General features: G+C 39.6%; 1 long non-coding RNA gene across 2 annotated transcripts; it reads right to left on the bottom strand.

The window, feature by feature from the left end:
* Window positions 1-37,205: 37,205 nt before the first annotated feature.
* On the bottom strand, window positions 37,206-69,963 carry LOC132599708 (uncharacterized). Of its 2 annotated transcripts, none has more exons than XR_009566955.1 (2): window positions 69,772-69,963; window positions 37,206-37,558 (listed from the first exon to the last, which is right to left on the bottom strand). It is a non-coding gene; the product is annotated as an uncharacterized LOC132599708 (long non-coding RNA). The 2 variants fall into 2 exon arrangements; XR_009566956.1 differs by lacking the exon at window positions 69,772-69,963 and adding an exon at window positions 54,831-55,170.
* Window positions 69,964-72,089: the final 2,126 nt, after the last annotated feature.

Genomic DNA, 72,089 nt, shown 5'->3' with positions numbered 1-72,089 from the left:
CTGTATAGATAATGCTTCCACATTTTCAGGGCATGATTAAACGCAGCTAATTCTAGATCATGAGTTGGATAATTCTTCTCGTGCTGCTTCTGCTATCTCGAAGCATAAGCAATAACCTTGCCATGCTGCATTAATTCATAGCCCAAACCAATACTTGAAGCATCGCAATAAATCACATAGCCCTCTGTCCCTTCGGGAAGAGTCAAGATGGGTGTTAAGGTCAACTTGTCTTTTAATATCTAAAATCTCTCCTCACAAGCATCTGTCCACTGGAATTTAGCTGACTTCTGAGTCAATTTGGTCAATGGGGCTGAAAGAGAAGAAAATCCTTCCACAAATCTTCTATAATACCCATCTAGGCCCATGAAACTACATATCTCCGTTAGTGTCGTGGGCCTTGGCCAATTTTTCACAGCTGCAATCTTTTGAGTGTCCACTCTAATGCCTTCATCTGAGATAATGTGACCAAGAAAAGCCACAGAATTCAACCAAAGCTCACACTTGGAGAACTTAGCGTACAGCTCCCGAAGTTGAAGAACTCTAAGCACTGCTCGTAAATGTTCTGCATGTTCGGTCTCTATCGGTGAATAAACTAGAATGTCATCTATAAACATGATCACGAACAAATCCAGGAAGTGTCTGAATACACGATTCATTAGGTCCATGAATACAGTTGGAGCATTAGTTAGTCCGAATGACATGAGACAGAACTCGTAGTACCCGTATCTAGTCCTGAATGCCGTCTTTGGAATGTCTTCCTCTTTCATCCTGACTTGATGATATCCTGATCTCAGGTCTATCTTCGAGAAATATTTAGCGCCTTGTAATTGATCAAGTAAGTCATCAATCCTGGGAAGCGGATACTTATTCTTTACAGTCACTTTATTTAATTTCCGATAATCAATAAACATTTGCAAAGAGCCGTCTTTCTTTCGTACAAATAATACCGGTGCTCTCCACGGTAATGTGCTAGGCCTAATAAAGGCTTTCTCGAGTAAATCTCGCAATTTCTCCTTCAATTATCTTAACTCCGCAGGTGCCATTCTATAAGGGGGAATAGATATTGGCTGAGTATCTGGCAATAGATCAATAGTAAAATCAATCTCTCGCTCGGGCAGAATGCCTGGAAGCTCGTCTGGAAATGCCTCTGGGAATTCATTGACCACAGGAATAGACGAGTCGCTGAATCTGCTTGCACATCCTGAACTCGAACTAGGTGATAAATATACCCTTTTTCTGATCATCTTCCTTGCATTGAGGTAGGAAATAAACCTACCCCTCGGCGAAAAGGCATTACCTTTACATTCGAGGACTGGCTCATCAGGAAACTGGAGTCGAACTATCTTTGTGCTACAATCGACATTAGCATAATAGGAAGCCAACCAATTAATGCCCATAATGACATCGAAATCAATCATGTCTAATTCAATCATATCTGCTAAGGTATGGTGGTTACAAACTACCACTACATAGCCCCGATATACTCGCCTAGCTATAACCGGATCATTAACTGGCGTAGACACCCCAAATGGCTCAATCAATTCAAGCTCTATCCCAAACTTGCCCGCCACAAACAGAGTAATATATGATAACGTAGAGCTTGGATCAATCAGTTCATATACATCATACGAAGAAACGGATAATATACCTATAACCACATCAGAAGACGACTCGCGATCCTGTCTACCGGCTAATGCATAAACACGGTGCTTAGGCCTACTCGAGCTAGATGCCCCATTCTTTTCTCTACCACGTCCTGCTAGTGTCTGAGGATCTTGCCCTAATGGGAGTACTGATGAAGAAGAACCAGCTACGGATTCGGTGGGCTGAACAATGCCTACACCAATCCTCGACGAATACTCTCTCATCAGGTGGCCTGGCTGGCCACAAGCATAAAAAGCATCCAATCACAATCGACACTGTCCAGAGTGTAATCTACCGCACTAAACACACCGCTATATAGGTGGTCTCATCTGACCTAACTCTGGTCTATGTTGAGAACCCGATGCTCGAGAACTTTAGCCCGCTCCCGAATAAGAAAAACGATCAAGCCTAGGGCCAGAAAACCGCTGAGGTGCACTCCCTGCTGAGTGAAACGGATACTGGAATGCTACTGTCTCTGTCCTTCCCTGAACTCACCAGCAATATATAAGGATCTAGCCCGCCTACCATGGCTCCGGTCACGCTCGCGCTCTATCCTCTGTTGACTTTTGCGGTCCTCTTAATTCTGTGCATATGCCTGTATACTGGAAATATCCATGTCTGGCTGTAATGCAGCTGTCGTACACTCATCAATCAAATATGGCCCTAGACCAGCCACAAAACGATGAACTCGATCATCTATCTCAACCACCATAGTTGGGGCATATCTAGCCAAAGAATCAAAGTGTACGCAATACTCCTATACACTCATACTACCCCGCTCAATATGCAAGAACCTATCTGCGCGGACCCGCCTGACCTCCAGTGGCAAATAATGATGAACAAAGGCGTCTGAAAACTCTCGCCAAACGGCTTGAGGAGCATCCTCTCCCCTAGATAGCTCCCACGCCCGATACCACTGCATCACAATGTCACGGGGCCTATAAGATGCTAGCTCCACCGACTCAACCTCATCGGCGCGCATAACCCTCAAAGTCCGCTGCATACCATCAATAAAGTCCTGAGGATCCATATTTTTCTTCAACACAGAAAACTCTGGAGGATCTAACCCAAGGAAGGTCTTAACCCTCGCACTACCAGCTCGCTCTCCCTGATCAACACTAACTCCCTACCGCTGAGCCAGAACAGCTACCAATCTAGTCAATAACTGTATAGCATCTCGCATATCCTGGCCTGGTGTGTCTGGCTGAGGAACTGGGGCAGGTGCCGGAGGAGGTGTCTGCGACGTCTGAGATAGACTCTGACTCTGGGACTCACCCTGAGCCCTGGTAGCCCACTGAGTACGGCTAATGGCCTCAACAGCCACTCCCTTGCCCTTCTGAGTGGTTGTAGCTTTCTTGCAACGCATCCCTGAAATCAAAAAAAACTATTAGAAAGCGAACTCAAAACACTCGGCTCTACCACGTGATCTAAGAGAGAAAGATCGGCAATTTCCTAAATGTCATATAGCATCCTATTTATAAGTGTGGTGCACGACACACCCATAAACAAGACTCTACTAGACACGGTCTATAGACAACCCTAGGACGGAACTGCTCTGATACCACGTCTGTCACGACCCAAACCGATGGGCCACGACGAGTGCCTGATCTCTAGTGACCAAACACCCATATGCTCATATCTGGACAATGATCTCCAAAAGGGCCCACAAGCAACTCATTCTGAATTAAACTGACTCGTAGAAGAAAATTATCAGGGACTATATATATATGTACTGAAGGTAACTGTTACACCTTAGAAAATTCCCCGTAAATGTACAGTGAATAGGCTAGCGAGGAGCACGACGTATATGGTGATTCAGATAAGTGAGAGATAGCATTTGACGATCCTAATCGAGATTCAAGACATTAGACATAAAGGAAGAAGTTGACGAAGAAAGTAAAGGATATGTTATGCGTTGGGTAGGAATCATGGACGACGAGTTAACGATGGCATAACGATGTCTTAGAGATGAGTGGTAACGTCCCTTATATTTGTATTAAGGTGCTAAACAAGTGTCAAGAAGGTTCCATAAGGATTGGAGATCAAACGAGTCGACGAGAACGAAATCGGAATAACTGGCACTATACGGCCCAACATACGGACCATAAAAAATATACTGGCCATATGTTAGGCCGTATATTTAGCCAAGGGGTACATCACCTACTGGACCAAACATACGGCCACACATACGGCCCGTATAAAATGTACGGTCCGTATGTTGTTCTGTATGTCTCGGTCAGGACAGCTTTCATGATTTAATATAAGGACCTTCCCTTTATTTTATTTCATTTCATCTCACTCCTCCACACACCAAGAAACCTCTAGAACCTTCTCCATCATTCATCCACAAGGATTCAAGGGAATACCAAGATCAACTACATAAAATCTATGAAAACAAGTGTGTGAAACCTAGCAAAAGTTCATCTACACCAAGAATTCTCAAGAGAAGTGAGATAGGGTTTTGGTGCAAAAAGAGAAGTTCCACTCAAGGGTTGTTCATCCATCATCTGAGGTACGTTTTATGACTATACCATGTTGTTTAAGGTATTGGAAGGTTAAGACACTAGAATGGTAGAAAGACATAGGAAATGGTTCATGAATGAGTGAATAGTATCATTGTTGAACAATAGTGTTACATCCGACATTTTTGCTTATTCGAAAATTCGAGACCATTTGACTTGTAATGAATAAGGCCACAATTGGACCTTACTTGGTGTGGATACATAGGTTATGAATACGATGGTGTGGAATTTCAAAAGGTGGCCAAGAGCAAAAATCGGAATTTTGGAAACTTGCTCCATAAATTACAAAATTAGCCAAGTGGGCTCAAAAGAAAATAAGAGAAAATGAGGCCCATTTGGGGAGAGGCCCAACCGGCCATAAGTAAGTGCCAAGCCCATCATAAATTAATTAAGAGGTTAATTATTTATACATGGATAAGTGTCAAGAAGCTTCAAGAAAAAGGGATCAAGAACAAACAAAAAAACCAAAGAGAGAGAGAGAGAGGGCATTTCGGGTTTAAGAGAAGAGAAAAGAAAAGGAAAGAAAAAAATCCCAAGCTTCAAATCTTGATGCAAAAATCTATAATTTTCTTGAATTCTTACTAAGCACAAAGCCCTCTACAAAGTGGTATAAATATTGAGGCCAAAGGTGACCTTGGTGACAAGTGAAAAAAACCTGAAGAAAAGGTAAGAATTTTACCATTCCTATGCCATGAAATATATGTATGTATGTTGTAGTATGTGTGAATGAATGAAAAGCATGAAAACTTTGTGTGTTGGAATGAGAGTGGGTTGGCCGAATGTGTGCATGAATTGTAGGTTCAAGTATGGCTTGAATTCATGTTGTAATTTAGTTGTAGTATGGTGGAAATTGTATTAGAAATGAAAGTGGAATGAATTAGTGAAAATTGGAAAATATAGGAGGTGGCCGTGTGGTATTGTTATATGGTGATGGAGTATGAATTTGATCTTGTTTGTATGCTAAGTGTGTTATGGTGAAGTGAATGGAAAAACAACAATCTTTATTGTCATGGAAAAATGGTTATCAAGTTGTTGTAGGAGAACATGCAACTTTGTTATGATTTATGTAAAAATGGAAATGCAAGTATCAAGAGGCAAATCATGATTATTGTTGATGAATTTGGAAGATGGAAATATATAATGAACTTGCAGGTTGAAGGTTAGGAAAAATTGGAAAAGTAGTGGCTTAATGGAAAGTTTGAATGTTTGCATATCTTATGAATATTGTGTGAAAATGGTATGGATGCCTCCGATGTATGTTGTAATGATTTTGATGGATGATGAATATGAAAATAACAAGTTTGGTTTGGAAATGTAAGTTGGAAACGAAAGATGTTTCGTTATGTCGAAAGATGGCTAGTGATGCCGTAGTGTATGTTTTAATGTCTGTTATTGTTTGGATGTTGTCTCTGGGTTGTTGTGTTGATGAATTGAGCCGAGCTAAGTCTCGGGGATGTCTTATATATAGAGGAAATGCTGCCGAAATTTCGGTAGGCAGGTATGTGTTAAGTTGAATTATTGAAAAGTTTGAAACTACCAAATGGTAAACTTGACCATTTCTAGATTTTGGACGAAATTGAAGTCGACGCCAAGCGAGCGTAAGGCGCTATCGAGGTATGTGAAGCATTTCCCTTTGTTCCTAGGCATGTTCTGGATGTGATAGGCTCGGCCGCGAGCCTTAAGTACGACTCCGTTCCCCGGAATTTGAGACGGAAACCGCTCCAATTCCTTCAATCCAATTGAAGCTATTTTCTTACAATTGCCTTTAAAATGAATTTTTGTATGAAACTTCCCTAAACGGAGTTGGAACACTTCCAAACGATTACGGATGACCTCATAAGGTCTATTGTCGGTAAATTACATATGTTGCCTCGAGTTGGTCCGAGGCGGGCCCACAAGGCCCGATATCTTCTGTAATACTTTAAATACTTCCATTTTGTCCGATTTTCTCAGAAAATAATTGAACTATTATTTTGATTATGATACAACTATTTTTATGAAATTCTTACAAAATGACTTCTGAACATCTGAGAATTCGATTCTGATAATGATCTGTCGTGCCTTCCCAAGTATGATGTAGGCGCGTACTATGCATACTATCTGGATACTCTGATATTGGCTCGCCATTTGGCACCCTTCAGTCTGATTGAGTCGGTATGTGAGTCTGTATGTATGTGGTTTCTCATGGATCTGTTCGTGGCTGTCTCAATGCATTCCTTCACTGCGTCCCGGGCCAGGTTCTGTTATCGTGCATATTCCTCTGCATTGTTCACCGCGTCCCTCGGTGTGCGGGCCGGGATCTGTTATATCTGTATGATTTTGATATATTGATCTATGTATGGGGATGGCGGCCAGGATGGCATCTGATATGATCTGATCTGATCTGATTCTGTCTGTCCACCGCGTCCCGTACTAAGAGGGTCGGGTTCTGTTACCGCGCCCCCAGACAGGGCCGGAATCTGTATGTCTGTATGCATGTGCCATCAGTATTTATATAAGCACATGCCTCTATATGATTCTGTATGATTCTGTATGGTTCAGTATGACTCTGCACTACTCTGCATGCATAATTCTGTTTGTCCGTCTGAATTACTACTATGTCTGTATGTCCGTATGGCTTCTGATTCTATATGTCCGTATGGATTCTGATTCTATATGTCCGTATGGATTCTGATTCTGTATGTCCGTATGGATTCTGATTCTGCTCGTCTGTCCGGATTATGATTCCGTCGGTCTGTCCGAACCATGATTCTGTTTATCTGTATGGACCACGATTCTGTATGTCTGTCTGGATCATGACTCTGCCCGTCTGTCTGATGTATGGTTCTGTCCGTTATATTTCTGTGACTCCGGTTCGGACTATGATTGTATCTGTTATGTTTCTGCTTTACATACTCGGTACATTTTTCGTACTGACCCCCGTTCTTCGGGGGCTGCGCTACATGCCCGCAGGTACAGACGCACCAGGGGATACGCCGCCAGCGTAGGTTTCTGACTCTGCTGTTCGAAGAGCTCCTTTGATCCGGAGCATACACTTTTGGTATATATCTTCTGTTTTCCGTATGTTCTGTATGTGTGGAAATTCTGGGTACGGCGGGGCCCTGTCCCGTCATCTGATTCTGTATGTCTGTAGAGGCCTGTAGATAGATGTGTGGGTTACGGGTTTCGTCTGTATGTTAGCCTTATCGGCTTATCTGTAAATGTCTGCATGTTCAGGTATATACATATATATGTTTGCGCGCGTGCCGTATCTGTATCGGCTTACTTCTGTAACATCTGTTTTAAAAAAAAAATATGTATGATACGAAATTCGGTCAGGTAGGTATGTACGGGTACCCAGTTAGGGTACCAGTCGCGGCCCACGGGGTTGGGTCGTGACAAATAGTTTGGGATGAATTATGAATGTTGGTATGTTGTGATTGTGAATATGTTATAAATGACATTTAGACCATGGAATAGGTATGATATATGAGAAAACGCGATAAGGAGCTATAACCATAATTGTGGAGAAATTGAAGGGAAATGGTGAATTGTGGTAAATGTAGGTAAATGATGATTGTTGTTTGCGATATTGTGAATGTTGTTATGAATGTTTGGGAGCTGATATAGAACATGGGAAAGGTAGTAGAAACAGAGAAAATGCTGCCCAAATTTCCCTAGAAATAGTAACACGTTCTTATAGCTGATCAACTAATGTTAATGCGAATTCTCTTAAAGGTAGAAACGTGGGCGTTGAAGGAGAGCAAGCAAGCAATAAACTAGTTAAACGGAAAAGGTATGTAAGGCTAATCCCTTCCTTCAAAGGCATGAATCCTCTAAGTTTTCCATGATCATCCTATACGATGGAGACTATGAGTCCGTAAATATACCAAACTACATACGTACATGATTAAGAAAGGAAATACGATACGAGCATGATAATGATGATGATGAGGATAAGTATGAGGAATCTTAGTGCAATATAAGGTGTCTGTGAAGCTAATAATTCTAAGTATGGTTTCACCAATGCTTCTCTTTGCGTACACTCACCTTAAATTGTTAGTTCCTTCAAGGTGAGATATGATGTTGATGATTACTCCATAATATAATCGGGGGCTCACGACCTTATGTCACCCCGACATAGCCATAGTTGCCTTCAAAGTCTAATGCATGCTCTTAATGATGAATGTATAATGATGTTAAGTCAGGATATGTCTATGAAACGATCAATCATGTGAGATCATGTTATGCCTATGAGATGTGTAAAAATGATGAATTTATGATTGATTATATGACGATATGATTCCACCGCGCCTAAATGGCCGGGCATGTCACCGCTAAGGCGGGCTGCATATGATTCCACCGTGCCTAGATGGCTAGGCATGTCACCGCTAATGCTTGCTGCTATGTTTACACCGAGCCTAGAGGGTCGGGCATGATCACCACTAGTGGGCGGCATATGATGGTCACCCGGACGCGGGTTAACGATGAGGATTATGATGTGATGATATATGTAATGGGATGACATATGTACCATGATTATATAAATATACGATATGTGTACGAAATGTATTCACCTATGAAACTCATGTAGGTTATATCTTTCTCTTATGACTCATGATCCTTCTATTATATTTATTTCATTCTTGTCTTACATACTCAGTACAATGGTCGTACTGACGTTCGTTTTCTTTGGACGCTGTGTTCATACCCACAGGTAGACAGGGAGGTGAGCTTGATCCAGACTCGTAGGAGCTGTTAGTTGATTGAGAGCACTCCATTGTTCCGGAGGTGCTTGATTAGTCTTTTGTGTATATTTGCATATTTTGGGCACGACGGGGTCCTGTCCCGTCCCTATATCTAGCACTCTAGTAGAGGCTCGTAGATATGCAGTGTGGGTTATGTGGTCACACGAGGTTGCCATTATGTATATATACACATCTATTATTTTGATAGCCTAAAGGCTTATGTCTATAAAGGTATTTATGTTCTCAAATGGAAAATGATTTTCTTATGATTTGAGTATAAATTTGATAAAAGAGTGTTAAATGAGTATGATGAGTAATAGAACGAGCGATGCTCGGTGGTTAGCCCCGGGTACCCGTCGCGGCCCCTAGTCGGGTAGTGACAAAAGTGGTATCAGAGCAGTTTAGTCCTAGGAAGTGTCTATGAGCCGTGTCTAGTAGAGTCTTGTTTATGGTGTGTTGCGCGTCACGCTAATAAACAGGAGGCTATAGGGCATTTAGAAAAAATGACCATCTTTCATTTTAAGAGATCGTCCGATAGAGTTGTGTGGTAAGATTTTCCCCTCTTGCTAGTGTGTTATGATTTCAGAAATGTCGCCAAAGGGAAAGCTACAACAGCCCAGAAGGGCAAGAATATGACAAAAAGGCGGGTAGAAAGAGAGTCGCCAATGAATGTAGAAGAGGGCGAGTCACATAATGAGGCCCTATCTAATACTTTCTCTACTCCACCCAATGTAGAAGAACAGGGAGGAGCTTCAGCTCCAATACCTCAACCGGTTGCTTCGGGTCAACAAGTGACCGAGGCCATCCATCTATTGACACAGTTGGTTGCCGCCCAGGCACAGCGGCAGAATGCGGGCCCAAGTGATCGATCAGCTAGTACCAGAGCCCGTGATTTCATGAATTATCCTTCGGATTTTTTCGGGACAAAGCCGGATGAAGACCCGCAAGGTTTCATTGATAAGATGTTGAGGACATTGAAGATTATTCATGCCTCCGAGACCGAATCCGTGGAGTTGGCATCGTATAGACTTCGAGATGTGGCGTTATTGTGGTATAATAATTGGATAGCATCAAGGAAAGAAAATGTGACTCCTCCCATGTTGCAAGAATTTTTAGATGCTTTCATCCGACATTATTTGCCACCCGAGGTACGCCGAGCTAGAGCGGATAGTTTCTTGAATCTAAAGCAAGGAAACATGAGTGCTCAGGAATATAGCCTTCAATTTAATTCATTGGCTAGATATGCCCCGGCTATGGTGGCTGATATGGGAGATAGAGTGCATCGCTTTGTGAGTGACCTGGGCCACATTTGTTCAAGGATTGTTTGACGGCTTCATTGCAAGATGGGATGGATATTTCCCGAATACAAGCCCATGCCCAGAACATAGAGGGACGACAGCAACCACAAAGAAGTGATCGTGATATTGATAGAAGGCAAAGCAAGAGGGCTAAATCTATGGGGGCAGGCATTAATTATAGAGGGGGATCAAGGCAAACATATTCTAGACACTCAGGCCAGTCGGTGACTAGTGCGCCTCCACAATTTGCAGATAAGAGATTTGATCGCTCTTTTCCTTCAGGACAGGGTCAGAGTTCGAGAGCTTCGGGTTCTCAGTTTGTGGGTGATTATAGTCAGAGGAGACCACCAGTTCCACGATGTAGCCGGTGTAGGAAATTACACTTGGGGCCATGTCGCCAGGACACAGATGCTTGTTATGTTTGTGGACAGAATGGGCATTTGATGCGAGATTGTCCCTCGCGGTATGGTAGAGGTGGGGTTCAACCCACTGGTTCGGCAGCTGGTTCTTCTTCAGTGCGCCCGGTAGGGCAGACTCCCCAGATATCCGCAGGTCGAGGTAGAGGCAGAGGGGTGGCATCTACTTCAGGTGCCACTCAGCCCCGTATGTATGCTTTAGCAGGACGACAGGATCTTGAGTCCTCCCCGGATGTGGTTACAGGTACATTATCCGTATTTTCCCACGATGTGTATGCATTGATAGATCCGGGTTCTACATTCTCTTATATTACTCCGTATATTGTTGGTTGTATTGGGGTGAAACCTGAGCCAATTAAACCTTTTGAGGTATCTACTCCGGTTGGTGATCCCGTGATAGCAAGACAAGTGTATAAAAATTGTGTAGTCGTGATATGTGATCGCCGGACCAAAGCTGATTTAATTGAGTTGGAAATGCTAGATTTTGATGTGATTATAGGAATAGATTGGTTTGCATCATGTTATGCTAATTTTAATTGCCGAATGAAAATAGTTCGATTTCAATTTCCGGGAGAGCCCGTGCTTGAATGGAGAGGTAATACAGCATCTCCAAAAGGTAGGTTTATTTCCTACCTTAAGGCAAGAAAGATGATAGCTAAAGCCTATATTTATCATCTAGTCCGAGTACATGACACCGAAGCAACGTCGCCAACTTTCCAATCCATTCCGGTAGTAAATGAATTTCCGGATGTATTTCCAAATGAACTTCCAGGCCTTCCTCCAGAAAGAAAAATTGATTTCACTATTGATGTGTTGTCGGACACCAAGCCTATTTCTATTCCTCCGTATCGAATGGCTCTGGCAGAATTGAAAGAGCTAAAGGCACAGTTGAAAGACTTGCTTGAAAAGGGGTTTATTAGACCCAGTTCGTCACCGTGGGGAGCACCGGTATTGTTTGTAAGAAAGAAAGACGGTTCTCTACGAATGTGCATCGATTACAGGTAGCTGAACAAAGTGACAATACAGAACAAATATCCTCTCCCAAGGATTGATGACTTGTTTGATCAGCTACAGGGTGCCAAATGGTTTTCTAAAATAGACTTAAGGTCGGGTTATCATCAAGTCAGAATTAGAGAAGAAGATATACCCAAAACGGCTTTCAGAACTAGATATGGCCATTATGAATTCCGAGTGATGTCGTTTGGGTTGACTAATGCTCCGGCAGTGTTCATGAATTTGATGAATAATGTATTCAGGCCACTCTTGGATTTATTCATAATAGTATTCATTGATGATATTCTGGTATATTCTCGCATAGAATCAGAGCATGCAGATCATTTACAAAGTGCAGATCATTTATTCATATCGTCCTTGGAACTCTTCGAGCCCGAGAATTATATGTAAAATTTTCAAAGTGCGAGTTTTGGCTGAATTCTGTAACATTTCTGAGCCATGTTATTTCAGATGATGGCATTCGAGTCGATACTCAGAAAATTGAAGCTGTGAAGACTTGGCCAAGGCCTACGATGCCTACAGAAGTCCGTAGTTTTCTGGGATTGGCATGTTATTATAGAAGATTCGTAGAGGGCTTCTCATCTATTTCAGCCCCATTGACGAAGCTAACCCAGAATTCGGCTAAATTTCAGTGGAATGATGTTTGTGAGCATAGCTTCCAAGAGTTGAAGGATAGATTAACCTGAGCTCCAGTCATAACACTTCTATAAGGGTCAGATGGTTATGTGGTGTATTGTGATGCTTCCGGCGTTGGGTTAGGATGTGTGTTAATGCAGCGTGGTAGAGTTATTGCATATGCTTCGAGACAGCTGCAGAAACATGAAAAGAACTATCCTACTCATGATCACGAATTGGCTGCGGTTATTCATGCATTGAAAATGTGGAGACACTACTTGTATGGAGTGCATGTCGATATTTATACATTTTCAAACAGAAGGAATTAAATCTGCGGTAAAGGCGCTGGTTAGAATTATTAAAAGACTATGATGTGAATATTTTGTACCACCCCGGAAAAGCAAATGTAGTAGTTGATGCACTTAGTCACCGATCAATGGGCAACCTATGTGAGATTCCTCCGGAAACGAAAGAGATGGTTCATCAGTTCCATCAACTAGCTAATCTTGGAGTACGTGTAATTGATTCGGGTAGTGCAGGGATTGGCATTAGTGATCCCATAGTTTCATCTCTTAATATAGATGTGAAAGAGTGTCAGTATGAAGATCCTCAATTGTGCCATTACTGAGACACATCTCATGGAAAAGAAAAGTCCTCATTCGATGTTTTCAGGGATGGGATTCGTAGATACCAAGGCAGGCTATGTGTTCCAAATGTCGCACAAATACATCGTAGAATTTTAGAAGAAGCCCATTACTCTCGGTATTCTATCCGCCCAGGTGCAACCAAAATGTATCATGATCTCAAGTTGATATATTGGTGGGATGGTATGATATGTGTACGAAATGTATTCACCTATGAAACTCATGCAGGTTATATCTTTCTCTTATGACTCATGATCCTTCTATTATATTTATTTCATTGTTGTCTTACATACTCAGTACAATGGTCGTACTGACGTTCGTTTTCTTTGGACGCTGTGTTCATACCCACAGGTAGACAGGGAGGTGAGCTTGATCCAGACTCGTAGGAGCTGTTAGCTGATTGAGAGAACTCCATTTGTTCCGGAGGTGCTTGATTGTTCTTTAGTGTATATTTGCATATTTTGGGCACGACGGGGTCCTGTCCCGTCCCTATGTCTAGCACTCCAGCAGAGGCTCGTAGATACACAGTGTGGGTTATGTGGTCACACGAGGTTGCCATTATGTATATATATACATATATTATTTTGATAGCCTAAAGGCTTATGTCTATAAAGGTATTTATGTTCTCAAATGGAAAATGATTTTCTTATGATTTGAGTATAAATTTGATAAAAGAGCGTTAAATGAGTATGATGAGTAATAGAATGAGCGGTGCTCGGTGGTTAGCCCCGGGTACTCTCCGCGGCCCCTAGCCAGGCCGTGACAGTAACAATGCAAGCCGACTAGGTTGTCACATGAACTGTACATAATAGAATAGGAGCCGATGGGGCTACATCACATGTCACCTACACATAACTGTCTACAGACCTCTAAGGGAACAAAAGCTATAAAAAGGACGGGACAGAGCCCCGTCATAGCCGTATGCATATCTGTATCTCAAAAGTATCATTCCAAAATAAATTGCTGCTCCGGATCAAGTGGAGCACACTGACTACCACTGGATGAATGTCTTACGGAGCTGGACCACCTGTCGGTCTACCTATACCAGCAGGCATGAACGCAGCCCCTCGAGCAATAGAGGAGTCAGTACGTACAATGTACTGCGTATGTAAGGCATAAGAGGAACATAAACCTAAGAGCCATGAAAGGAATCAGAAACTTATAAACAACTAACAGTCGGAATGCATCTGTATGAATGAAAATATCCTTGCGGTATATAATATCCATGTACTCTGTGTAGTATAATATATTATGTAATAATGCCATGGAACGTACGACCCTATACATATCTCATCTAATCTCGCGTCCGGGCATCCCCATCCGGGATGATAATCATCTCACGCCGCCCACTAGTGGTGCTGCCCGGCCATATAGGCACGGTGTTACTATCATCATCCACATGCCGCCCACCATAGTGGTGTTGCCCGACCAAACAGGCATGGTGTTACTATCATCATCCATATGCCACCCACCGTAGTGGTGCTGCCCGACCATGTAGGCACGATGTAAGAAAATAGCTGTACATGTATATATATATATTGGTATAGTGCATGATAGACTGGTGAAAGTTATACTCAGGATTTCTCTAGATTACCATGACTTATAGAAGACATGAACATGAACATAAGAAATCAAGGATACAATGGATCCGATATCATCTAAGAGAAGATTCTTTGGAACTCGCTTGACTACTTGTTCGTTCAGACAATAAATATCATGCCAAAAGAATGAAAGGAACAGCCTTAACATTCCTTGAAGCATATCTACTCGTCCAACTTCCACTTCCAGAACTCGTTGGTCTACAACCAAGATAACATAGGCCACAATTAGGCACTTATAACATTTACCACCCAATTCAAGTGAAAAGGGTCTTGATGAGTTCAGACAACATCCCCTTCGTTACTCACTAATTCCTCAATCTTCCAATTAAGCTAAAATATTAACAACATTACTAAAAATTATCATGTCAATACTTGCATATCAAAATATACTCAATTCTAATCCAAATCATCCCTTAAAATAACCCCCAAGTCCAACTTCACTCTTATTCCACTTACAACTCTCATAACTATAATTCCCTTTGCTTAAAGTCACTAAAACTCTTGATAATTAACTTAAACCCAAAGATAGAAATCATATACATACCTTGACGAGTCTAGGGTTCCAAGAATCAAACTCTAAATCTAGTCCCAAAGCTCAACAACTCAAATAAAACCCTAGGAGCAACTTTCCCTTTACAAGCCCGAGTTTACGGGGCTCGGATCTTGCTAAATCTCCACTATGGTGTTATAAAATATTGAGAGGAATATTCTAGGCCTTTCTCTGAATTTTGGAGATGGTAAATAATGAAAATAAAACGTGAGGGAAAAATATATATATAGAGGGAACTAGAAGGTTCCAGTGATGCGGGTCGACGGTGGGTCGACGACCCATCAACGTGTCGACGGTCCGTCGACCTGCGCCTGCAGATTAGAGGTTGCAGACACATAACGTCATCGCACAATGCTATCCGTCGACATGTCGATGGCCCGTCAATGATGAATGGTGTCTGCAGATTTTCCTGAATCCATTCAGATTGCGCCGACTCGATTCGTTCAACCTCTAACACTGTAAATTACCAGGAATACCTACTGGTACCTTTTTACCCAGGGTGAAACACTTTATCTCCAAAACTCGGGCACAGGTCTCTATTCTAAAGACATACCCAACTAGGAAACCATAAGTTCTTCTACGACGGAAATGAGAGGTGTAACAGCATTCATGACTTATTCGACCAGCATTCATGACTTATTTAAGGATTGTCCTAGGGTTATTGAGAGAACGAGCTTTATGCCAAGTTTTTGAAATGTTAGTTTTGGCTTGATTTTGTGGCATTCTTGGGCCACGTGGTGTCAAATGACAGGATCATGGTTGATCTCAAGAAGATTGAGGCCCTTAGGGATTGGGCGAGGCCTACTACAGTAACTGAGATTCGTAGCATCATGGGTTTGGCTAGTTACTATCGTCGGTCATGAAAGGGTTTGCTTCTATTGCTTCTCACCAAACCAGATCGACCCAGAAAGAGGTTCCTTTCCAGCGGTCCGATGCTTGTGAAGAGAGATTTTAAAAGCTCAAGACTTTGTTGACTACAACCCCTATTTTGGCATTACCAGTGAAGGGTACGGATTTCTCGATTTACTATGATGTGTCCCGCATTGGTTTGGGTACCGTTTTAATGCAAGAGGGCAAGGTCATTGCCTATGTGTCACGACCCAATTTGGGACCATGCGGGCACCTACCTTCCCACCTTGGTAGGCGAACTCTCTCATTTATATGACAGCACAATCATACAACATTCCATTTAATGCATTTGGTAATTAAGAAATACAGTGGAATTCCATTTATAAATATTCGATAAACACAAGGTTTAAATGTTTACAACAACACCAATTTATAGACTCGATCCAACTTCCCATGACCTGGTCTAGACTAGTACAAGAGCGACTAATGACTCAAATTACCACTACATTCTACGACTCAACCTCAGTTCTGGAATTAAATGGCAGGAGGCCTTCCAGGTAGGCACCGCACGTTCCGCTTCATATCAACCAAATCCCTGAAAAAATCTACACCCCAAAAGAGTGTAGCAAGTGCAATATCAGTACAATCCACGCGTACTGAGTAAGTATCATATGCCGACAATTGTTAGTAACACATAGTAGTAAAGGAATTCATAGATAAAAATGATAACAAACCAATCAAGTCATACATCGATCTACGACACACTATACATCAATACCTTTTAATCGTTAACTTCACCCCAATAATCACCAACTAATCTCACAACAATCTCGCAACTCACATATCATTAAATTGGTCATTTTAGTGAAGTAGTCAACTCATCATTAAGACACCGTTATCCTACATCACATAGAGATCAAACATATGACTAACCTTGCGGGCGATCCATGGGATACCTCCACAAGTTCAAACAATAAATCCGGAACCAAACACCTGTCATCGCCTAAGTAAAGCATCTAATCCCAAAGGGTGCCAATTATGATTATATCACGCTAGAATCCAACATCACAAGTACAACACCAAAACATCTCAAAATAAAGCCATAATGCAATGCAATGCAAGTGTACGAATGCAATGCAAGGCCATGCAAATGAGGTGTACACATGTACTCCGAACGGAAATATCGACGTCTTGGTAGCACAACCCAGCGTGAATCGCGTAGTCTAAGTGCCACCCGTCCTGGATCTTTGCCCAACAGACAGACGGGAGCCTGGCTAATTGCTCACAGGGGAAGTCTCACCAGCACCACCCCGGGGGACCCGCGGAGTCCAAGTAAAGACTTTATCAAATATCAATTTCATAAAATCAATGATTCCGGAATTGATCTTCGGACATCGACCATCTCACAATCACTCAAGTAAAAAGTTTTATCAAAATATCAGTTTCACTCAATCAACGATACCGGATCATCATCGGGTATCAGCCATGCATCATGAATGGATGATAATGCGTGCAATGAGTGTATCAACATTATCAATCGGACCAACAATGGGATACGCCAACAATGTATCAATATCTCAATACCAACAGTTGATATGCCAATAATGTATCAATATCACAATACCGACGGTGGGTATGCCAACAAAGTATCTATATCACAATTCCAACTGTGGGTATGCCAACAATATATCAATATCACATTACCAACAGTGGGTATGCAAACAATGTATCTATATCACAATACCAATAGTGGTATGCCAACAATATATCAATATCACATTACCTACAGTGGGTATGCTCACAATGTATCTGTATCACAATACCTACAGTAGGTATGCTAAAAATATATCTGAATCAAGATAAATGTCAAGGTCTAATCTCTATCAAAAACTCATGGAATCAAGCTAACTCAATAGAACTGGCAAATACATCAAAACGGATGGCTAGCCCCAGCACACAACAAGCCAATCAATCGATATACATTATTACCACTTCCTTAAATTAGCCTATTATCTTAGAACACGAATCTCACCCTACCCTCAAAATCCTTCATCACAACTCATTTAGAACTCAATTAACAATCGTTGGTACATTTTATCCTCCCATTTATCCACTAGATTCGCTATTAAAGGCATAACACAAGCAATCACGTATTACAAGAAATCTTCATCATTAGGCAAAAAAATAAATTTCGTCCGCTACTCTCAAGTCGCATAAATCCACCTCAAATAACCTAAGGAATCTACAGGTCACAAGCCCGAACAAACAATTCACACAACAATACCATCCTAGGATTCCATCCCAATCTTCGATCTCCTACGCATGCATTCTCAATTTCTTCTAATACAAAAATATCAAAAACTATCCAGAATCTACCCAAGGGAAGCCATAACCTACCTGGTAGCCGAATAGGCGCCACAACCCTACATTTTGCCTTGTCTTCCGACGCGTCTCCAAATAGTCAAACTCTATCACATATGAATTCTATGTAATAAACCATGAATAATGATACCCATATTGGCTACTTTCTATTCGGGTCAAATTCCAACCCTTAATTTAGGAAAAATAGGTCTCAAGGGCAAGACGAAAATTTTATGACCAAAATACCAAATTCAATACTAAAATGTCCAAACCCATTACTTTAATCATAGGAATACTCATTTAATTCTCAAAATCATCATTAATATGAAAACCCCCAAATTTGGATCTAAGAACCCTAACTTTAATTCATGAAATTCAACTCTAGCATAGAAGATTATTGGTTAACAAGCCCAGATATATCATTATCTAGCATAAATAGCAACATTAACATCATTTATTCACAATCTAGGAAGCCAATTCGCTTCTAGAACTCTTTCATGAAAAACCCCCATAAACCCTCTTATTCTAGTCTTACAAGGTTGAAATCATGTTTAGAAGATCATAATGGATAGGTATAAGGTTAGAACACTTACCCTAGGAAGAAAATGGCTCTCTAGACCTTCAAGTCGCCTCCAAGAGTTCTTGCAACGAGTTTAGAAGTTGTGGGAATGTCTAAGCATTTTACCAAATATAAATGTATTTTGGTGCAACGATGCCGCTGCAGCGGCCATCGGGCCGCCCCGGCTGTACCGCACCAACGGTGCCCTGACTGCTACGGCGGTCTGGCCAAAAAATGCACTTCACCGCTCCAGCGGTGCCGCTGTAGCGGTAATGGTGTCACTGCAGCGGTACTGGTGCCGCTGTAGCGGTACTGGTGCCGCTGCAGCAGACACCAACAGCTCAGACACCAAAAACCAGTTTTCTAGTTTCGCCAATTCCATCCCGATACTCGCCTACCATACGAAACCCAACTTACACAAGAAAAAACATGCAGATATACATAAAAACGCACTACGAACTCACTCGCGGTCTCGGATTTCCCAAATACGGTCGCGTTAACCAATTCAACTCTTGGTCAAAGGTTCTCACTTAAGGTCAAGATTTTCTCACAAGTAAAAATAAACACTGACGAGGTTCGAAAAGGGTCAATAAGGGAAAAATCACGCTAATTAAACAATTGCTGGTCTTCAAGCGAAGAACGAGCGTAGGACAAGATTACTGTAACCAAGGAAATCATATCACAACCAACACAGAGCTCTTTCAACCTGAAGCAAACCCAAATCGCTACTCATTCGCACTTAGCCCAAAAGACCTAATTACCATACCCCTAAAACAAACAGCGGATCTCACATGCATAAATCATATAGCACGAACCTTTAGACATAACTAAGTCACATTTCGAAGCGGTAAGATATTCTGAGCCAGCTAATCCTTTTGTTTCACCCTTTTTTCCAAGTCGTTCCTTGAATCACAATTTCTTAGAAGTACACCATACAAATCGAAACCAGGACTTACTCCTCCCAAAAGAGAAACCTACATCCTCCAAAAAACTCTAAGCTATTTCATCGAAACTTATCTTTCCCGTAGCCAACTTGGTCAGTCTTAAGTCGTCTTAACTCTTCAGATCACTTATTTAGGAACTTACCATCAAGTACTGCATAGGGCAAGATCTGCCATCATCCAATGATCAGAACGGAGCCTTATCACAATCCCAGTACCACTCTAAGCCACAACCATTATCATTACAACCCATTGTACTAACCGAAAGGCTGACTCTGGTGAGATACCACAAGGATTCCTAATATCAAACATCAAAAACCAGGTGTTCCTTATCACATCCATTAAACTGATCTACTTGGAACTCATAAGTTTTCTTGGAGTTACAACCTCGTTTTAACCATTTCCATTCAAACCATAAAAGCCCATAATGAATGCATCCTTTCAGAATATATCAGCAAACATACAAACTGATTCCAGGATCCAAAACCCATCACGTTCTTACCATGCATAGCAAACCCTAAGTTACTGCTCTCGGCTTTAAAAGATGAAACTTATCCAAATTATTCTCAAGGTACCAGATAACTAAATCTTGCGAATGCGACCTCAAATTCCTGAACATTGCCTAATACGCATACTTGGTACAACCCGAATTTTCTGACACTACAGATATATGTACTTATAAATTAGTATTTTAACTATCAACTTTCCATTGTATTACCTCAATAACCCACAATACTTCCGACAGCATCAAAATCTCACAATCCCTGGCGCTAACAGGAATAATCACTTCGGACCCATAATACCTTAAGTCATTCCGTCAATGTTGTTCATAACATAAAACACTTAGCACAACCTGATCCCATCTCGGAACGCTGATAGCCATAACATACCGAGAATTTCTACAATGCCTTTGTCTTAAACACACACTAACTCATTCACTGCAAAGTCCTGCGAGACTATCCAAAGGGGTACCACACAAGCCACCTCTAATAAATCCAACATGTCGGTTATCTGAAATCTCACTTCTCACTTAGCCACTGGTCACAACTGCTTATCACTTACCCATTTCGTAAATCTACTTTCTTAAAATCACACAACAATCACAAGCTCGTCTATTCCATACTAGACAATAATACCACCATTCAAATAGATTCAAGTACTCCCAAGGGCGTACCTAATTTTTGCCACCCTTGACTAACACGAACCAATTCTCGAAGCCGCTAAATCAATTACCGGAAATCATAAGTCTTGCACACTACCGAACCAACCTTGGAGATAGAATCACACCACACACTTTAACCATTAAAGTTACCTTTCAACACATTAGAGTCTAAACCGACTAAGCTCTAAATCCAACGAAGCACATATATGGTCTACAATGACCCACTTTCCTCTTCCAAGGTTCCCTTATTCTATTCCTTATTTTGAACTCCAAAATGCTCCATATAGCTCGAATAGGTTTAAGCCTCATCTCTGATTCTCTAAATTAAAGCGTCTCCATTGTCGAACCTAAACATACCTAACCATTCAAGCGATTATACCATAAACTAAATCAAATAATAACACCGATAAACAACAAAACTCACCGAAGTCACACAACAAGTATAAAGGCTCTCAGCCTCAATTCGATACTGTACATAACTCCTAACAGTTGCTTGGTTACTGGAATCTCACTTTCGTAACAGTAACAAACACATTCTCATAAGCATGCCAGATACCAATTATTTCCTTCTTAGTGCCCAACGATTTTCCATCCAAATCCTCTTTATCACGACTCAATTCCATGTCCACAACAAGTACTAATACCAATCCCCTTAAGAATTCAGATTTTTTACACTCTCTCACAATATCGTCATGGTAGTACCTATTCTCCATTTCTCTTATCTACCATATGCAATCACTATACTCGTCGAATCTGGTAATCTCTAGCGAGCTTACACGCATTCTCACATACCAATGCTAAGAACTTAACCATTGAAGAATCATTAACTTACCATAGATTCACACGTGTCACGCATACCATCACGACCATTGTCGGAGTCAAACCCCTTTTTCCCAAAAGCAATCCTATCCATAAGCAGATGGCTCTTACTAAGCCCCCATGCACTAACCACTTCCGAGCGACCGACCACTAGGATCACAAATATCCTTCGGCTCCTATTACCAACTCCCTATCTCTCAAAGAACCAACAATGAAACAAACTTAACAAAATTCCCACAATGGAAACTCAAACAATAACTAAAACTGAACTTGGTCAAGAGTCTGAATCAAGACGGCACATCTCATATGATATTGCAACTCGACATACGAAACCGATCGCACAGAATTTAGAACGGGTTTCTGCCATTCAAGGGAGAATACAATAAGAATACATAGATACCAATTGGAATCTCATAGATACCAATTGGACCCTAGCAAGATATCAATTCTACCAAATTAGCACGAATAGAAAAGATGAAGCGAGTTTTTCCTAAGATGCCTCATAGCCTCTCGAATATGGGTACAGACGTCTCTGTACCATTCCATGAGACTCTACTACACATTGCTTTTGTACCTAGTAGATCGGTAACCTAGGCTCTGATACCAACTTGTCACGACTCAATTTGGGACCGTGCGGGCACCTACCTTCCCACCTTGGTAGGCGAACCCTCTCAGTTATATAACAGCTCAATCACAAAATATTCTATTTAAAGCATTTGATAATTATGAAATACAGCAAAATTCCATTTATAAATATTTGATAAACACAAGGTTTAAATTTTTACAACAACACCAATTTACAAACTCGATCCAACTTCCCATGACCTGTTCTAGACTAGTACAAGAGCGACTAATGACTCAGATTATGTTACACCTTGGAAAATTCCTTGTTAGCGTACAGTGAATAAGCTAGTGAAGGGCGCGACGTATACGATGATTTAATAAGTAAGAGATGGCAATTGATGATTCTAATCGAGGTTCAAGACATTAGATGTAAAGGAAGAATTTTGACAAAGAAGGTAAAAGAATATGTTGCGCGTCGAGTAAGAATTATGAGCGACGAGTTAACGATGGCATAATGGTGTCTTGGAGACGAGTGGTAACATCCCTTAGATTTTTATTGAAGTTTTAAACAAGTGTCAAGAAGGTCTCATAAGGGTTGGAGATCAAACGAGTCGACGAGAACAAAATCGGAACAACTGGGCACTATACGGCCCAACATACGGACCGTATAAAATATACTGGCTGTATGTTAGGCCGTATATTTAGCCAGGGGGGACATAACCTACTGGAAAAAAGATACGGCCACACATACGGCCCGTATAAAATGTACGGACCGTACGTTGGTCCGTATAACTTGGTCGGGACAGGTTTCAACATTTAAAATAAAGGACCCTTTCTCATTTCATTTTATTTCATCTCACTCCTCCAGAAGTCAATAAACCTCTAGAACCTTCACCATCATTCATCCACAATAATTCAAGGGAAAACCAAGATCAACTACATCAAATCCATGAAAACAAGTGTGTGAAACCTAGCAAAAGCTCATCTACACCAAGAAAACTCAAAGGAAGTGAGTTAGGGTTTTAGTGCAAGAAGAGAAGTTCCACTCAAGGGTTGGTCATCCATCATCTAAGGTATGTTTCATGACCATACCATGTTTTTTATGGTATTGGAAGGCTAAGACACTTGAATTGTAGAAAGACATAGAAAATGGGTCATAAATGAGTGAATAGTGTCATTGTTGAATAGTGGTTGGGGTGAATCATGAATGTTGGTATGTTGTGATTGTGAATATGTTATAAATGAAATTTACACCATGGAATAAGTATTATATATGAGAAAACGCGATAATGATCTATAACCATAATTGTGGAGAAATTGAAGGGAAATGGTGAATTGTGGTAAATGTAGATAAACGATGATTGTTGCTTGCGATATTGTGAATGTTGTTATGAACGTTTGGGAGTTGATATACTATATGAGGAAAGTTGTATAAACAAAGGAGATGCTGCCCAAATATTCCTAGAAATAGTAAGCACGCTTAAGTAATCGATTGACTAATGTTCGTACGACTTCTCTTGAAGGTAGGGACGTGAATATTGAAGGGGAACAATCAAGCGGTGGAATAGCTAAATGAAAAGGTATGTAAGGCTAGTCCCTTCTTTCTAAGGCATGAATCCTATAGTGTGATGTCCCCTCCTTCTTCATAATTTTCGTACGTATCAAAAAACTATGAGTCTACAATTATAAGAAGTATCACAAGATAAAGAAAAGAGACACGTTATGAGCATGACGATATTGATGATGAGTCTAAGTCTAGGAGTCCTAAAGCGCATGAACGACATTCCTACGAAGATGGAAATCCTTATACGATTCAAATGATATTATTTCTCTACCTCTCCCTGACTTTCTTATATTCCGAAACTACGAGTCAACATTGATAGAGATCTTCTTATGAGATAAAGACGAGGAATGCGTTATGAATATGATAATGAAGATGATAAGCTTAAGTATAAAGATTCTAGAGTTCATGGTATAATGTTTCTACCAAGCTTACGACATTAACTATAATCTATTGGTGTTACTTGTTGTATACACTCACCTTATATACTAATTCCTTCAAGGTGAGACGGAATACCTATGAATGCTTCATAATGTAATCGGGGGTTCTCGACCTTATGTCACCCTGACAATGTTATAGATTGTCCATAAGCCTTAATGCACGTCTTATGACCAATGTTCGGCAAAGTTGCGAGTCTATGTTCATAGAGGATTTCATATGAGATAAAGGTAAGAGATATGTTATATAAACGATAGTGGTAATGTTGAGCTTAAGCCTAGAGATTATGAAGTCTATCCTACGATATTCATACGAAGTCCATGCTACGAATATGATGTGATTTTCATAGATTGTCTTTAAATTTAAATGTATGCATTAATAAAAGGTTACGATACGCTTATAAGATGTATGTGATGATAATAATGATGATGATGATGAGATATACCGATCCTTGTTATGATGTATGTGATATGGTCGACCCACTACGTGGCCGAATACGGAAGATATGTATGTGATACTATCGAGCCACTACGTGCCCGAATACGGATACTGTCGAGCCACTACGTAGCCAAATACGGATATTGTCGAGCCCCTACGTGGCCGAATACGGATAATGTTTTATGTGTATGAGCAGATACGGTACTACGATGATGAATTATATGACATAATGATGTATACGCTGTGATGATTCATGTACGACGATTATGTATATATGATATATGTATGAAATGTATTCATCCCTAAAGGTCGCACAGGTTTTGCCTTCACCTTATGACTTATGATTTCTCTATCATGCTTATTTCACTCATGCTTTACATACTCAGTACAATATTCGTACTGACGTCTGTTTTCTTTGGACGCTGTGTTCATGCCCACAGGTAGGCAGGGAGACGGTGCAGACCTTTAAGAGCTATCAGCAGATTTGCAGGAGCACTCCATTATTCCAGAGGTGCTAATCGGGTTTATACTTTTGTGTATATATATGTATATGTATTTTGGGCACGACGGGGTCTTGTCCCATCCCTATGTCTAGCACTCCAATAGAGGCTCGTAGATACGCAGTGTGGGTTATATGGTCTCACGAGGATGCTATTATGTATATGTATATTATTTTGATGGCCGAGTGGCATATGTATAAGAAAGTAATTATGTTTTCAAAATGAAAGATGATTTTCTTATAATTGAGTATAAATTTGATAAAAGAGCATTAAATGAGTATGACGAGTAATAGAACGAACGGTGCTCGGTGGTTAGCCTCGGGTACCCGTCGCGGCTCCTAGTCGGGTCGTGATAGATTACCGCCACATTGTACGACTCAACCTCCATTCCGGAATGAAATGGAAGGAGGCCTTCCAGATAGGCACCGCACGTTCCGCTACATATCAACTAAATACCTGAAACAATCTACACCCCAAAAGAGTGTAGCAAGTGTAATATTAGTACAATCCACGCGTACTGAGTAAGTATCATAGGCCGACATGGTTAGTAACACATATCAGTAAAGGAATTCACAGATAAAACATGATAACAAACCAATCAAGTCATACATCTATCTACGACACACTGTACATCAAAACCTTTTAATCGTTAACTTCACCCCAATAATCACCAACCAATCTAACAACAATCTCTCAACTCACACATCATTAAATCGTTCATTTTAGTCAAGTAGTCAACTCATAATTAAGACACCATTATCCTACATCACATAGAGATCAAACATATGACTAACCTTTCGGGAGATCCATGGGATAGCTCCACAAGTTCAAACAATAAATCCGGATCCAAAAACCCGTCATCACCTAATTAAAGCATCTAATCCCCAAGGGTGCCAATTATGATTATATCACGCCAGAATCCAACATCACAAGTACAACACCAAAACATCTCAAAATAAAGACATAATGCAATGCAATGCCATGCAAATGAGGTGTACACATGTACTCCGGACGGAAATATCGACATTTTGGTAGCACAGCCTAGCGTGAATCGCGTAGTCTAAGTGCCACCTGTCCTGGATCTTTTCCCAACAGACAGACGGGACCCTGGCTAATTGCTCACAGGGGGAGTCTCACCGGCACCACCCCGGGGGACCCGCGGAGTCCAAGTAAAGACTTTATCAAATATCAATTTCATAAAATCAACGATTCTGGAATTAATCTTCGGACATCGGCCATCTCACAATCACTCAAGTAAAGAGTTTTATCAAAATATCAGTTTTACTCGATCAACGATATCGAATCATCACCGGGTATCGGCCATACATCATGAATGGATGATAATACGTGCAATACGTGTATCAACATTAACAATCAAGCTTAATATCACAAGTACCAACAATGGGGTATGCCAACAATGTATCAATATCACAATACCAACAGTGGGTATGCCAACAATGTATCAATATCACAATATCAACGGTGGGTATGCCAACAATTTATCTATATCACGATACGAACAATGGGTATGCCAACAATATATCAATATCACATTACCAACAGTGGGTATGCCAACAATGTATCTATATCACAATACTAATAGCGGGTATGCCAACAGTATATCAATATCACATTACCCACAGTGGGTATGCCCACAATGTATCTATATCACAATACCTACAGTAGGTATGCCAACAATATATCCAAATCAGGATAAATATCAGGGTCTAATCTCTATCAACAACTCATGGCATCAAGCCAACTAAATAGAACTGTCAAACACATCATAACGGGTGGCTTGCCCCAACACACAATAAGTCAATCAATCGATATACATTATTACCACTTCCTTAAATAAGCCTATTATCTTAGGACACAAATCTCACCCTACACTCAAAATCCTTGGTCACAACTCATTTAGAACTCAATTAACAATCGTTGATACATTTTATCCTCCCATTTATCCACTAGATTCAGTATTAAAGGCATAGCACAAGCAATCACATATTTCAGGAAATCTTTATCATTAGGCACAAAAATAAGTTTCATCCGCTACTCTCAACTCACATAAATCCACTGATATTCAAGAAAAACCACAACAAGCAACCTAAGGAATCTACAGGCCACAAGAACGAACAAACAAGTCACACAACAACACTATCCTAGGATTCCATCAAAATATATGATCTCCTACACATGCATTCTCCGTTTCTTCTAATACAAAAATATAAGAAACTAATCGGAGTCTATTGAAGGGAAGCCATAACCTACCTGGCAGCCGAACAGGAGCCACGAACTCACATCTTGCCTTGTCTTCTTTAGCGTCTCCAAATAGTCAAACTCTATCATATATGAATTCCACGTAAGAAACCATGAATAATGATACCCATATTGGCTACTTTCTAATCGGGTCAAATTCTAACCCTTAATTTAGGAAAATCGGGTCTCACGGGCAAGACGGGAATTTTATGACCAAAATACCAAATTCAGTACTAAAATGTCAAAACCCATTATTTTAATCATATGAATACTCAATTAATTCTCAAAATCATTATTAATATGAAAACCCCCAAATTTGGGTCTAAGAACCCCAACTTTAATTCATGAAATTCGACTCTAACAAGGAAGATTATTGGTTAACATGCCTAGTTATATCATTATCTAGCATAAATAGAAACATTAACATCATTTATTCACAATCTAGGAAGCCGGTTCATTTCTAGAACTCTTCCATGAAAAACCCCATAAACCCTCCTTTGATTCTAGTAATTACAAGATTGAAATCATGTTTAGAAGATCATAATGGATAGGTATAAGGTTAGAACACTTACCCTAGGAATAAAATGGCTCTCTAGACCTTTAATTCTCCTCAAAGAGTGCTTACAACGAGTTTAGAAGTTATGGGAATGTCTAAGGGCTGTACCAAATATTAATGTATTTTGGTGCAGCGATACCGCTGCAGCGGCTATCGCGCTGCCCCAGCGGTGCCCTAACCGCTACGGCGGTCTAGCCTAAAAATGCACTTCACCGCTCCAGCGGTACCATCACTGCCCCAGCGGTACTAGTGCCGCTGCAGCGGACACCAGCAGCTCAGACACCAGAAACCAGTTTTCTAGCTTTCCCAATTCCATCCCGATACTCACTTACCATACGAAACCTAACTTACACAAACAAAAAATTCAGATATACATAAAAATGCACTACGAACTTACTCGCAGTCTCGGATTTCCCAAATAGGGTCTCGTTGACCAATTCAACTATCAATCAAAGGTTCTCACTTAAGGTTAATATTTTCTCACAAGTCAAAATAAACACTGATAAGGCTTGGAAATGGTCAATAAGGGAAAAATAATGCTAACGACCAAATGCATCGTTACACTATGCTTCTAGGAAATTAAAGATCCATCAGAAGAACTACCCTACTCATGATTTGGCGTTTGCAGCGGTAGTCTTCGCATTGAAGATTTAGAGGCATTATCTATATGGTGTCTATTATGAGGTGTATACCTATCACTGCAGTCTTCGGCACGTGTTCAATCAAAGGGATCTCAATATTAGACAGCCTAGGTGGATGGAGCTTCTGAAGGATTATAATAACACTATACTTTATCATCCGGGTAAAGCTAATATGGTAGATGTTGCCTTGAGTCGCAAGGCAGTGAGCATGGGTACTTTAGCTCGGTTGTTTTCTTCAGAGCCTCGTTTAGATATAGAGGTCCAGACTCTGGCTAACAGTCTTATACATCTTGATACTTCATATCTGGGCAGAGTTTTCGCATTTGTTGACGTAAGGTCATCTCTTTTGGGGCAGATTAGCTCTCAGCAATTTGAGGATGCTAAGTTATGTAAGATTCGTGATAAGGTTTTGAGAGGTGAGGGCAAAGAGGTCGTGCTTGATCCTGAGGGGATTCTAAGGATCAAAGGACGTATGTGCGTTCCTCGTGTTGGCTATCTGATTCAATTCATATTGGAGGAGGCTCATAGTATCACGTATTCGATTCATCCAGGGGCGACTAAGATGTATCGTGATTTGAGGCAGCATTACTGGTGAGGTAGGATAAAGAGAGATATTGTAGATTTCATTGCTCAGTGTGGGAATTTCCAGTCAAGTATAAGCACCAGCGACCTGGTAGGATGCTTCAAAGGATTCTTATCTGTGTATTGCCACAGATTTTGTTATGGGTGTTCCGAAGACCCTGGACAAGTTCGATTCAATTTGGGTTATTATTGATCGGTTGACTAAGTCTGCTCATTTTATCCACAGACTGACAATCTGTCCAAGAAAACTATCCAGGTGCTCGATTTTAGTGGTCATTGGGACAAGTTCTTACCCTTGGCTGAGTTCGCATAAATCAATAGCTACCATTAGAGTATTGATATGGCACCGTTTGAGGCTTTATATGGTAGGAGGTGTCATTCTCCTATCGGGTGGTTTGATGCTTTTGATGTTCGACCTTGGGGTATAGATTTGCTCAGGGAGTATTTGGACAAGGTGAAGCTTATTTAGGAAAACTTCTAGCAACTCAGAGCTGGCAAAAGATGTATACGCACTGAAAGGTTCGGGATCTGGAGTATATGGAGGGCGAGCAGGTTCTTCTGAAGATTTCACCAATAAAGGGTGTTATGAGGTTTGGGAAGATGGACAAGTTTAGCCCGAGGTACATTGGTCCGTATGAGATTCTCCGTCATGTGGGTGATGTTGCTTATGAGTTAGCCTTCCCACCAGGCCTGTCAGGTGTTCATTCAATTTTCCATGTGTCTATGCTGAGGAGCTACCATTCAAATGAGTCTTTTATCGTTCATTGGGATTCTGTGTTTCTTGATGAGAATCTGTCTACGAGGAAGAGCCTATTGCTATCTTAGATAGGCAGGTCAGACAGTTGAGGTCTAAGAAGATAGCTTCTATTAAGGTTCAATGGAAGCATCGTCCTGTAGAGGAGGCCATATGGGAGACCGATTCCAATATGCGTTCTAGATATCCCAGTTGTTTGTTGACTCAGGTACTTTTCCCTTATTTTTTTCCTTGTCGCTCGAGGACGAGCGATGCCTTAGTTAGTATCTGATGTAACGACCCGTTTGGTCGTTATAGCACTTTTGACCCATTTTCCCTTGTTGACCTTTCCCTGAGCCCTATTAGTATGATTTTGACCCATAGGGATGGGTGGTACGACTCCCGAGGTAATCAGGTGATATTTATGATGACTTTTGCAAATAAAGCCTTAAAGTGAAAAATATTTGACCAATAGTTGACTCTGGGTAAACGGACTTTTTTCAAAAATTTGTCGATTTTGAGAGGTCAAGATGGTCGATTGTGACTTTGTGGGATGTTCAGTTCAATTCCCAAGGGACTTGGGAGCAATTCGGGTTATTAGTTAGAAAGTTAGTATTTGGCCATTGGGTGTTGGCCCGGTCAAACAGACATTCGTTGTAAATTTTGAGACCGCGAGTGAGTCTGTAGCCTGTCTTTATATGTGAATGCATGTCTGGTTTGTATCTATAATGCCTCGAGTGATTGTCGGATTTCGAGTTTGAGATAGTGAAAAACCAGGAAATTCTGGTGTCTGGAGTTCGTCGTAGCGACACTAGTTGCGCATGTAGCGGACCCGTTGTAGCGAGGTCTGGTCCGCTATGGCTAGGGCAACTGATTAGTGGTGAGTTGCAATAGCGGACAAGGATCCGCTGTAGCGGACGGTCTACCCGCTGCAGCGAATGACGGGACCAGAATCTTATTTAATACCTAGTTAAAACCCTTCATTTCCTACCATTTCATTTATTGTTTCTAAGCATCCTTTGAGGCGATTTGGAGAGTTCTTGGCTGATTTCTCTTGTGGTTTATCTTTCCTAAGCTTGAATCCATGCTAGAATTCTATAGAACTTAAGAGGAAAGATGGGGTTTGATGTTTATTTCATTATTTGAGTTTTATTCTTTCTAAATGAGAATTGTTGGTAGATTTGACTAACATAAGTATGGACTTGAACGATTTAGTAACTAATAGGCTTGAATTTTCCATTTTTGTTGACGAAATTGAAGATTGAAAGTTAGGGTTTATACCCAAATTGGGGTTTTTACTTGAATGATAAAATTGACCTATTCTTGTGTTATTCTAGCAATTGACTAGTAGAATTGAACTTCTAGAACGTTGGGTCACCGATTTCACTTTCAAAATACACGTTTTGCCCTTGTGGGCCCAATTCCCCCTTTTATCCTGTTACATCCCGTACTTCTGTACGTTGGATTATTCGTAAGTTAACCGACATAAGCTCTGAGGACAAGATTATTTTGAGGTTATAAGTATTTATGTTGTTACACCCCGTAAGAGCCCGTGCTACTTGACTTAAGACAAAATGAACGAGTTAAGAAAGTTTAAGGGAAGTTAATCCAGTTAGTAAGAATATCGTTATATATATATGGTTTCCTTAAGTATCCCGAGGTGACATGGCAACCTAAAGGATTTGAAATAGTGTCATGATTATGTATACGAGGGAATGTGAGTGCCCTTTTAAAGTATTTGAGATTATTAGTAATGATATAGAATATGGACAAAAGATATGAATATACTTTTGCGATTGGAGTTTCGTCGAAGCTTTGTGAGTTCTCTAGCTATGTTTGAGGTTATTGTGATTCTCCGGGCCCTTCGAGACACATGTATGTATTGTTATGGATGTATATGAGTATGCATATATATGTATAAGAGGTTACATGAGGGTTGGAAGAGGATTAGAAGTTAAACGAAATGAATCGGAACAACTTCAGTAAAATCTCGAACCAGATTTTTAGCCCATATTGTTGGAGGTATATCCCCTAGTATATGAGGAGTTTTAAAGTGTTTCAAAAGCCTAAAATGAATTTCATCGAGTCTAGTTTCCAACACAATAAACCGCTCGTCAAAATGATATCGGGATAAGGATTTATGGACGATGCAAGTTGGGCTGGCGGGGCAGCAAGTTGAGACCCGACCCAAACATTTGCATTTCGGCCCATGAGGCCCATTAACATTAATATATATGGAAAATTCATTTGAGGGCTGGTCATTTGCATCTAGGAACTTCCAAAACATTAGAGAGAGGGGGAGAGAACTTCTAGGCTAAGAAAGCCATTTTGATCAAACTTCGAGTCCCGAATCCCAAAGCTCGTGAAGAGAAAAGCGTTGTACGTCGTGTTGCCTTCAGTTTGAGCTAAAAAAAAACAGCCAAAAAGAAGAGTATTGACGTGGTTGCTTCATACTTAAGGTAATATTAAGGTCCCTTTTTCATTGTTAATAAGTTTATTTAGAGTGTAACGGATTAGAACGGAGAAAATAGCGTTATAAGCTCGTTTGTTGTTTTGCAGAGATTTATGGATCGGGAGCTGTTTTAGTTGAATTAAATGGATGGGATTACCTGATTTATGATGTATATTAATGGTTGGTATTGTTGTTGATGTTGTTGATGATTCAATTGAATTGGATTTTCGGGATTGTCCAGTTTATAGAGGAAATGCTGCCCGAATTTCATTAAGTTTCGTTTGTATACATATTAGATAGTAAGTGGTGTAAATGGTCTAATCGTGATATTATCATCGTGATTGTAGACATACGGACTCGAGGAGTAGACGTTGGGTGATTAGGTAGATTGTCAGGTATGTAAAGTTATCCCTTTTTTTTTTGGCATGGTCTATATGAGACAAACAGACGACGAACGTATAAATTCCAAAGAAGCTCCTATTCTTAGAGACACTATAATGGCTAATGTTCTTGATTTCCAGAAGTTATTTCATTATGTCCTGATACGTGTCTATGATTCCTGAAGTCCTATTCTGATATAATCCATAGTGACATTCGAGGGTGCTCCCAGGTTATTCACGGAGTTCAGAAATAATTTTATGAGTCTCACTTGCATTATGACTCCAATGAATTCTAGTCCTCAGTGGTACTTGACATGACTGTTGTCTTGATTCTCAAGTGTTAGTTCATTCTAATTATTCTATTGAGTCTCAGATGATGACTTAGTTGCATATGGTTGCTCATGATATTTTGCTCGTGCATGTCGTTAATATATCATTCACCGAGTCCCAGGGCGGGTATGTATTCGTGCACAGTTTCATTGCATTGTTCACCGAGTCCCTCACTAGAGGGCCGGGTACGGTATATATATGATTATTTCACCGAGACCTTCACTAGAGGGCCGGGTACGGTATATATGTATATGACTTCATTCACCGAGTCCCATAATGGGCCGGGTATGGTATATGATATAGATATGCATGATTCTCATCTCGTAAGGCACAGGTGCATTGGTATCTTTGATTATCATATTTGCCTTCTGTTATCTTTTTTTCAGTCTTGATCTTCTTTATGGTATTTCATGCTTTATATACTTTGTACATTTCTCGTACTGACCCCCTTTCTTCGAGGGCTGCGTTTCATGCCCGCGGGTACGGACACTCAGTTTGGTGATCCTCCAGCCTAGGACTTCTGCTCAACTGGGTGGAGAGCTCCATTTTTTCGGAGCCTATGTCATTTTGGTACAGATGCTTTGATATAGACTTTTTCATATCTAGGGGTATAGCGGGGCCCTATCCCGTCATATTTCACCATGATACTCTTAGAGGTCTGTAGACATGTGTGGGTTGTTTATGGGTTTTGGTCAGCTATGTCGATAAGGTTCGTTTTTGTATTTCCGTATATAGTGGCAGCCTCGTCGGCTTGCATATTATGTTATGTTTTGGTTAGCTGTGACTCCTCAAGAGATAGGTTCATTATGATATATGGCTTTATGAGTCTATAGTTTTCTTTTACAAGTTTCCATACTATCCTTAGTTTTAGTCTGACTATATCTAACAGGTTCGCATACGAGTGTCCAGCTCGGGCACTAGTCATGGCTCATCGGGTTGGGTCGTGACATTTTCATGGTTAATTTTGATTCAAAAGATAGCCTAGCAATATGGGTATTGTTCTTCCTATTTTCTAACTTAGAATTTGATTATGGTTAGACTTTGAGTATTTGGAGGCTTTCCGTAAAGGCAAAGCAAAGCTGTGATTGTTTGTGGCTCCCGCTAGGCTATCAGGTAGGTTACGGCTTACCTTATGATTAGACTTCGGTTAGCGAAGAATATGAAGCGTTATTGATTGTTGGAGAAAGCATGTTACACCTTCGGGTAAGAAGTTGGGATGGATTACTTAGGTTGGTACTGTTGTTTGATTGTGGCTTGTTGCCTTGTAGTGATCTATTGGCTTGTTGCCACGTTTGTGATACTAGACTTGATGTTGAGTTTCCTTATCATGATTGTGAAACTGTATCTCTCATTTATTGGGTATTTTTCTTGTCAAGAGGAAGGAAGTGATTTATTCGTGATATTGTGATACGTGTCCATGTGTGGCACAGCCTATATTGATTGATTCTCGTGATAGGTCTCCATGTGTGGCACGATTGATATTGATAGATTCTTTTGTCATTGATATCATTCATGCATTCATACTCATACATTGGATCGGGTTGCGCGCCACAACATATATTATACATATATTGGATCGGGTTGCACGCCGCAACATATTTTATACATATATTGGATTGGGTTGAGCGCCGAAAAATATTTTATACATGTATTGGATCGGATTGCACGTTCCGCATCATATATATATACACACACACACATTGGATCGAGTTATGTGCCGCAGCAGGTACATGGACTTCGCGGTTCCTCCGTGGGTCATGACTATCGAGGCGTGGAGGTATTCCGCCCGAAGCATGTGTGTATCATTGTATTGCATATGCATTCATCATTATCATCTTATTTTGCATCTGTTGATTGAATTTTTGGGAAACTTGGCAGACTTGTGTTTAGGTGCATCATCATAGGCTATGATTCGACTGTTGATCTTTTTGTACTTGTGATACTATTCTAGGACTGTGTTGATTGATACTTGATTGTGAGCATGTTTATCTTTCTGTCTCTTCCTTTATATATGTTAGCTAACTATTGTCAGCCTATGATACCTACCAGTACATAGTGTTTATACTGATACTACCTTGCTGCATTCTTTTATGAGTGCAGAGTACATGACAGGGTTGACTTTCTCTCCTCGTTGCTGGTTCCCGAGGCTTTGCTGACAAGCATCCAGGGTGAGCATTTGGACGGATCCGCATCCCGGATGCCTCTTCTTATTTACTTGTCTTATTTTGATATTCTGCGACTGTATTCCACTCTTCAGACTATGTATTCATATTCAGACTTGTAGCAATTGTAGTAGTGGCTCTTGTACGGCTCTAGACTAGATTCCTTGGGATTATTTATATTATTTCCGCACTTATTTACTTATCTATTCTGGACTAATTTTATGTATTCGATGGTTGGGTTTAATTTATTGTAGATTTGGATTGTGGTTAAGGGACGGGTTCGCCTACTGGGTGGGAAACGGGTAGATGCCCGCACATTCCCCAATTTGGGACATGACAGAAGTAAATGGTATTAAATGCACTATTTTCTCTATTAAACATAGAAAAAAAATCTAAGCTTAAAGAAGAGATAAGTTGGTAAAACAACAACTTATCAAACCCCCAAACTTAAACTATTACTTGTAGATCAATAATGAAGAAAGGTTACTCCAAAACAATTAATCCAAAACACATGAATCACCAACTTCTCAAAAACATTTTTTTAAGTGCTCAAACACCAAACTAATCAAAGTAGCAATCAATTCATGAACACTACAGCTTCAAAATTTGCCTCGTTATCACAAACGACTTCCTTTTGTTAATTCCTCCCAATTGGATGTTGGGTCAAATTCACACTCAAATTTTTATGTGCCTTCACAATTAAGAGAGAATCTCAAACTCATAAAATGCAATTCAAGATATAAATGGTATATCAAATGGAAAGAATTAACTCTCTCTCTCACACACAAAGATGGTCAAATGAACATAAGTAGTACTATAGGCTTGCCCTTAATGTATTTCTCCACTAATGTAGACACTTGGTTCAAAATCAATTATGACATAAGGGGTTGTAATGTAAGCTTTTGGTTAATGTAGGGCACAATTTAGGTAACAGTGACTCAAAACCTCCCTAAGCACTACAATTTGTAACAATCAAAGCACACTTTCTTTCAAACTTTTCCACCCTTTTCTTCATTTTTCATTTCACCACCTAGTCTTCTCTTTATTCACAACTCTTTATTATTCCTTCCTTTTTCTTCTCTCTTTTATTCTTTTTCAAAATAACAAGGAAGTTCCCAAAAAAAAAAAATCCTTTTCTATTCTACAACCTTTTTTTCACCTTTAAAGTAACTCCCACATAACAACTTCCCGCAACTTAGGCTTTTAGCCTATGTTTGCACTTTCAAACCACTCAGGGAGGCAGGATGCCAAAAGATAGGTCAATAAAGAACAAAAGGTTAAAGCTTGTAACATCGTTGCAAACAAAAAGGTTAAAGGCTCAAAAGAGGTCGACTAGGGAAAATATGCAAGGGTAGGAAATTTAAGGCACAAATACGTTTAGAAGAAGGCCTAACATCACTTTTCAAACCAAGTGTAGTCTAGGATTTTTCCATGAAACTCATTCCGGGCAAGTTCTAGACCATAAATAATGCAAAAGAACCCATAAAAACCTCACAAGACATGGCACATAAAAACCCAAGTAGAATATATATCCAAAACCCAATTGAAACTAATGAACTCAAAAAGTCACTCATAGCATAAAGAGACTAATTAGTGAAAGTAAGAGCCAAATATTGAGTCTAAAAGTCAAAACAAGAATCCTTAATTCAATTAGTTTTCTTTTTCAAAAATCAAGAATTCATGTGGCAATGTTTAAATAAGTTGGTATCAAGCAAGCCAAAAGTTGGCCGAGGGGCAAAAATTCACATCCCAACACCATTTTTACTCCTATATGTCACGACCCAAACCGATGGACTATGACTAGTGCCCGAGCTGGACACCCGTGTACGAACCTGCAAGATATAATCAGACTGAACTAAGGACAATATGGAAATTTGTAAAAGCATGTTGTAGACTCATAATGTCATATATCAGAATGAACCTGTCTCCTGAAGAGTTACAGCTAACCAAAACATAACAAAATATGCAAGCCGACAAGGCTGCCACTGTATACGGGAATATCCAAAACGAACTACGTCGATATATCTAACCAAACATATATACAACCCACACATGTCTACAGACCTCTAAGAGTATAACAATGAAATATCATAGGATAGGGCCCCGCCATACCCATGGATATGCATAAGTCTATATCAAAGGATCTGTACCAAAATGACTCAAGCTCCGGAACAATGGCGCTCTCCAATCAGCTGGGCAGAAGTCTTAGGCTGGCGGATCACCAAACTGAGTGTCTGCACCTGCGGGCATGAAACGCAGCCCCCGAAGAAAAGGGGTCAGTACGGAAAATGTACTGAATATGTAAAGCATGAAACACAGTAGTGAAGGTCATGACTGAATGGAAAGATGACATGAGATAAGTATGATAATCAAGGGATACCAATGCATCTGTACCTTATGTGGTGAGTCATGCATATATATAATCTGTATACCATACCCGACCCATTATGGGACTGGGTTATATAAATATATATCGTACCCTGCTCTTTAGTAGGGGACTCGGTTATGTAATATATACCGTACCCGGCCCTTTAGTAAGGGACTCGGTTATGTAAATATATACCGTACCCGGCCCTTTAGTAAAGGACTCGGTTATGTAAATATATATCGTACCCGACCCTTTAGTAAGGGACTCGGTTATGTAAATATATACATATAAATACATTATAACATAAGTAGCATGCATGAGAGTCCAAAGAACGCTATGACTATCGGAGTGATGTAAGGTCGGTAACCTCTGTTTATATTATGGAATAATCATCATCGCTCTATCTCGCCTTGAAGGAACAATTATTATAAGGAAAGATCAACAACAATGAATAAAATCGAGAAAATCATGAAATAACTCAACATTCTCGTAATAACATAGAAATCATAAACTTGAAACCTTTAAACATGAAATCATCATCATCATCAAGGAGGTTATGGAAACATTCATAGGAATCATGCCTTTGAAAGAAAGGGACGAGCCTTAACATACTTGTTCAGTCTCTAATTATCTACATTTATTTGTCCGAGCTCGCAAGTCTACATTTAAGAGGATTCACACTATAATTAGACTCATCGTAGTATACTTGTGCTAAACTTTCAAGTAAACCTTTCTAGAATCTGCCGAAATTTTGACAGCATCTCCTCTGTTTATATGCCTAGCCCGAAATCTCAATTCAGCAACCAACAACAACAACAAAAATATCAACATTAATAACATCATCTCCAACACCAATATGTACCATAAAATATCCCTCACAGCGTTTTTCTAATTTCTACAACCAACAACTTTATTATACGACCATTTAATCACTCTATCTTCGTGAATAAACCGAAAGTAAAATTACTAAAGAGAGATTCATACCTTATTCTTGTTGAAATAGCAATATCTTCAATATCCACTTGGAATCCATATCAAAATCCACCGCACAACAATACTAGAATTACGATTATGCGCTACCCGAGCCGCGACTAATCAAAATCACTCTAATTCCTCACTTGCTTTATGACATAAATACCCCTATATGTAATCTGATTTTTGGTGAAAAAAAAAAGAGGTTTTGCCCCTTTTATAAGGTTCAAATTTGGCTCGGTCACTGTAGCAGCTACTGTAGCAGTACTGTAGCACACGTTTCTGCTTTGTCAGCCGAATTTGTAACGTTCATAATTCTCTACTCCGATGTCCTATCGATAAGCGGTTTGGTGCGTTGCAAACTAGAATCGATGAACGTCATTTTAGGCTTTTGTTTAACTTCAAAACACTTCATATGCTAAGAGATATTCTTCCCTCAAGTTGGACCAAAATATTCACAGGAAACTTTACCCATCCTTCCTCCAAAGTCGTACTACTCAATTTCTTCCACTCATTTCCTTATAAAACCTTCCGGTATACCTTATATACATCATTCACTCATTAAAATATACTTAATAATGCTTGCTCCTTGTATTCCAAAATGGTTTTACATAACCATAACTCAACATACTTATGTTTCAAATTTGATAAGTGCTCTTCGAAGATACGAGGTGTAACACTAGACTACCTAAAACTCACTTCTACACCTAACCTACAAGGCTTATTTACCTTAAGAGAGTGCCCTACTATCCATCATAGGGACAAGCTGACTACAAACTACCTGAAACCACCAGGTTCAAAAGACATTAGCATCCTCGATAAAAAAACACGGCAAAGAAAAGCCAAGGATATTGCTAATACACAACAAAACATGGGCATAAAAAAACTAGCATATCTACTAATATAAAAGTGTCACGTCAAAATCAAAATGTCAAAACAAAAGAGTTAATCTACCAAATCCATAGAATTCCTCAAGCCACAATCGACATGAATATCATTCAACGTTTAAGCTACTCCCCATGTCAAAACTGTAATTTTATTGTAAAACTGGGTCCAATATAGTCAAAATAGTACTCTACGAGTTTAAACGAGTCCAATGATACCTATATTGCTATTCTTTTATTCAGAATCCAAAAATGAACCAAAAAAGGTAACCCCGAGCCCTCAAGGGCAAAATTGAAATTTTATTTGAAAATTGGTTTACCTATATCATATATAGTCTATATCAGGAAAATCACCTAATTCTATCCATAAATCGATCCTCAAATTGAGATTTTTCATGCTCATATTTTTAGGGCTCAAAACCCACCTTTCAACAACCCAAACACAAATAAAAATGATAACAAAGGAATATAATAATGGTGAAACACCAAAACAAAGGTTAGATACTTACCCCCTCGTTGAGATGACAACACCACGATAATCACCTTAAACGGAGCTCTCGAACTCAAAATATTAAATATTTTGAGCCTGTCCAATTTATACACTGTCCAAGCTTCTTTTTTTTAGACCGGCAACAACAATATTTAGAAAAATCACATATCTCGCTCATACGATGTCGAAATGCGACGGTTCTTTTTGCTATAGTTTTAAAATTATGATACAGATCTAACGGATCAATCAAAACATAAATCAAAGCTCGTTTTCTCAATATGATACCCTTTATGCTTAAAACGACGTCAAAACGAAAAACAAACACCATACAACCCAAACTCATTCGAAACTCATCGAAATCTAACAAAATTTGTGGACAAGTCCAAAGTCATCATATGAACCTGCTCAAACTCAAAATATCCAAATGGACTGTCTTGACCTGATATTGACCGTGGAAAACTTCAAATCATCTCAAAAGCAAGTTTCTCAATCAACCACCTAAATCACATCCGAACCTCTCTAGAACCGAACCAATGACAACTAAGTCATAAATCACATTCTGGACCTAATGGAATCGACGAAACTTCAAAAACAGACTCATTTACCCCCGGTGTTGACATTGGTCAAACTTCTTCATTTCTTAACTTAAGGATTTTAAAAATATCCTCTTCCTTACCCAAAACTAATCCAAAAGTCTCGAGAATCGCACCACTCATCCCCGCAAATTGTAAACATCAGTATGAAGCTAACGGAAGCAACAAATTCTGAATCCGAGTCTTATTTCTTCTTGTGACCATCTTTTCACCATAAATAGGCATATTAAATACTAAAACCGCCTTAATTGTCAAAAACCAATCAAACGAACTCTAGAATTAGCTACGTCAATTTCTACAAGTCATAAATAACATTACAAATATAAAAAATTCTTCAAATCACTAATCAGAGCGCGTTTTCCCAAAATGAACAATTAATCTAAATAATTAAATACCGAGATTTCCAAAATGAAACCTTCTCCTAAAGTGAACCAAATGATATCTGTTTGATGTTAAATTTTGCAAGCAAGTCAAAAAAAATTATTACGGAGCTTCTGGAATATACGACATGCAAAATAGAGCATCGGTTCTGAAAATGATCGTCCGGGTCGTTACATCAACCCACTTCAAAGGATCACCAATAGAAAACTCCCAAAGTTACATATGCTAAGAAATTGAAATATTTGTTACTATAGAACACAAGCAGTGACCCAGGTGAAAGATATAGTAAGAGTTTGAAAAAGAAGAGGAATATGCTGAACATGGAGAAACATTGGGCGAGTTAGTGACAAAGGGGGTAAAGGGATTAAATAGAGGGAAGCTGTCAATATAGAATGTGATGAAGCAAGGCTGGCTCTAAATAAAGTTAGTAAATATGAAGAAAGATGCAGATGAGGAGGTTTGGGGAGGGGGGGGGGGACAAATGATCTTAAAGGTTGAGAGTACACAAAAAGGAGGATATATTTACACACCTTAAAACAAGCTATATCGACTTACTTACACAAATTGAGCTTAAACAGAGAACCTGGTCCCTGTCCCGTCACAATCAATACCAAGCCTAAATCTTACCAAATACCAACTTGATTTCCATATATTTCGTGGTAGTTTTAGATTGATATATACCAATCCTTTGGTTTGCGTCTTATGACTTAATGTGGTGCATGCAAATATTTTGCTTAAGGTTTTAACTAGATTATGTTGTTATTGCTCTTGTATCATGTTCATGATAATGCTGCTCGAGTAGCCATGAGTTTGATATTGATTGAATGCACTGGATCTTGTTGATACACTTACTTCTTGATGATGTCAAAAGGGGGAAGATTTAGTTCATATTTATACAGTTCATATGCTAACATCAGATATATCAGGAACATATATTACATGACAACATGGAGATTGAAAGTGGTCTAAGATGGTTAAAGCTACACCATAGCCAGTTGCCAATTAGAAAACATTGTAAAAGAATTGGGTCTTATTTATAAAAGAGTTCAATCCTATTTAGAAGGCTCTGGAGATAGGGGATATAAGGGGAAGAGTTGTCCTGCAGAGAAGATTGAAAGAACTTAGTCCTTACACTTATCATTGGACACATGTTGGTTCCACACAATCTGACCGCCTAAAGTGTCACGTCCCGAAGCTGGCCCTAAGAAAAACTGGCACCTGATGCCTGAACCCTTGAACCAAGTGAACCAATCATTACTTACTAAACTGTTAAAAATATAATTTTATTGATGTACTTAAAGCATGATGAACTGCAAAAAATTTTGACTGAAGATAATAATTATGAAATACTGAGATAAGTCTGAGACTAGAAAGATGTAGCCGACACGGCTAACACACTAACTGAAAATACTGACTGAATCTTACTCTAGTATAAGAAGCCTCTGAAGAGTACTAAAATACTGACTATTTACCGGGACAAGGCCCCCGGTGCACCAGACTGTCTAACATAACTGAATAAATGAAAGTAAAAGCAATGTCTCGAAAGAGACTAGGGCTCACCAAGCGGCTGATACGAGGGAGGTCCTAACGAACAGATCTGTTATCGTATAAATCAATATCTGCATCATAAAATGCAGGCCCCAGGCAAAAGGGATGTAAGTACATTTGAATTGTACTTGCATGTAAAGAAACTGAATGAAGGAAATAGTAAGCGGGGTGCCTGGGGAAAGGGCAACCCGAATCAATAACATAAGTCATAACTGAACATTGGATACTGAAATCGAACTGAATTTGAAAACATAAGGTTAAATGAATTAAACATAAGGGTCAAAATCATTACCCCTTTAGTGAACATGGGAAATCACCTGTTTTCACTAAGTTCATAAACTGTGGCCTCTTGCCCACTTATAAGTGCACAATTTTGTGGCTTTGGGCCCAAGTACATGTGTTCACCATTTAGCAATTTATATCATGGAACTAAGAATCATGTTATAATTCATAAATTTGAATGTTGAGCATTACTATTTTGATACATGGAATCAAGGATTGTTTATAGAATTTAAAGTATTAATTGTTCATAAGCATTTTGTTTTTTCATGACCAGGACTTATCGAATTTCAAACATGATCCCACATGGATTACGTACTGAGTTCGTGATGTTTGGAATGACAATTATGAAAACCTACGAAACTATATGTTTTAAAGGATAGACATTCTGAGACTTTTCATGAAACTAGGGCATAACTTTATTGTGTATGCAATTCACAGTAATAGTGAAAAACGTGGTGCGGGGAAGATCAACAACATTCCCACATGTATAGAGTTAGCCTTTCATACCTATATTCACTCCAATCTAATAAACTAAACAACTTTTATGACAAAGAACACCAAAACCCTAACATGGATTGCTTGAGAAGGATTTACCTTGGAAGTCCTATGCTTCTGTTTAAGAATCATGAAATTAATGCTAGGACTGATTAAGAATCATATAAATGATCTTATCTTGATGTGGGAGGTTGAGAGGAGAGGAAAACGTTTCCTAAGGGTTTTTCCACGAAGTTGGATAGACTGAAAAATGAATTTTCGGGTTAAGTATGGAATTTATAGGATTGGGTCTGAGCTGGCTCAGCGAGCCCTAAAGCAAGGTGTTGCCTTGCCATGGGCTTCCCTAGGCGAGCTATATAGCAAGGTGCTGCCTCGCTTTAGGCTTTATTCGATGACCCGATAGCGAGGTGATGTCTCGCTTTAAGATTCGCTTAGCGTGCCTTCCCTGATTTCTCATACTTGGTCAAATTTTTTATTTTCATTTTAGAACCATTATTGTTCACCGAGTAAGGTCTATAGGGTGGCAAAGACCTTGTCTCTCTTTTGAGTGAGCTCCCTCTGCCTCGCAACACATAGAAGGATTATGCTCTTCTGATTCCACAGTTCTATGCCTTAGTTCGGAAGTACATAATGTTACATATAGGGTTGCAAAGAGTGGAAGGTTAGTTCCTAACATATTAAGCAGGCCATCAAAACTTGCTTAGTTATGTAATCTAGCCATCAAGTAGGATGCAATTAATGGAAGGTAAACTACTATCATCCAACTCAACGAGCTTACAAACCTTGCTTTGTTTAAGGGTGAACTATTACAAGCTCACAAACCTTGTGTAATGAGACTTAGTTGTATCAACACGAAGCTATAGTGCTAGAACAGAAATGAAGCTGGTTTTAAGAGGGAATATTGTCAACATATGAGTTAAGCCCAAGGGGGAAGAATTGATCAAGAGCAACAGAAGGTTGAAGGAGTTGATCAAGGGCACATATAGACATATGAAGCTGCTATGTTTTTTTCATCATCAACAAAGGGGAAATTGTTGAGTAGCTACTAAATTAATAATATTTGTTGAGCTTAAAATATGTTTTTGATGATTTGACAAACAATGTACCCTAAGACAATCAAGGAGATATAAGGAAGGCATTCAAGAACCAAAAGTATGAATAGATCTCCAAGGGATTCAGTGAAGTAGTCACAATAGAGGACATGTTTAATGAATTGATCCTTATTACACAACATTAAAGACTGACAAAGAGCAATTTCATGCCAACTGGGAGAAATTGGAATAATGACTCATTCCAGTTTGATGAAAGATTGGTTTACAAGTTATGAAAATATTACCACAAGAAAATACATGGAATTAGCATTGAAGTAGGAAAAGGAGAAGTTGACGCGCATATAAGGAAATAAGGAAGATCCAAGTGAAATAAGGATTGATTTTTTTTGTACAATTATGAAACCAATACTTGATTAGATTCAACAAGACAAGGTGCAACTACTTCCATATAAACACGACACGAAGAAGCTATAGAGCTTAAACACAATCATGATACAATTTCAATGTGAGGAGTGGAGTCAACACCTAGCCTCTAGCAGAACCAACTACAAAGAACCCGAGCTTATTAAGATTTATATTTTAGTTCTTTGCTTGTAATAGCCAGGTTCAAAATATGGTTCCATCTATTTACATTTGTTAGTATTATGTAATAGGTGTTTGTGTCAAGTTGTACGGTGCTTCTTTGACTGGATAGAGTCATTGAAGTATTGAATATTAAGTGGGTAGAGGTGGTTTTGTTAGGAACAGTTCTTTAGGTGTATAAGTCGTTGTAACCTTAAACTTCCCATGTTTTAGTAGAGTTTGGGAAATTCCTATAATAGATAGACCGTGGTTTTTTTCCTCCCTTGTGCAAAGAGTTTTTCATCCAAAAATCCTTGTGTTGATTTACTTATTCCGTAATTTACCTTCTTGCATAGTTGCTCAAAGAAACCTGGTTCTTTTGAGTACATAGGTAGTAGTTTGATCCTAATAGAAACCATTATTCAAGGGACTTGTTTATCACTATAAAGAGACTTTTTTAGATGACAAACATAATCGGGAAAGGTAGTATTTTAGAACCCCGAGGTTTCTCCAGGAAGACTATTTATTTGAGTTCACCACATGTAAGAACTCATTGTTAACATTCAATTGCTTTAGAGGCCAATGCTTGGTAGTAGCAATAGTGAGCACAATCTGATGGTTGTCGCCTTAACCACCTGTAACGACCCGGTTGGTCGTTATAGTGCTAATGACTCTTTTAACCCTGTTGACCCTTTCCCAAGGTCATCAGGCGGGTTTTAGAGTGACTTTAGGAGGTTTGAACCTTAAAGTGGGATTTGTTTCACACAAAGTTGACTTTTTGATAAACAAACCGTTTCCCTTAATTCCATCAATTTTGAGAGGTCTGTATGGTCATTTATGACTTGGTAGTGTGTTCAGTTCGGTTCCCAATGCAATTAGGAGCATTTTGGGACTTGGGTTGGAAACTTGGCTTTAGGCCACTAGGAGTTGACTTGGTCAAATAGACCTCCGTTGGGAAATATGAGGCCACAGGTTAGTTCGTAGCGCATTTTTATGTGTGGTTGCATGTTTGTTTTGTATCTATGGGGCCTCAGGTGATAGTCAGATTTCGGATTGAGATTGGTCAAAACCCAGTAACATTCTGGTGTTTGGTGTCTTGTGTCTGCCGCAGGGGCACCAGAACTACCGCAACGGCCTCGCTGTAGTGACGGGCTGACGGCTATAGCGATCGTAGTGTAATTGTGGTGAGCCGCCATAGCGGTCGACCAACCGCAGTAGCGGACTCGCAGTAGCGGTAATGGATGCCGCTACAACGACTTACCTTTTAGTTAGACTTCGGTTAGTGAATCATATGTAGAGTTAGTGATTGTTGGAGAAATCATGTAAACCTTCAGTATGAAGTTGGGATGGAATACTTAGATTGGTATTGTTGTTGATTATGTCTTGTCGCCTTATTGTGCTCTATTGAGAGGTTGCTTAGTTGTGAGTTGTTGGCTTGTCGCCACGTGATTTATTCTAGAGTTGATGCTTAGTGATTACTTCATGTTTCAGAGAATTTATTTTACATGATTGAGGTTGTTGGGAAGGAAAGAAAGGTTATGATATTGATGTTGTGATTGAGATATGTGTCCATGTATGGCACCATTGATTCATATATTCTTGTTGGCATTGTTACCATGGATTCACTCATTTATACATATATTGGGATCGGGGTGCACGCCGCAACACTTACTTGAATCTGGTTGCATGAACCGTAACACTGACTGGGATCGGGTTGCACGTTCTGGAACATTAACTATCGGATCGGGCTGTGTGCCATAGCAAATTAATACATGGACCTAGCGGTCCCCCATGGGTCATGACTGTCGAGGGGATGAGATATTCAGCTCGAAGTGTGTGTGTACCATTGCATTTGCATTGCATTCATCTCATGTTTATGTATGGCATTGTATTGGACTTGTTGGTTGATATTTGGAGATATGTGTACTTGATAGTGATTCTTGAGTTTGTGATTTGGATTTATAGTGGATCTTGAGGTGATATACTAGGTGATTTGGTAGTGGATTTGATACTTTGGACTGTGTTGAGTTTTATCTGATTGTGAGCATGCTTACTTTTTCAGTCTCTTTCTTATATATATGATTTTCTAACTGTTGTCGGCTTATGATGCCTACTCAGTACGTGTTGTTGTACTGATTCTAACTTGCTTTGTTCTTTTTTGAGTGCAGAGTTCGTGACCGGTTCAACTTCTACGCTTCGTGACTGAGTCTCGTGGTCGTCTGACGAGCATTCTAGGGTGAGCAGTTGGACGGATTCGCTGCCCGGATGGCTCTATCTATTCCTATCTTTATATTCTATCATTTAGACAGTATTTATGGATTTTTGAGACTTGTATATTCCTAGACATTATGTAGTGGCTCTTGTACTATTCAGACCAGATTTTGGGGATTTGATGTATCTTCTACACTTATTATATTTACCTATTTACGTTAGACTTATTATTATGTAATTCTGGGTGATTGAATTTACTTTATTTATTATTTGGGTGTGAATAAGGGAAAGGTTCGCCTACCGAGCTAGGAAATGATCCGTGCCCGCACGCTCCCCAAGTGGGGACGTGACACCGCCGGACTTAATGTATCATCAAAATCAAGTCCTTCAATTTGGTGTAACCTCTAGATACTAATCGCACTTTAATCCAATCTACAAAGCCATCTGCTTTCAACTTTGCCTTGTAAACCCACTTCGATCCAACCACTTCATGGAAGGATGCCGAGGAACGAGAGTCCACATTTCACTGGACAAAAGAGCATGCATCTCATCTTTCATAGCGGCTAACCATTAGGGCTTGGATATAGCTTCTTTAACAGTTATTAGTTCGATGATATCTTGGTAAACAGAAGTTTTAAGGCGGAGGAACATAGGAGGATCATCCATGGAGGATGTCTTCCTTCTAGTGAGCAAATGATGATTGTTGGTTGCATTAATAAATTGTATAAGCTGGGAAGATGAGGCTGCAGTGGAAGGTAACTGTGGCAACTCAACGAATAAATCAATTCCATGTGGATAAGTGTATGTGTTTGAGGAACTAGATGGACCTGAGGCAGATCTTGAAGAAAGAGAATTGTCAACCATGATAGTGCTAGTAGCACCGATGGAGTCAGACTCAGTGGATCTATTTTCTGACAGTGAATCAATTCCATTTCATTCGGTCACTCCATTTTATTCTAGTGTATGTGGCCAAGATATTTGTCTCTGGATACCACAGTGACTCAAATGATTTATGAAATTTTGGCTTCTAAACTCTCTTCGACCATCACATTGAAACAATTTAATTTTCCTTGAAAATTGATTTTCAACTAGCTTTTGAAACATCAAAAAATCTTTTAAAAAATTGTATTTTTGTTTCAAGGGTAAAGCCAAAAAAAAATCTCATGCAATCTTCAACAAAAGTAACATAGAACTTTATATGTTGTGATGATGCAATAGGTGCCGGACCCAAAAATCACAATTTATTTTCAATAATGTCATACTTGGTAAGGGTAATTTATAACTTTTTCCATTTGGTAACTTGCATAAACTGAATAGACATTATTCCAACTACTAACGCTAATAAACCTATCGGAGTGCAAAAATCGAAGAGTCCTGGATTTAGGGTATCCTAATCGTTTATGTCACACTGAATTTTTATCTTTTTCAGTTCGTACAGTTGTTAATGCATCATGTAAATTTCCTTCAAAGCAAAAGAGTCTCCCTTTTTACTTCCCTTTGCCAGAGTGGTCCTTGTGTTCTTATCCTTCCCAATAAATTCTGAGTCAGAAAATTCTAGCAAACGATCATTTTCTTTAGCAAACTTACTAACTGATATGAGATTCATCTTCAACTTAGGGACTACATATATATCCTTTAGGTGTAACCTTTTGTTGACACTTATCTCCAATAATTGTAATTTCAAGCATATCTCCATTCCCTACTACAACAGACTCATTACCTTTATACTGAAAGGGATTATTAAGATTACATGTTGACTAGTATGGTGGCCTGCTCCAGAGTTCATGTATAGATTGTTTTCAGATTGGTCATGCAAGAAAGTAGCTCAAGAGCTTGAGGAATTTCTTTTTGCATCTGATAGGAGTAATCCCACGTTAAAACATGTCATGGTTCCGTGATTTTTCCTTCCACAAATTTGACAAGGGTTAGACTGGTGGTTTGTCCTCTATAAATTACTTGGGGAACTGAAGTTCTTTTAATTTTGTACTTTGTAACCTTTTCTTCTGAGCAAACCTCTTGCTTTATAAAAATTGTTGCTGTTACGGTTCGCATTTTTGCGGGCGGGGTTAGCGCTCGGAAAAGATACTTCGAACTCATTGGTGCTCTTTCGGACTTTGTTTTCAAAAGAGTTGCCACCTAATTTTTAGGAAATTAGGAAAGCCAGCTTTGAAGTGTTTATTCATACGCTGTGAAAAAATCCTTCTTAATCCAAAGTTCTACGTAAGGGTTCTGGTGATCCTCTAGGGAAGGTGTTAGGCACCCTAGTATTAAGGATTCATACTATACGGTTGACCTTCGAATTCCAATGTGTGAGTATTTGCATGAAATGTTTATTTGGTGTTTATTTCCCGCAAAATCTGTCATGTTGCATATCATTTTTAGAAAAAAATGAATTGAATATATTCCCCTTACATATGGGGTATTTAGGTTCAGATTTATAATATCCGGGTAAGATTAGTTTCCTTTTACACATAAGGATAATATTATTTTGTAAAGGCAATACGTTTAGAGTAAATGAAACTCGTTCATGCTTAGACTCACACATGGTCCTGGTTAGTCCGTTTAGTAAGTTTTTTACAACACCTTTAACCCCCCCCCCCCCCCTCCCTTTAGAAAAAAGTGATTGGCACTGGCTTAAAGAAACTTGGGTTCGTAATCAAATTTAATCTCGATATATTTTTTTTTTCTTTAAACTTGATTTGTTTGCAATGAGAAAAGCCATTTGTCATGGGCTTAGGCCCAAATCATACCCCTTGCATAAACTGATTGAAGATATCTCAATTTTTTGGCTAAAATTCCTCACGCCTTTTCTTCAGTTCCTGGGCTAAGCCCAAAACATACTTGTTTTACCTAAAAAATGCTTTAAATGGAGCCTGAAATATTATCTTTGGGCGTTAGCTCTAAAATTCTGTGAACTTTTCTTAACTTGTTTCCAAAGAATGGGTTAGGAGTGTACCAAAACCCCTAATTGAAAGAGGAAAGAAATGAGTTAGGGGTGTACCAAAACCCCTAAAAAAACCATTTTTACCCATAGCTGGGCCTTCGTGCCATTCTCACCCATGGTTGGGCATTCATAATATTAGCTTCCATTTTAGACTTTAATCGACTTGAAAGAAAGGCCCAACAGGTTGGCTGGACTCTGGCCCAAATGGTCGTGCAGTGGGAGGAAAAGCAAAGTAGTCGAAATAGTATAGGTTCAGATGGATTTAATTATTATAAGGATCATACATTCATATACATACATATACACACACGTCCCTATTTATTAAATCTATGTTTGACGGGACTAACTTTGTCATAATCATACATAATATATACATATAGGTCCACATATCTCCCCATATGATCACAAGTGCACGGCCAAGGACTTAATCATATACCATCGCCCTACTGGAAATTTCAGACCGTGATATATCAATGGGAAAAGGTTGTCACCACCCCTTTTCCCGACACCGCGTAAGTTCCAAAGGGTTTCATGAACCCGCGGCATGGCTGGACATTGGGGAGTGGCGAGACCTATCCCCAAAACCCTTCTCAAACTCCCAAACCAAACCAATGTGGCCATAGTATATAATCATGGTCCCAAAGCCGTGCACAAGTATCAACTTGTGGGAAATATTTTGAATGCCAGTGGCTTTTAAATAAACTCAGAGTCAAGATGAGAGACTGAAGCAAGTAAGAACAATGCAATAGTATTCGTTCAACATATATTCCACACCTTCAGAGTTCTTGATTAAATAAATGGCCCAAACAAATTATACTCTTTTATTAGAGTATGTGTACTGTCCATAATCAGCCTGCTTTTTTATAGGTATACATATAATATATCCTTGCAATACATATGATATGATATGTGTATACCAAGTGTATACCATATGCATACTCCCTTTATTTTATAAGCCTAGGTAGATTCTATGTTTAAATCCTATTCTTACATGTCTAAATGCTATGCACAAGGCAAAGTTAATCAGAAATCCACACTTAATTTTCATGCACATCAAAAGAATGATTTACCAATTCACATATTCATGGCATATCTAGGAATAGGCGATTAGTTTATTTTACAGGGCCATAGAAACACAACAGAGAGGGGCAAACAGAGGGGAAATTCTACAACTTATGATCATGAAGAAATAAGACTTCAACATCAAAGGGCCTTAATAACAACACTAAATGAAAATTGGGACTATCTAGTTACAGATTCTCAGAAAAAAATATCACAAAAATCCTAGAATATATAGCAGATACATGGCCATGTTACAACAAAGTCTCATACCATTTACTACTCAAAATAGATAGGGGCAGAAGCCAACTACAGATACACTAGATGATCCAAAAAGAGAAAAAAGACAAGCATGAAGTTCAAGGCTCATTCTTCACATTATCTAATCTTTTTAGGCTCCTAGCAGATGATACTTTCTACCTGTAGGCTCAGGCTGGCTCATTTATTTTAGACACTCACTGAAGACTACCTTTTAACAGGATCTTATTCATTTACTCCTAGTCTCCTAGGTACACCCTAGACCTTTGATCATGTTGAACTTCCTACCCCTTTTATCCTTTAAGTCCTATTTCTTTTAAATGGTGGGATTTAAATAAATCTTATCTCTTTAAGACAAGGATGTCCCCCATGACATGTAGGCTGGTCATGAAACCCCTTATTTTGAAGGGTAGATACTACGAGTCAAGCTGAGCTTGGCACTTCTCTGCACCTCTTGATGTATCTTGAAAAGACCAGTCTAGCCCAAGTGGCCCATACTGTCCTTGGGAGTACTTGACACATCTCTATTGCCAGCATCAGACCAACTCCTATTGAACACTATTTATTTTAGCATAGGCACAATAACACTAGTCACTTGATTCTCCTAATTTTGTGTTTAAGAAGACTTTGAAATACTAAAGATGCAAGATTAGTAGTGGCTAGGCAGATCACAGTTCTTATTTAGGCTGGGTCATACTGTAAGTTTTCAGCAAAGTCTAGGTGATACTAATTAATTCAAGAAGTGGGAAGTTTTAACCAATTTAAGATTAGTCTAATATTCATTTCCAAGTTTAAATTCAGTTAAGTGCCTGCACATGGCCACAATCCTCATATAAAATTATACAATTCTCAAAGCTCCTTTCTCAGGAAAAAAAAAACAGCAAGCCAACAGCAGACAAAGCAAACCTCTGGAAAAAAGGGGGTAACATGTATACAGACATCAGAGAGAAAAAATATGATTCACCTTTTTTTTAGGGGGGGGGGGGGGGGAGGGCTCAGCTAATTGCAATTCAACTTCTCTAATTATGAAAGGGTCATGACAGACACCTATTTTTTGTTTCAAACTTAATTTCAGGCAACACAGAACCCAAAGTACTCAAGACATGACAAAGATATAACAAGTGGACGTCCCTCTATTCTTACTTAGTTTCTAAATAACAAGGAATCACAAGAAACTTCCCCCAAGGCTGGGCAAGCCACCATTAGCCTATCACACAACCTTACTGAACCTCCATAGTCATGAGAACAAGGTTTAAGGAGTTAAGGGAGCCTTTGGGTCCTGAAAGGTGGGCTGGATGGGGTGAGATCATCACCTCCCCATCCCTTTCTTTCACCTTACTTTTAGCAAAAAGGGATCCCAGGTCCCACTGGTCATTACCTCCACCTCACACGTAGGCTCAACCTTTTAATCTCCTAAATCAAACCCTATCCTTTTACCTTAATCTCCTGCTACATACCAACTACCAAAACTCATGGACAAAGGTGGCTTGCAAGTCTCATTTAAGTCCTAACTGATCATATGAATCAAATAGTTTCTAGTCAGCCTCAGTTTTAAGCTCAAACCATATGAAACCTTATTTAATACCTTAATTCATTTATACTTTAAAAAGTGGGATAGTTGAGTTACTTAAGATTTTTGAGCAAATCAAGTTGAATATCAAACTCCAAACTCAGGACAAATCCAATTCCAACTTCCTCAATCATTTCTTTGGACAGTTAAAATACACATCAAGACTTTAAATGACCTCTTAAATCTATCTAGGACTCCTTTTGATAAAATCAGGCATGAAAAAGAGAGGAAAATATAGTAATATGAATACAGGACCCAAATCCTACTCAAGTGAGACCAAAAATGACAATCAGTTCAGTTAATGGCATATAATGCTCTGTTTTTTTATTTCAAAGCAACCTTAACAGTTTCTCTAGGCTCTTATCAACTCCTAATGGGCCATTGACACCCCCATTATCTTATTAGTTATCCTAAGTTTCAGCTTCACTATGGATTGCCCTGTTCTGCTCTAGATGTCACCTCCTTTACAGTCGCCCTTTAATGCACAATACACCATTACTCAGAGTCATTTGACCATCTTTAATACACCCAAACAGACCTAGGGAGATTTCAGACTCACAAAAATATGGGCAAACACAACTTCCAACACTTTGGCCAATTGCCATTAGACTTCTTATAGATGAATTTACTACTTCTAAGCTTGCTTTCAACCTAGTGAAGATATTTCCTAGACTTTATCCCAATCACGGTCTCATATCAATTAGTTGATAATCAGGCAAAGCATACAAGGTCTCAAAAAGGGCTCAGTAAGGAAAAGTTACATTTTCATTCAGAAATGTGAAACAATTACTTCAGAGTCTCCAAAATCAACACTGTAGCATTATAAATGTTCCATTATATGGAGCAGGATTTACATTAGCCTAAAAACTTCATCAAACTATCATAAATCCTATGATTCTGTTCTTATCAGACTCAAGCCTTAGGCATCAAGAAAAGTGACCTTCAACGTTCATAACCACACCAAATGTACTACAGGATATTCATAGAGTTTACTCTAGGATATTTAAACATTCATTGCATTGCTTAGGCATACACATTCAAACCTTTCCAAGAGAGACCATTTGCCAATGCCAGACATGATTGAAAAGGAAACAAGTAACACTCTATATCTATATCATAACCAAAGCTCCTTTAACGCATAACCTTAACTAAATCATGGGAAAAGCAGCAACCAAACATCATTAACAAACTATTAATATGTAAACTAATTACAAAAATAAAAGAAAGAGGATAGAGCATAACCTTTTGTGGGGTAGCCTGATTAAAAACGAATTTGAAAGCTTTTAAGTGCTTCCAAATCTCACGACCCATCCTCATAGACCACACGAATGAAAAAATGAAATTTTTTAACTCAAGAAAATGACTTCACAAATAGTGCAGCCTTAAAATTTTACTGAAAGAGGCTTAATGTTTGAAATTCGCCTCTTTTTAGATTCCTTTAAACCTTTCTAACTCCTGAAAACCTTTCAAAAAATTTAAACTTGAAGAATTAATTAGATTTTTCTCTGAAAATCCCTTTTCTTCTCTTTCTTTTTTTTCGACCTTTTTCCACAGTTTTTCAAACTGGTTTTTGCAAAGGGGTGGGGGTTCTATTTTTATAGAACCCCCTAATTTGCCTAAATCTCTCAAAACAAACGATGTGGGACAAAATGCAATCACCAGAAAATGCTTTTCAAATAATAGATCTACACTTCAAACGATTTCTCAAACATGTGGATGGTCCGATTTGAACCCTATCTAGTTCGATCCGGCCTTTTCCAACTCGACCAATAAGATTTAAGCATAGTACAACAATAATCTTAGCATAATAAAGCAAAGAGAAGAAAGAAAATTGATTTTATTACCATATTCGCGTCTTGAAACCACGAATTCAGGTATGATATTTAATTCTTTCACCAAAATGGACATGGTAAAGCTGCATGCGACGAGTACCATTGCTATGAAATTTTTCCATTTTTGGCATAGAGAGAGAAAAATTTTGTAGGCGGCGCTAGGGTTAAGGAAAAAGGAAGAGAGAGAAGGGGTAGGGGGAAGGTTTTTCTCAAAAAGTGGGAAATGGGGAAATGGGGGGTATACCCCACTTTAAATGCTCCTCTCTCTTCTTCCTTTTTTAAAGGGGTTTGGGCCGGGTCACAGCCGCCTGGTTTGGGCTGGACCCGATCCAGATTTATAATAAGAGGCCCAACATTTTTTTTGGTATACATATATATGTATACTAAGGTATACATGTATATGTATAACTGTGTATACATATATATGTATACTGGTGCACGCATGTACATATAATATTAAAGGGTTAAAACTAGTAATATACTAATTTGGCAAATTTAGAACGTATTTAGTTTATCTCGTAAAAATAGTGTAACAATGGGCCAAATTACATTAATGGGCCAAAAATTGTGAACATGGCCCATAAGGAAATTTGACCCAGCTGATCATTTTAATTATGGCCAATTTTGGCCCTAATTGATTTTAATTCAGCTGGTCACTTCAATTATGGCCATACTCGGCCTAACAAGCAAGTTTTGATAAAAATAAAAACTGGTTATTTCAAGTGAAAACATTAGTAGACTAAATTTTGCAAACTAACTCTAATTTCTTTAAATTATGACCTGATTAATTAAATTGTGGCCACAAGAAAAATAATTATACAAAAGGATAAATTTTTCCCATAAGTATCACTTAATTAATTAACTAGCCTAATAAAAACATTTTTGGGCAATTATGCATATCTTTATAAAAATCAAAGGTTTCAAAGGTTTAAATGATTAACTACTTAAATTATTTAAATTACTCAAACCCCCCATGGATTTAAAAGGAAAATATTTGCAAAATTTTGATTGATTGATAATTCTAGATATCTAAATAAATGAAAAACTCATTTCTTTTCCCCTCCTTTAATTAATTAATATTGACAAAATCTCATAGAATATTCTAACAGTACTCATTAATTTCGAAATAAATTTATGATGCATAGAAATCCCTTTTATTAATTTAAGAGAAAGAAATATCGACCTGGAAAATTCATAAAAATCATTTAAGGTTTTCAAAATGCCCAGTTCGTTTTATTCATTATCCGGGGACTCTAAGTGTTTGAAATAAATTACGGGAGGTCAAAAATTAGGTGTCAACAACTTCCCCTTCGGTGTTCGGGGATGGAGGGACCATCCCTGAGCAACGAAATTTGACTAAACCTAATTTTTGACTCACCTGGTTCTTTGTACTCTTTGTTTCTATGCACTTTTCACACACGTCACCGTACCCTAGTCTCCGGATTTCCTACATATCTCAGGTCATATGAGAAATCAGGCCACTTGTTGTTGGACTCAATTAAAGACCTTCAAGTGATTTTGAGGAAACTGTCCGGAGATCCCAATATTGGGGTTGGGTCTATCCGAGAAACTGTTGGAATGTGACCGACTCTCGGGGCTTGCGTTTGTCTACATATCCCCAATTTCGGGGAATCAGTTCACTCGTTGTTCGACCCACTAGAGAAGTATATGTCCCTTATGCAGGCATACCTTCAAATTTCCTAGTGTGTATCCGACCGGTCGCGACTTTGTTTTTCTTCAGAAAATAAGACAAGACAGGTTGTGGCTGAGTCTGAGTCTGGATAGCTTTATAAATCCTGGCCGAAGAGTTTGACTCTCATAGGCACCTTATTTCGACCGCCTGCGTAAGAAAAAGTTTCAGGTTTGCTTCGCAAATGTTGCACCTCGGAAATTTTTTTCCGTTGGTACGAAAGTGAATGAACTAGTGATGAATATGAGTGCATGATATCCATGAGCAAGAAACGACGTTTGATGACCTTAGGCGAGATTGCAAAGGTATCCGATGTGAAATGAGAAAGTTGGCTAAGTTAAGATGAGATATAAGGGGAGCAATGCATGTGCATGGACGTGGGTGATTAAAATGAGAAGTCTAAAAAATATGGGAAGTTGCAGATTTGCAACTGCCCAGTGGTCGTAAAGTGCTAGGACGGACCGTAAATTGGTATACGGTCCGTAAACTAGCAGGTCGTAAATTGGCATGCAAAACTTCAACTTTCTGCCAGTTGAGGAAATGACTAAATACGATCTGGAGGATGGACCATAAAGTGATTTACGGCCCATAAACCATGGTCGTAAATCACCATGTTGCAGCCTTAAGTTTCTGGTTCTGAATATGGTTAAAGACGACCACGAAGGACGGTCCGTAAACTGGAATACAGACCGTAAACCCCCATGGACGACCACTGTGCACTTCAGTACAGATTTTGCAAGTCATTAAATAAAGGGACCGACACTTGTTTTATTTCATTTCAACATTACACCACTTCTCTCTAAAACATCTCTCTACATTTATTATCCAAGTTTTCAAGGATCATAAGTCATCAACAACATAAAACGAAGTGAATCAAGTGTGAGAACATCATCAAAAGTTATCCAAGTCAAGAAATCCAAATGGAGAAAAACTAGGGTTTTGCTCAAAGTGGAGTATTATCAACTAAAGCTTGTTCCTACAACTTCTAAGGTAAGATTCATGATATTTATATGATGTTTAAGATATTGGAGAGTTGAAATGCATGGATGGTAGAAAATATGGTCAACTAGGTCATGAATGATGAATAGTGACATTTTGAGAAATAGTTTGAACTGAATCACGAATGTTGTTGGGTTGTGATATGAATGTGTTATAAATGGTATTAAAGATCATGAACTAGACACTTTAGACGGATGGACGAAGTTGGGTGTTATGACCTTGAAAATGGATGAATTAGAAGCAAGTTGAGAAATCTAGATAATGTGGATAATGTGAATGACTAATGGCCATTGTTATGATATTAATGAAGGTAGAAACGCTAACATTGGAAGGGGACGTGCAAGCGTAGAATAGTCCGACGAAAAGGTATGTAAGACTAATCCTTCTTTCAAAAGGCATGGTTTCTTGGCCAAATCTTTAATTCCTCTATATGAGTATGTTATTTCCAAATGATTGATATTCCGAGCTCATAAGCTCACGATCCTTGATATGTGCTACGATTGTACTACGCACCTCATACGACGAGTAAGCCCATGATATAGAAGTAGCGATAATGATGACGATAGTAACGATGATGATATTAATAATGATGCTAAAGGTGCCTACGGGCTATTATACTTATATGTGCCTATGAAAGACTATAATGAAACCCCAAGCTTATGACGCCGGGTAGAATATATGTATATGAATATGTATAAAGTATGTATACGATTACGAAATGCGCGCACACCTCTGCAGATGGTACGGATAACCCTAAAGCCTTGGTAGGGCCAGGTATGAGTAACCTTGAGCCTTAGTTGGCCAAGTATGTCTGAAACACCGATCCTATGAGGTCGGGTATGCTATGTAAAATGCTATGTATATGAAATGACTAAGTATATAATATGAATATGAATGTAATAAGACTATGTATGAGAATATGAATAAGGACATGTATACGAATATGAGCACGAGTATGGTACGAGTACTATTATGGAATACGGATGATGACGTAGGTGTACGAATACGTATGAAAAATGGGAAGCCCCTATGAAAGGCAAGTAAGTGTAATGATGATGGTGTTATTGTCTCCCCTCCTACGCTATTTCATATGTTGTTCCTTATGCTTATATATATCGATGCTGATCATGCTTTCCATACTCAGTACATTCTTCGTACTGACGTCCTTTTATTTGTGGACGCTGCGTCATGCCCGCAGGTGCACAGGGAGATAGACTTGATCCATAGCTGCTTATCCAGAGATTACATAGCAGAACTCTATTACTTCCGGAGTCATAGCTTTTGGGTATTCATTCTTTTGTGTATATAAATATGGGCATAGCGGCTCGCCCATGTGATATGTTATACTCTTCTTAGAGGCTCGTAGTCACGAGTATGTGTTTGGATATGTCTGGCCTTGTCGGACTATGTTTTGTATATCATTTTGTCGGCCACGTTGGCCCATGTACATTGATGTGGCATAGATGCCTATGATGATATAAATATGTTGTTGTCCAAATGGGACTAGTTGACGAATGAATGGAAATGCATGTATAATTATGTGGCTCACCTAGATGTAAGCATAAGAGTAAGCGAAGAGGGTGCCCGGGTGGGCTAGCACCGGGTGCTCGTCGCAGCCCCGAGTCGGGTCGTGACAAAAGTGGTATCAGAGCAATTCAGTCCTAGGGTGTGTCTACGAGCCGTGTCTAGTAGAGTCTTGGTTATGGGTGTGTTGCGCGCCACACTTATGAACAAGAAGTTGCGGACATTTTAGGAATAAATGACCTTCCTTCTTCATAAGAATCGTGCGATAGAGCCATGATGTAAGAAATTCTTGTTCCTTAATCGTGTGTTGTGTATTTCAGAGATGCCCAAAAAGGGAAAGACTACGGAAGCCCAAAAGGGCAAGGCGATGGCAGAAAAGCGGGCTGAAAGAGCACCGCCACCGGTAGTAGAGGAAAGTGAGTCCCAGAGTGCGGCCCAATCCCAGTCTTCCCAGACAGTGCCGGTTACTGAGGAGCGTGAGGGAGCTCCAGTTCCTCCCCCGGATGCTTCAAGCCAAGATGTCAAAGAGGCCATACAATTGCTTACACAGTTGGTCGCTGCTCAGAGTCAGCGGCAAGCTACGAGGCAGGGTAACAGGGCTGTTAGTGCAAGGGCCCGTGATTTCATTACTTTAAACCCTCCGGAGTTCTTTGGGTCAAAGCCGGAGGAGGATCCTCAGGACTTCATTGATGGTATGTTGAGGACGCTCCGATTGATACACGCTTCAGACACCGAGTCGGTAGAGTAAGCGTCATATAGATTGAGAGATGTCTCGGTCCAATGGTATACGGTTTGGATGGCTTCACGGGGAGCCAATGCACCTCCCCCGGTATGGAAAACGTTTGTTGATGCTTTTCTCCGTCATTATATGCCTCCAGAAGTTCGGCGAGCTAGGGCCGATAAATTCTTAAATTTGAGGCAAGGCAGTATAAGTTCCATAGAGTATAGCCTCCGTTTTAACTCTTTGGCCAGGTATGCTTCGGCCATGGTAGCAAATATGGGCGACAGGGTACATCAATTCGTAAAGGGCCTAGGGCCACATTTGATGGACAAATGCTTGACTGCGTCCCTTCAGGACGGTATGGATATTGCACGCATTCAGGCACATGCTCAGAACTTAGAGGAAGGCCTACAACAGCGAAGAAGGGAGCGTGAGCAAGATCGGGGACATAGCAAGAGGGCCAGATCTTCGGGCCCAATGAGTGAGTCCAGAGGCGGACACAGGCAACAGTTCCCTAGACATTCAGGCTATTCTATGCCCAGTGCACCTCCACGGTTTTCAGGCCAGAGCCTTGATAGATCTACTCATCCCGGGCCGAGTCAGAGCTATTCGGGGTCCTAGTTTAGAGGTGATTCAAGCAAGTCAAGGCCACCTATACCACGATGTTCCCAGTGTGGGAAGTCGCATTGGGGTCAATGCCGATTGGGTTCAGATGTTTGCTATTCATGTGGTCGACCAGGCCATATTATGCGTGATTGCCCCTCAGTACATGGTAGAGGTAGGACCCAACCATCAGGGTCGATAGCCGGATCTTCGGCATCTGTACGCCCTACGGGGCCAGGTTCACATGCGCCAGTCGGCCATGGTAGAGGCAGAGGGAGAGTCCCCAGTACTAGCGGTCCTCAGCACCGTATTTATGCTTTGGCTGGACGCCAAGATCTTGAGTCTTCACCTGACGTAGTCACAGGTATGTTATCGGTATTCTCTCATAATGTATATGCTTTGATTGATCCGGGCTCCACCTTATCCTATGTTACTCCTTATATTGCGGGTCAATTTATAGTCGAGCCAGAGTCGATCAAACCTTTTGAGGTGTCTACACCCGTGGGTGAATCGGTAATAGCTAGCCGAGTATATAGAGACTGTGTAGTTATGATTTGTGACTGTCGTACCATGATTGATTTGCATGAGCTAGAAATGGCAGATTATGACGTCATTATGAGCATGGATTGGTTGGCTTCTTGTTATGCCAATGTTGATTGTAGAATGAAGATGGTTCGTTTCCAATTCCCGGGAGAACCAGTCCTAGAGTGGAAAGGGAATACGGCATCACCAAAGGGTAAGTTTATTTCCTATCTAAAGGCAAGGAAGATGATCACGAAAGGATGTATTTATCATCTAGTGCGAGTTCAAGATATAGAAGCTGAATCGCCGACTCTTCAGTCAGTTTCCGTAGTGAATGAATTTTCGGATGTGTTCCCGGAAGAGCTTCCAGGCCTTCCTCCCGAGCGGGAGATTTACTTTGCTATTGATGTGTTGCCAAACACTAAACCTATATCTATTCCTCCTTATAGAATGGCACCCGCTGAACTAAAAGAATTGAAAGAGCAATTGAAAGACTTGCTTGGTAAAGGCTTCATTAGGCCTAGTTCATCCCCATGGGGAGCGCCCGTATTGTTTGTCTGAAAGAAAGATGGCTCTTTGAGAATGTGTATCGATTGCTGGCAATTGAATAAGGTGATGATTAAGAATAAATATCCTCTCCCGAGGATTGATGATTTATTTGATCAATTGCAAGGTGCCAAATGGTTTTCAAAGATTGATTTGAGGTCAGGGTATCATCAAGTGAGAGTTAGGGAAAAAGATATCCCTAAGACAGCTTTTAGAACAAGATATGGTCTTTTTGAATTCCGGGTAATGTCATTTAGGCTAACTAATGCGCCAGCAGTATTTATGGATTTGATGAATAATGTGTTCAGACCCTTCCTGGATTTATTTGTGATAGTATTTATCGATGACATCTTGGTGTATTCTAGATCCGAGGCGGAGCATGCGGATCATTTGCGTACTGTCCTTGGAGTTCTTCGAACTCGAGAGTTATTTGCAAAGTTTTCCAAATGCGAGTTTTGGTTGAACTCGGTAGCATTTTTAGGGCATATCGTTGCAGCCGATGGCATTCGAGTGGATAGCCAAAAGATTGAGGCCGTGAAGACTTGGCCAAGGCCCACAACTCCTACGGAAGTTCATAGCTTTCTGGGCTTAGCAGGTTATTATCGAAGATTTGTTGAAGGTTTTTCTTCTATTTCTGCACCACTCACAAAGTTGACCCAGAAATCGGCAAAGTTTCAATGGACAGATGTTTGTGAACGTAGTTTCCAAGAGTTAAAGGGTAGATTGACTTCTGCCCCAGTTCTGACTTTTCCAGAGGGATTGGAAGGATATGTCATTTATTATGATGCTTCAGGCGTTGGGCTAGGCTGTGTATTGATGCAACGTGGCAAAGTGATTGCGTATGCTTCAAGGCAATTGCGAAAACATGAGCAGAATTATCCTACCCATGATCTAGAATTGGCCGCGGTGGTTCATGCATTAAAGATATGGAGACATTACTTATATGGTGTCCACGTGGATATTTATACAGATCATAAGAGTCTTCAATACATCTTCAAGCAGAAAGAGTTAAATTTGCAGCAACGACGATGGTTGGAATTGCTGAAAGATTACGATGTTGATATTTTGTATCACCCCGGAAAGGCAAATGTTATAGCTGATGCTCTTAGCCGTAGGTCGATGGGAAGTCTAAGTGATGTACGACCAGAAAAGAAAGAGATGGCCCGTGAACTGCAACAGTTAGCTAGCCTAAGAGTCCGAGTGGTGGACTCAGGTAGCAGCAGAGCTACTATTTAGAATTCGGCAGTCTCGTCGCTAGTAGCGGAAGTGAAAGAGCGACAATATGAGGATCCCATGCTAATGCAGTACAGAGATACACTCCCTCAGGAGGATGAGTCATTCTTTGATATTTCAGGAGACGGAGTTCTCCGATGTAGAGGCAGATTATGTGTCCCTGATATGGCAAGTCTACGCCACCAGATTTTGAGAGAAGCTCATTGTTCCCGTTACTCCGTTCACCCCGGAGCGATGAAGATGTATCACGATCTTAAGTCCATATACTGGTGGAATGGAATGAAGAAAAATATAGCGGAATTTGTAGCCCAATGTCCTAACTGTCAACAAGTGAAAATAGAGCACCAAAAGCCGGGCGGATTGCTACAAGCTATAGAAATCCCAACTTGGAAGTGGGAAGTGGGAAGTGATTAATATGGATTTCATTACGGGGTTACCTCGTTCTCGACGTAAGTATGACTCTATATGGGTGATTGTGGATAGACTCACAAAGTCAGCCCATTTCTTACCGGTCAGAACGACCTATGCGGCAGAAGATTATGCAAGGCTTTACCTTAAGGAGAGAGTGAGACTCCATGGTGTTCCAGTATCTATCATCTCCGATAGAGGGACTCAGTTTACAGCTAAATTTTGGGAGTTTTTCCAAGAGGGTTTAGGGACCCGAGTTAGCCTTAGCACGGCATTTCATCCACAGACCGATGGACAAGCTGAACGTACTATTCAGACTCTTGAAGATATGTTACGGGCATGTATGATAGATTTTGGAGGAAATTGGGATGATCATTTGCCACTCATTGAATTTTCTTACAACAACAGTTATCATTCCAGTATTCAGATGGCACCGTATGAAGCTTTATATGGGCGAAAGTGTAGATCCCCAATCAGGTGGTTTGAAACTGGAGAAACTAAGTTAATAGGGCCAGACTTGGTCCAGCAAGCTATAGAGAAAGTTAAACTCATACAAGATCAGTTGTTAGCAGCCCAAAGTCGTCAAGAGTCCTATGCGGATAATCGTCGAAGGGACTTAGAGTTCGCAGTGAAAGATTGGGTGTTCTTGAAAGTGTCGCCGATGAAGGGCGTTATGAGATTTGGCAAAAAGGGGAAACTTAGTCTCCGGTATATTGGGCCATATGAGATTGTACGAAAGATAGGCAAAGTGGCATATGAGTTAGATCTACCACCCGAGTTGGAGTCAGTCCATCCAGTATTCCACGTCTCGATGCTTCGAAAATGTGTCGGAGATCCTACGAGGATCGTCCCAGTAAATGATGTTCAAGTGACAGAAAAGTTGTCTTACGAAGAAATACCCATTGCCATATTAGATAGGCAAGTACGGAGGCTTAGAAACAAAGAAGTGGCCTCAGTTAAGGTTCTATGGAGAAGCAGTAAACGAGAGGAAATGACGTGGGAAGCGGAAGAAAGTATGCGATCCAAATACCCACATTTATTTCAGCCCTTGGAAGAGGTACAAGATGAAACGTCAAGATCATAAGGTATGCCTGTTTTCCTTTTATGCTTTTAGGTCGTGTGTGGCCAAATTTTTATGCAATTATGTTGTGGCCCTGTGAGGCATCGATATTATGGGTTGTGGTGGCTGGATGGTAGTGCCATATTATAGGGGAAACTCTGGTAAAAATTTTATAGAATCCCCGAAGACTTTAACATTCGAGGACGAATGTTCTTAAGGGGGGGGGGGGGGGGGGGGGGGGGGGGGGGGGGGGGGAGAATGTTACACCTCGGAAATTTTTTCTGTTGGTATGAAAGTGAATGAACTAGTGATGAATATGAGTGCATGATGTCCATGAGCAAGAAATGACATTTGATGACCTTAGGCGAGATTGCAAAGGTATCCGATGTGAAATGAGAAAGTTGGCTAAGTTAAGATGAGATATAAGGGGACCAATGCATGTGCATGGACGTGGGTGATTAAAATGAGAAGTCTAAGAAATATGGGAAGTTGCAGATTTGCAACTACCCAGTGGTCTAAAGTGCTAGGACGGACCGTAAATTGGTATACGGTCCCTAAACTAGCAGGTCGTAAATTGGCATGCAAAACTTCAACTTTCTGCCAGTTGAGGAAATGGCTAAATACGACCTGGAGGACGGACCGTAAAGTGATTTACGGCCCGTAAACCATGGTCGTAAATCACCATGTTGCAGCCTTAAGTTTCTGGTTCTGAATATGGTTAAAGACGACCACGAAGGACGGTCCGTAAACTGGAATACGGACCGTAAACCCCCATGGACGATCACTGTGCACTTCCGTTCAGATTTTGCAAGTCATTAAATAAAGGGACCAACACTTGTTTTATTTCATTTCAACATTACACCACTTCTCTCTAAAACATCTCTCTACATTTATTATCCAAGTTTTCAAGGATCATAAGTCATCAACAACATAAAACGAAGTGAATCAAGAGTGAGAACATCATCAAAGGTCATCCAAGTCAAGAAATCCAAACGGAGAAAAACTAGGGTTTTGCTCAAAGTGGAGTATTATCAACTAAAGCTTGTTCCTACAACTTCTAAGGTAAGATTCATGATATTTATATGATGTTTAAGATATTGGAGAGTTGAAATGCATGGATGGTAGAAAATATGGTCAACTAGGTCATGAATGATGAATAGTGACATTTTGAGGAATACTTTGAATTGAATCATGAATGTTGTTGCGTTGTGATATGAATGTGTTATAAATGGTATTAAAGATCATGAACTAGACACTTTAGACGGATAGACGAAGTTGGGTGTTATGACCTTGAATATGGATGAATTAGAAGCAAGTTGAGAAATCTAGATAATGTGGATAATGTGAATGACTAATGGCCATTGTGATGATATTAATGAAGGTAGAAACGCTAAAATTGGAAGGGGACGTGCAAGCGTAGAATAGTCCGACGAAAAGGTATGTAAGGAAAATCCTTCTTTCATAAGGCATGGTTTCTTGGTCAAATCCCTAATTCCTCTATATGAGTATGTTGTTTCGAAATGATTGATATTCCGAGCTCATAAGCTCACGATCCTTGATATGTGCTACGATTGTACTACGCACCTCATACGACGAGTAAGCCCATGATATAGAAGTAGCGATAATTATGACGATAGTAACGATGATGATATTAATAATGATGCTAAAGGTGCCTACGGGCTATTATACTTATATGTGCCTATGAAAGACTATAATGAAACCCCAAGCTTATGACGCCGGGTAGAATATATGTATATGAATATGTATAAAGTATGTATACGATTACGAAATGCGCGCACACCTCTGCAGATGGTATGGATAACCCTGAAGCCTTGGTAGGGCCAGGTATGAGTAACCTTGAGCCTTGGTTGGCCAAGTATGTATAAAACACCGATCCTATGAGGTCGGGTATGCTATGTAAAATGCTATGTATATGAAATGACTAAGTATATAATATGAATATGAATGTGATAAGACTATGTATGAGAATATGACTAAGGACATGTATACGAATATGAGCACGAGTATGGTACGAGTGCTATTATGGAATACGGATGATGATGTAGGTGTACGAATACGTATGAAAAATAGGAAGCACCTATGAAAGGCCAGTAAGTGTAATGATGATGGTGTTATTGTCTCCCCTCCTACGCTATTTCATATGTTGTTCCTTATGCTTATATATATCGATGCTGATCATACTTTACATACTCAGTACATTCTTCGTACTGACGTCCTTTTGTTTGTGGACGTTGCGTTATGCCCGGAGGTGCACTGGGAGACAGACTTGATCCATAGCTGCTTATCCAGAGATTACATAGCAGAACTCTATTTCTTCCGGAGTCATAGCTTTTGGGTATTCATTCATTTGTGTATATAAATATGGGCATAGCGGGGTCCTGTCCCGCTCATGTGATATGTTATACTCTTCTTAGAGACTCGTAGTCACGTGTATGTGTTTGGATATGTCTGGCCTTGTCGGACTATGTTTTGTATATCATTTTGTCGGCCACGTTGGCCCATGTACATTGATGTGGCATAGATACCTATGATGATATATTTGTGTTGTTGTCCAAATGGGACTAGTTGACGAATGAATGAAAATACATGTATAATTATGTGGCTCACCTAGATGTAAGCATAAGAGTAAGATAAGAGGGTGCCCGGGTGGGCTAGCACCGGGTGCTCGTCGCGGCCCCGAGTCGGGTCGTGATAGCAAATTTGTCTGGATCTAGTTCAGCAGACCGGCCTTTTCCTGGCGGCTGTGTGCTTTTCCCTGGATTTTGACAATGTGTAGATATTCTTGTGGAAATTTAGATGAATGTCCCTCTTGGCTTGTTCGTATGAATGGCCTTCTTGGTTGTTCGTATGACTGGCCCTCTTGGTAAAATAAATGAATGACCCTCTTGGCTTGTTTGTATGAATGGCCCTCTTGGCTTGTTTGTATGAACGGCCCACTTGGCTTGTTTTTATGAATATCCCTCTTGGCTGTTTGTATGAATGGCCCTCTTGGGGACTTTAAATGAATGGCCCTCTTGGAAACTTTAAATGAAAGAATTAAAAGGAATTAAAAGACGACAGATATGGCCCTTTCGGCTGGATGATCTTTCTTTCGTCCGTAGTGTGGGCTGTGACCCTCATGGTCGGATATGCTGCGTTGTTTTTTTCATGATCCTTCTGGTTAAATATGTCTCTACGCTCTTTTATGTGACCCTTTTGGCCTGATATGCCTTTATCATTTGCTCTTTAGCGACCTTTTTGGTTAGATGCATCCTTATTATCCATTTCTGCTGTGAACCTTTTGATCTCTCTCCTCCATTTGGGCTCTTGCCTTTGCTTTGCGGTGGATAAGTTGGTCGTTGGTGTATCCGCTGTCCTGTAAAGGGAAAATCTACATCCATAGAAAAAATTGTGAGTTTCCTAAGAGGCCAATTAGCATCGTTGTCCTTCTGTCCGGTGTCTCCTCTCGAGGCTCCTTATAACCAATCATTTAGGTCCGCCTCTTGAATAATCCTTAGTGAAGGGATTTCTACTTCTACGGGTATGACCGCTTCTATACCGTAGACAAGGAGATATGGGGTTGCCCTGGTCGAAGCTTTGGTCGTTGTTTTACATCCCAACAGAGCATAAGGCAGTTGCTCTTGCCAATTCTTGTAGTTGTCGACCATCTTCCTCAAAATCCTTTGATGTTCTTATTGGCAGCTTCAACGGCTCCATTCATCTGTGGCCGATAGACGGTAGAGTTCCTGTGAGTGATTTTAAATTATTCACTGATGTCTTTCATGAATACAGGACCCAAATCCTACCCAAGTGAGACCAAACATGACACTCAGTTCAGTTAATGGCACATAATGCTCTCTTTTTTATTTTAAAGCAACCTTAACAGTTTCTCTAGGCTCTTATCAACTCCTAATGGGCCCTTGACACCACCATTATCTTATTAGTGATCCTAAGTTTCAGCTTCACTATGGATTGCCCTGTTCTGCTCTAGATGTCACCTCCTTTAAAGTAGCCTTTTAATGCACAATACACCATTACTCAGATTCATTTTACCATCTTTAATACACTGAAACAGACCTGGGGAGATTTCAGACTCACAAAAATATGGGCAAACACAACTTCCAACACTTTGGCCAATTTCCATTAGACTTCTTATAGATGAATTTACTACTTCTAAGCTTGCTTTCAACCTAGTCAAGATATTTCCTAGACTTTATCCCAATCACGGTCTCATATCAATTTGTTGATAATCAGGCAAAGCATACAAGGAGCCTGTTTGGATGGGCTTATGCCTATAAGCGGTTTGCAGCTTATAAGCTAAAAAAAATAAGTTGGGGTAGTCTAACTTATTTTTTTTGGCTTATAAGCTGTTTTCAGCTTATAAGCTGCTTTAGATAAGCTAAGTCAAATGGGCCCAATTATTTTTTTGAGCTTATTTTAAGCACAAAATGACTTTAAGCTGGCCAGCCAAACACTCAAAAAAGCTAAAAACAGCTTATAAGCAACTTATAAGTCAATCCAAACGGGCTCAAGGTCTCAAAAAGGGCTCAGTAAGGAAAAGTTACATTTTTATTCAGAAATGTGAAACAATTACTTCAGAGTCTCAAAAATAAACACTGTAGCATTATAAATGTTCCATTATATGGAGCAGGATTTACATTAGCCTAAAAACTTCATCAAACTATCATAAATCCTATGATTCTGTTCTTATCAGACTCAAGCCTTAGGCATCAAGAAAAGTGACCTTCAACATTCATAACCACACCAAACCTACTACAGGATATTCATACAGTTTACTCTAGGATATTTAAACATTCATTGCATTGCTTAGGCATACACATTCAAACCTTTCCAAGAGAGACCATTTGCCAATGCCAGACATGATTGAAAAGGCAACAAGTAACACTCTATATCTATATCATAACCAAAGTTCCTTTTAAAGCATAACCTTAACTAAATCATGGGAAAACCAGCAACCAAACATCATTAACAAACTATTAATATGTAAACTAATTACAAAAATAAAGAAAGAGGATAGAGCATAACCTTTTGTAGGGTAGCCTGATTAAAAACGAATTTGAAAGCTTTTAAGTGCTTCCAAATCTCACGACCCAGCCTCATAGACCACACGAAAGAAAAAATGATTTTTTTTTTACTCAAGAAAAAGACTTCACAAATAGTGCAGCCTTAAAATTTTACTGAAAGAGGCTTAATGTTTGACATTCGCCTCTTTTTAGATTCCTTTAAACCTTTCTAACTCTTGAAAACCTTTCAAAAAATTTAAACTTGAAGAATTAATCAGATTTTTCTCTCAAAATCCCTTTTCTTCTCTTTCTATTTTTTCGACCTTTTTCCAGACTTTTTCAAACTTGTTTTTGCAAAGGGGTTGGGGTTCTATTTATATAACCCCTTAAATCGCCTAAATCTCTCAAAACAAACGATGTGGGACAAAATGCAATCACAAAAAAATGCTTTTCAAATAACAGATCTACGCTTCACACGATTTCTCAGACATGTGGATGGTCAGATTTGAACCCTATCTGGTTCGATCCGACCTTTTCCAACTCGACCAATAAGATTTAAGCATAGTACAACAATAATCTTAGCATAATAAAGCAAAGAGAAGAAAGAAAATTGAATTTATTACCATGTTCGCGTCTTGAAATCACGAATTCGGGTATGATATTTAATGCTTTCACCAAAATGGACATGGTAAAGCTGCATGCGACTACCAATTCTATGAAATTTTTCCATTTTTGGCATAAAGATAGAAAATTTTTGTAGGCGGCGCTAGGGTTTAGCAAAGAAAAGGGCAGGGAGAGAAGGGGGAGGCGGAAGGTTTTTCTGAAAAGGTGGGAAATAGGGAAATGGGGGGTATACCCCACTTTAAATGCTCCTCTCTCTTATTCCTTTTTTAAAGGGGTTTGGGCCGGGTCACAGCAGCCTGGTTTGGGCTGTACCCGATCCAGCTATATAATAAGAGGCCCAGCATGTTTTTTGGTATACATATATATGTATACTAGTACACGCATGTACATATAATATTAAAGGGTTAAAACTAGTAATATATTAATTAGGCAAATTTAGAACGTATTTATTTTATCTCATAAAAATAGTGTAACAATGGGCCAAATTACATTAATGGGCCCAAAATTGTGAACAGGGCCCATAAGGAAATCTGACCCAGCTGATCATTTCAATTATGGCCAATTTTGGCCCTAATTGATTTTAATTCAGCTGGTCACTTCAATTATGGCCATACTTGGCCTAACTAGCAAGTTTTAATAAAAATAAAAACTGGTTATTTCAAGTGAAAACATTAGTAGGCTAAATTTTGCAAACTAACTCTAATTTCTTTAAATCATGACCTGATTAATTAAATTGTGGCCACAAGAAAAATAATTATACAAAAGGATCAATTTTGCCATAATTATCACTTAATTAATTAATTAGCCTAACAAAAATATTTTTGGGCAATTATGCCAATTTTTATAAAAATCAAAGGTTTCAAAGGATTAAATGATTAACTACTTAAATTATTTAAATTACTCAAACCCCCCATGGATTTAAAAGGAAAATATTTGCAAAATTTTGATTTATTGATAATTCAAGATAGCTAAATAAATGAAAATCTCGTTTCTTTTCCCCTCCTTTAATTAATTAATTAATTTTGACAAAATCTCATAAAATATTCTAACAGTACTCATTAATTTCGAAATAAATTTATGATGCATAGAAATCCCTTTTATTATATTTAAGTGAAAGAAATATCGACCAGGACAATTCATAAAAATCATTTAAGGTTTTCTAAATGCCCAGTTCGTTTTATTCATTATATGGGGACTCTAAGTGTTTAAATTAAATTACGGGAGGTCAAAAATTAGGTGTCAACAACTTCCCCTTCGGTGTTCGGGGATGGCGGGACCATCCCTGAGCAACAAAATTTGACTAACCCTAATTTTTGACTGAGCTGGTTCTTTGTACTCTCTGTTTCTATGCAATTTTCACATACGTCACTGTACCCTAGTCTCCGGGTTTCCTCCATATCTCAGGTCATATGAGAAATCAGGCCACTTGTTGTTGGACTCAATTAAAGACCTTCAAGTGATTTGGAGAAAACTATCCGGCGATCCCAATATTGGGGTTAGGTCTATCCGAGAAACTTAGAATGTGACTGACTCTCGGGGCTTGATTTTGTCTACATATCCCCAATTTCTGGGAATCAGGTCACTCGTAGTTCAACCCGCTGGAGAAGAATATGTCCCTTAGGCAGGCATACTTTCAGATTTCCTGGTGTGTATCCGACCGGTCGCGGCTTTGTTTTTCTTCAGAAAATAAGACAAGATAGGTTGTGGCTGAGTCTGAGTCTAGATAGCTTTCAAATCCTGGACGGAGAGCTTGACTCTCATAGGCACCTTATTTCGACCGGCTGCGTAAGAAAAAGTTTCAGGTTTGCTTCGCAAATTTGTCTGGATCCAGTTCAGCAGACCGGCCTATTCCTGGCGGCTGTGTGCTTTTCCCTGGATTTTGGTAATGTGCAAATATTCTTGTGGAAATTTAGATGAATGGCCCTCTTGGCTTGTTCATATGAATGGCCTTCTTGGTTGTTTGTATGACTGGCCCTCTTGGCAAAATAAATGAATGGCCCTCTTGGCTTGTTTGTATGAATGACCCTCTTGGCAAAATAAATGAATGGCCCTCTTGGCTTGTTTGTATGAATGGCCCTCTTGGCTTGTTTGTATGAACGGTCCACTTGGCTTGTTTGTATGAATAGTCCTACTGGCTGTTTGTATGAATGGCCCTCTTGGCGACTTTAAATGAGTGGCCCTCTTGGAAACTTTAAATGAAAGAATTGAAAGGAATTAAAAGACAATAGATATGGCCCTTGTGGCTGGATGATCTTTCTTTCGTCCGTAGTGTGGGCTGTGACCCTCATGGTCGGATATGCTGCTTTGTTTTCTTCAT

Source organism: Lycium barbarum, chromosome 6 (genome assembly GCF_019175385.1).
Source record: "Lycium barbarum isolate Lr01 chromosome 6, ASM1917538v2, whole genome shotgun sequence".
Lineage (NCBI taxonomy): Eukaryota > Viridiplantae > Streptophyta > Magnoliopsida > Solanales > Solanaceae > Lycium > Lycium barbarum.
Note: the sequence above shows the minus strand (reverse complement) of the source record. Positions and strands in the feature narration are given on the sequence as shown.